Source organism: Quercus robur, chromosome 3 (assembly GCF_932294415.1).
Source record: "Quercus robur chromosome 3, dhQueRobu3.1, whole genome shotgun sequence".
In the NCBI taxonomy this organism is placed as follows: Eukaryota; Viridiplantae; Streptophyta; class Magnoliopsida; order Fagales; family Fagaceae; genus Quercus; species Quercus robur.
Genome location: NC_065536.1, coordinates 62,433,132 through 62,505,220, shown reverse-complemented (window position 1 = coordinate 62,505,220; position 72,089 = coordinate 62,433,132). Strand labels below are relative to the sequence as shown.

General features: G+C 34.8%; 2 protein-coding genes across 6 annotated transcripts; both read left to right on the top strand.

Moving 5' to 3' along the window:
* Nucleotides 1-147: 147 nt before the first annotated feature.
* LOC126718783 (uncharacterized) lies at nucleotides 148-1,747 on the top strand. The gene is made up of 2 exons (XM_050421136.1): nucleotides 148-1,020; nucleotides 1,104-1,747. The coding sequence occupies exons 1-2, from the start codon at nucleotides 625-627 to the stop codon at nucleotides 1,635-1,637; spliced, it is 930 nt and encodes a 309-aa protein (XP_050277093.1). The 5' UTR covers nucleotides 148-624; the 3' UTR covers nucleotides 1,638-1,747.
* Nucleotides 1,748-27,541: 25,794 nt separating this feature from the next.
* Nucleotides 27,542-53,618, top strand: LOC126718779 (LEAF RUST 10 DISEASE-RESISTANCE LOCUS RECEPTOR-LIKE PROTEIN KINASE-like 2.5). 5 transcript variants are annotated; one of them, XM_050421130.1, is made up of 4 exons: nucleotides 27,542-28,514; nucleotides 43,047-43,096; nucleotides 51,677-51,712; nucleotides 52,350-53,618. In XM_050421130.1, exons 1-4 carry the CDS (start codon nucleotides 27,802-27,804, stop codon nucleotides 53,462-53,464), a joined length of 1,914 nt encoding a protein of 637 aa, XP_050277087.1. In that variant the 5' UTR covers nucleotides 27,542-27,801; the 3' UTR covers nucleotides 53,465-53,618. The 5 variants fall into 5 exon arrangements, with proteins under 5 accessions (XP_050277087.1, XP_050277086.1, XP_050277089.1 ...); XM_050421129.1 differs by lacking the exons at nucleotides 43,047-43,096; nucleotides 51,677-51,712 and adding an exon at nucleotides 30,221-30,253 and having other exon boundaries at nucleotides 27,546-28,582; XM_050421132.1 differs by lacking the exons at nucleotides 43,047-43,096; nucleotides 51,677-51,712 and adding an exon at nucleotides 30,221-30,253 and having other exon boundaries at nucleotides 27,548-28,582; nucleotides 52,563-53,618.
* The last annotated feature ends 18,471 nt before the right edge of the window (nucleotides 53,619-72,089 follow it).

Here is a 72,089-nt window from a genome sequence, read left to right as displayed (position 1 = left end):
TCTTCATAGCCATGGAGATTCTTTACGGTGCAATGTCGAACGGGGAAAGGAGATTGACGGTCCGTGAATTTCTTCACTGTTACCGTCCAGACGAGATTTCTGGATCAAGGGGGATGTACAGTTTTGCCAGTCAGAGCCCCTTGTTGAAGGTGATCTTTGAGACCCCAGACTCAAATAGAGACTGGAAGAGTCGGTACTTCTTCCTGGAGGGTGACAGATGGATGAACCATCCAGGGGAGACGGAGTACATGCCCGTCGACACAACTTGGGCAGTTATAAATCAGACACGTATGCATCCGTCTAAATTTTGTACTGCTTTTCATATCCGTCCAGTTATATGTGTATATCTTGATCATTTTTTCTTTGCAGGTAGACGGCGCCCTCAAGTCAGCCTCGAGGAGTTTAGCTTCCTTGAAAAGGTTTGCAAGAAGACTACGCCGGAGGAAAGGACTTGGGCTAAGTTGGTGAACCCGAAGACCATACATTGGTACTGTGACGGTCCTGAGCCCACCCAAGAAGCAATAAGATACGACGAGCGAGTTCATAGACGTAAGCCCGTCGACTTTACTTTGCCATTTACCTGGCTTTATTTTGTTTTAATTTCATCCGTCATTATTTGCAGAGATGGATGACGCAAAGAGGAGAGCTTTGATCAAGTCCCAGGCCGTCAAGAAGAGGGAATCCGGCGAGGAGGTTCCTAAGGTGTCAGCTTCAGTCCCTAAGAGGAAACTGACGACAAAATCCGACCGTCCATTTAAGCAACCAAAGGTCTCTCTTGAACCTGTGGTTGGCTTAATGGCCGAGGGTAACAAGGCCGTCACCCCAGCAAAGCAGGGGAAGGGTAAGGGATTGATGACGGTCCCAGACGGTAAGCAAGAGAGACCTCCTTCCCTTCTCCGTGATGACTCCCAGTATGCATTGGAGAAGCTGTCGTCCATCATCACGGCAGAAGACTATGAAGACCTGGGAAACCATTCGACGGAGGCCATGGGGGAGACGGGCCTCTTCGCCGTCGCTCAGGTTGGTTATGTTTGCCAATTAAGTTTTTATTTTTCTTTCTTGTTGTTACTTACATTATGTGACGGTCTCTTTTCTATTTGCAGTCCTTGGTCATGATGAAGGGACTACTTGACCGGTGTCTCAACCGTGAGAGTACCTTGGACCGGGTGCGCGCGAAGGCGCAGCAGACGGAGGAAGAGCTCGGACAACTTCATAAATGGAGGTCCAAGATGGAGAAGAAGCTGGAGCTTTCTGAGCAGGCGAGGAAGGAACTGGAGGAGAAGACGGCCACTTCGCTGACGGCCATAGAGAATAAAGAGGCTGAGATCAAACAGCTCAAAGAAGAGCTCCGTCAGGCGAAAGTGGCAGCCGTCGAGGAGTATCGATGCTCGGAGTCCTGCTTGAGCGAGCTGTCGGACTCCTTCCTTCAAGGCTTCGATGATTCTCTCCGTCAAGTCAAGAAGGCTTATCCAGAGCTGGATTTGACAATGGTCAAACTTGAGGACCAAGCCCAGACTTCTGCCCTCCCCGTCACCTCCGAAAATACGGAGGACCTTTTTGGCGACGGTGCTGCTCAAGGAGACGGAGAGTCCGCCCCGTCGAAGGATGTCCCAGTTGCTGACCCAAAGGAAGTTTAACGTCTATGTAATTCATTTTTTTTTTTTTTTTTATTCACATTTTAAGACAATCCGTCCTTTTTAATTGTATTAAACATTTGCCTTTGGGGCTTTTGGCTTAATGTTCAGATATGTTTTTTATAATTGTTTGGTATTCTGTTTAAAGCTCCGTCTCCCTTCTTGAGGAAGGATTTTTGTGAGAATATTTGTCTGTGATACTCCGTCCGCATTGTAGACTTATTATCTTGTGTTGATTGAGCATTTACATCGTTGAGAATTTTCCTTTTCCGTCTGTTTTGAGAGGTTTATTAGGAGGACCGTCCACTTTGTGGAGTTGTACATCATGCGTATTTAATGGACTTGTAAAAATTTTGACGTAGTTAGCTTCCGTCCACTTTGCGAACACGCTCTTCTATTATTTCCATCCACCTTGGGACTTTATTTCATGTATTTCAACATCTTTGTGATCTGTCCACTTTGTGGACTAATTTCGTCACCTTAGTGATCCGTCCACTTTGTGGACTCATTTCATCACCTTAGCGTTCCGTCCACCTTGTGGACTCACGTTTCATCACCTTAGTTATCCGTCCACTTTGAGGACTCATGTTTCATCACCTTAGTGATCCGTCCACTTTGTGGGCTTATGTTTCATCACCTTAATGATCCGTCCACTTTGTGGACTTAGATTTCGCGTCCGTCCATCCTGTGGACTTAAGGTTACCATCCGTGTAGGGTGATCCGTCCACGTTGTGGACTTAGGGTGATCGTCCCTGTAGTACGATCCGTCCATCTTGTGGACTTCATATTGTATCCGTCCATCTTGTGGACTTCATATCGTATCCGTCCATCTTGTGGACTTAAGGTCATCGCTGTAGGATGATCCGTCCACCTTGTGGACTTAGGGTGATCGTCCTTGTAGGACGATCCGTCCATCTTGTGGACTTCATATTTTATCCGTCCATCTTGTGGATTAAGGTTATCATCCTTGTAGGATGATCCCTCCACCTTGTGGACTTAGGGTGATCGTCCCTGTAGGATCATCCGTCCATCTTGTGGACTTCATATTGTATCTGTCCATCTTGTGGACTTAAGGTTATCATCCCTGTAGGATGATCCGTCCACCTTGTGGACTTAGGGTGATCGTCCCTGTAGGATTATCCGTCCATCTTGTGGACTTCTATTGTTTCCGTTAACTTTGTGGACAATTGCAATGACATACATTCAAGTAGAAGATCAAAATTGCATCTGATTATAGAAATGCGTAAAGGAAAAGTGCCTGCCCCCTTGGGCTTAAAAAAGGCACGACAATATTGTAGCAAAAATAGTTAAACAGCGCCAAAAAAAGTTAATAATGCCAAAAAGTCTTAAAAGAGAAACTGGTTGTCGTGTCGCTATTACTGGTAGTATTTCCTCAAGTGCTCGGCATTCCACGGATGTGGTAGCTTTTCTCCGTCTATTGTCTCCAGGTGGTATGTTCCTTTCCTTTTCCACGACGTAACTCTGTAGGATCCTTCCCAGTTGGGGCCGAGTTTTCCCTGTGTAGGGTCTCTAGTTGTACCCATGACCCTCCTGAGTACGAGGTCTCCCACTTGGAAGCTTCTTTGTCGGACCCGGGAGTTGAAATGTCTGGACATGCGATCCTGGTATCTAGCGATCCTCTGTTCTGCTGCCGACCTGACCTCATCTATAAGGTCCAGCTGTAGCCTCATGGATTCGTCATTCCTTCCCTCGTCATGGTTGTGAACCCTGTAGCTTGTGAGCCCAATTTCTTCTGGGATGACTGCCTCGCTCCCGTATGTCAGTCGAAACGGTGTCTCTCTTGTCGGAGTCCTCGCCGTTGTCCTATACGCCCACAGTATGCTTGGCAATTCTTCTGGCCATATGCCCTTTGTCCCCTCGAGCCGAGTCTTGATAATCTTTAGCAGGGATCGGTTTGTGACCTCAACCTGACCGTTAGCCTGAGGATGGGCGGGTGATGAGTAGTGGTTTTTTATTCCTAGCTGTGTACAGAAATCACGGAAGGGGCCGTTATCGAACTGCCTCCCGTTATCTGAGACAAGGACTCTAGGAATACCAAACCTACATACTATGTTCCGCCAGACAAAACTTCTAATGTTCTTTTCTGTAATGGTGGCCAAGGCTTCCGCTTCTACCCATTTCGTGAAGTAGTCAATACCCACTACCAAGAACTTTAGCTGCCTTATCGCCGTTGGGAAAGGTCCCATGATGTCCAGTCCCCACTGAGCGAACGGCCATGGAGCCGTTATGGGGGTTAGCTCTTCAGCTGGCTGTCCGATAAAATTGCTGAACCTCTGGCATTTGTCGCATCTTTTAACGTAGGACTCAGCATCCTTTTGCATGGTCGACCAGTAATACCCAGCTCGTAACAGCTTGTGCACCAATGACCGCGATCCAGAATGATTCCCGCATATTCCTTCGTGTACTTCCCTCATCACGTAGTCTGCCTCTTCAACCCCGAGACATCTTAGGTAAGGACGGGAGAAACCTCTCTTGTAAAGAATGTCTTTTATCAAGACGAACCTTGCCGCTCGGACTTTTAGCTTTCTCGCTGCTTCCTTCTCTTCAGGTAATATCCCGTCCTTTAGGTATGAAGTTATCTGCGTAGTCCAGTTTCTTTCGGAGCGTATCTCCTGCATGTTGTCGGGGTCTATTAGCGGAAAGATTTGAACAAAGGAAAGTACATTACCCGGTGCTGTCATATGTTCCGCTGAAGCGGCTTTGGCTAGCCGATCGGCGAGCTCATTTTCTCCCCTTGGGATCTGGACGAAGATTGCTTTTAGCCCGTCGACTCTCACTCTTACTTGATCAAGATATCTCTTCAACCTTTCCCCTTTGCATTCATAATCTCCGTTTACTTGATTGGTCACGACCTGAGAGTCGCAATGCACGACCACACTTTCAGCTCCGGCGGCTTTGGCTAGGTCGAGTCCTGCTGCCACCGCTTCGTATTCTGCTTCGTTGTTGGTAATGGGGAAGTCGAGACGGACCATACATTCAATCGTGTCTCCTTTAGGTGACAGCAATATTATGCCGGCTCCTCCGACTCGCTTGTTGGATGATCCGTCGGCGTAGATGTTCCACTGGGGGGGTTCTTCTGTCCCTTTGTCCGCGTCATGCGTGAACTCCGCTATGAAGTCGGCTACAGCTTGTCCTTTAATGGCCACACGTGGACGGTACTTGATGTCAAACTCACTCAATTCAATCGCCCACAGCGTCAGTCGACCTGCGGCCTCAGGATTACTTAGTGCCCTTCACAAGGGCTTGTCGGTCATTACGTTCACGGTATGGGCTTGAAAGTAGGGCTTGAGCTTGCGAGCCGCCGTGACCAATGCAAAAGCGAGTTTCTCCATAGGTTGGTATCTTTCCTCGGCACCGCAGAGCGCCCGGCTGGCGTAGTACACGGGCTTCTGTGCCCTGTCCTCCTCTCTGATTAAGGTCGCGCTGACGGCCACAGTGGAGACAGCCAAATAGAGGAAGAGCTCTTCACCTGGCTGCGAGGGGCTCAGTAGAGGTGGTGAAGATAGATAGGTTTTTAACTCATCGAAAGCTCGCTGACACTCGTCTGTCCACTCGAATGACTTTTTCAATGTTCGAAAGAAGGGTAAACATTTGTCCGTCGCTCTCGACACGAATCTATTCAATGCCGCTACCTTGCCGTTAAGGCTCTGTACTTCCTTCACGTTTCTCGGGGGGGCCATCTCCATTATGGCTCGGATTTTGTCCGGGTTAGCTTCAATCCCCCTTTGAGATACCATGAATCCTAGGAATTTGCCTGCCGTTACACCGAATGCGCACTTTCCTGGATTGAGTTTCATGTTGTAGGATCGAAGTGTGCCGAATGTTTCCTTGAGATCTTCCAAGTGGTCTTCCTCCTTCCGGCTCTTCACCAGCATGTCGTCGACATAAACTTGGACATTCCTCCCGATTTGCTGCGCGAACATCTTGTTCATTAGTCTCTGGTATGTTGCCCCTGCATTCTTCAGACCGAATGGCATTACTTTGTAACAGAAGAGTCCTTGACTGGTTACAAACGAAGTCTTCTCCTGATCGTCCTCGTGCATGCAGATCTGGTTATAACCCGAGAAAGCATCCATGAAGCTTAGCAATTGGTGTTGAGCCGTCGAGTCTACTAGGATGTCGACCCTTGGAAGGGGATAGCTATCTTTGGGGCATGCTTTGTTAAGATCGGTGAAGTCCACGCACATCCGCCATTTGCCACTCGTTTTCTTCACCATTACCACATTCGCCAGCCAATCGGGGTAGTAGACTTCCCTGATGAAGCTTGCCTCTTGGAGTTTGCGGACCTCTTCCGCTATTGCTTGGTCTCATTCCGGGGCGAATACTCTCTTCTTTTGTCGGACGGGTGGAAACGAGGGCAACACATTCAACTTATGTACCATGACCGAGGGATCGATTCCTGGCATATCGTCATGGCTCCAGGCGAACACATCCTTATTGCTTCTCAAGAAAGCTACGAGCTCTTGACGGATTGCGGGTTTGGCAAGCGTTCCGATCCTGGTGGTTCAGTCTGGATTGGAACTGTCGAGAGTTATCTCCTCTAGCTTCTCTGTAGGTTCTGCCGTCGTTCGGTGTTCTTCTATGTTCAAGGCCTGGATCTGGTCTTCCACCTCCATCATAGCTACGTAGCATTCTCGTGCGGCAATTTGACTTCCGCGTAGCTCTCCTTCCCCATACTCTGTTGGGAAATTGATCATCAGGTGGTAAGTTGATGTTGCCGCCTTCCACTTGTTGAGCGTGGGTCGTCCAATAATAGCATTGTAGGCTGACGAGCAATCGACCACCAAGAATGTTACGTCCTTGGTGATTTGTTGTGGGTAATCTCCTACTGTCACCGATAACGTGACTGCGCCCAAAGGGAATATTCTACTCCCTCCGAAACCAACGAGCGGGGCGTTTGTTGGTATCAGCAGCTCCTTATCAATCCTCATTTGTTGGAACGCCGGATAATACAAGATGTCGGCCGAACTACCATTGTCGACCAACACTCGGTGGATGTTGTAGTCGCCTGCCCGTAAGGTGACGACGAGGGCATCGTCGTGTGGATGGTGTAGGCGCCTTGCATCCTCTTCCGAGAACCCGATAATGGGGCCTTCCCTTCTTGCCATCTTTGGCACTGTACCCGCCAACTGGACATTCTGTACCATCCGAAGATATGTTTTGCGAGCCTTTTTTGACGATCCGGCCGCACCTGTTCCTCCAATTATCATCCTTATGTCCCCCAATGGGGGCCTTGGTCGCTCGTTCTCTCGACGGGGGTGTTGTTCTTGTGGGGGTTGATCTGTTCTCTCCTTACTGACGAACTTCTTCAATTTCCCTTGTCGGATAAGGGTTTCGATTTGTTGCTTCAAATCATAACAGTCGGCCGTGTCGTGACCATGGTCACGGTGGAAGCGGCAATATTTGTCTCTGGACCTTTTGTTGGGATCACTCTTCAGCTTTCCCGGAAACGTCAGGGATCCTTCGTCCTTAATCTGCATTAGGACTTGGTCTATCGGGGCGGTCAACGGAGTGAAACTTGTGAACCTTCCGCCCATTGGTTTTGGACGTCTCTCCTCTCTCCGATCTCCCATCCGTCCTCTCTTCCGCCCCTGGTCCTGTCGGGGGTCCTCTTGTCTGTCCCTTTTCTTGGGTCTGTCTTCTCGGGCTAACAGTGCGTCTTCAGCGTTCATATACTTGGTGGCCCTGTAAAGCACCTCTGACATGGTCTTTGGGTCGTTTTTGTATAGTGAGAACAAAAACTTACCCCCCTTCAGCCCGTTCGTGAACGCTGCCACCAATATCTTGTCGTCGGCTTCGTCGATCGAGAGCGCTTCTTTATTGAAGCGTGATATGTAGGCCCGTAACGTCTCTTCCTCTCTCTGCTTGATATTCATTAAACAAGCTGTGGACTTCTTATACCGATGTCCTCCGATGAAGTGCGTAGTGAACTGAGCGCTCAGCTCCTTGAAGGTGCCGATGGAGTTTGGTGTTAGCCGGCTGAACCAAATCCTTGCCGCGCCCTTCAGGGTTGTAGGGAATGCCCTACACATAATTGCGTCCGCCACTCCCTGAAGGTGCATCAGGGTCTTGAAGGTCTCTAGGTGATCAAGGGGGTCCTTGATTCCGTCATAACTGTCCATACTCGGCATGCGGAACTTACTCGGCAGGGGGAAGGAATTGACGGACGCTGTAAATGGCGAGTTAGTCCGGTTGACAAGGTCGTCAAGATCACTGGACACTCGCCCCTTGAGAGCGTTCATCAGTACTTCCATCTGTTCCTTCATCGCCCGCATCTCCGCGATGATGGGTTGTGGGGCTGTATCCGTCACTGAAGGGATGCTAGCGTCCCGTCGCACTTGCTTGCTCGGGGCGTTACTCTCCTGTGGTCCGTCATTATTTCTCCTTTCCTCACTGTTCCCTTCTTGATCTTCTCCCTGGCTATTCACCGCCGCACTCTTTTGATTCAGCTGCTCTATCAGGTCGTGGTTTTGTTTGGTGAGGCGCTCCACGGCTGCGGCGAGCGTCTTGACCTGTCTCTCAAGGGCAGTCGTAGGGGCTTCTTCTTGGACGTCATTTGTGGTTGCCATCGAGCGTGTGAGTACCATGTAACTCTTTTGTCTAGGAAACGTCTTCCCACAGACGGCGCCAACTAATGACGTCGAAAATTGTCACCAATGGGTCACACCGTACTCGCGACTCGAATCGAACCTGCACGACAAGAACAATCGACGGACGTCCTTCAGAGAACACCGGTGTGGTGCCGGCCAAAGGTTCTCCGACGGTCAAGTTAGAATTGTTCTGTTTTTACTTAGAGCGTTAGAGAGGGTCAATTAAAGCGTACCTCGATTTCTGTGGGTATTATGCCTTTTATAGTGTTAAAGGGTTGACTTTTCCTTTTTGGTTTCCACATCTTTTCAATGTGGGACTCTACTCCCAATTCTCCTAAGCGTGGTGAGTAAGGATTCCCATTTCCGGATCATGGGGTTTTTCTGGGCTATGGACGTTTCGGATCATGGGCCCTTGCAATGTCAGTCAGTGATGGGCCTTCAAAGCTAGGACCATCATCACACAGGCCCAAGAGACCCAGTCCGTCAGGCCCATTAAGGTAAGCCATCAGGCCCAATATTTTATCATCTTCATGTATCTTTCTTTTTTTTGGGTTAATTAATACTAATTTATATTAGTAATTCTCACAATCTTTACTTTTCTCATTTAGTGGTGTGTAAAACCTTTTTTTTTTTTTTTTTTGGTGATATTTTAAATTCAAATTAGAGACCCTCCATTGTGGGAAAAAAAGAGAGAGAAAAATTGATCCTATTTTTTAATAAACAATACCAAAAAAAAAAAATTACATTTCAATAAGATCATGAGCTTTTTTTTTTTTTTTTTTTTTTTTGAGTTTCTGCCCTAATTATTGTTGTTGTTATGTTTATGTTTTTTGTAAACATATTATTCATGTATATCTTAACTGGATTGATATTTGTGGGAAAAAAAGAGAGAGAAAAATTGACCCTATTTTTTAATAAACAATACCAAAAAAAAAAAAAATTACAATTCAATAAGATCATGGGACTTTTTTTTTTTTTTTTTTTTTTTGAGTTTCTGCCCTAATTATTGTTGTTGTTATGTTTATGTTTTTTGTAAACATATTATTCATGTATATCTTAACTGGATTGACATCCGTAATAGATAAAATACAACTTAATACATAGAATACAAGCTCAATAATGTATTGTAAAGAAAAGCATATCTACAAAAGGCTAAATTTCTATTAAGTATGTTTTGAATTTATTTTTTCATATATTAATTTTATTTATTATTTACAATTTCGAATGGGCGAGTGCACATTGAAAACATAAATTAATAAGTTAAATACAAAATACAACGTACAAACAACAAAACTTGTAATTACAAAACCACTATATTGAGTTGTCTTATTGTTCTACAAAAAAATAGCTCAAGCCTATATAACATAGTAAAATAAAATTGCAAATCAAACAAAAAAAATCAAGAAACTATCTTTGAAGGCTATTGAGAATTTTGGAGTACTTATGTAATCTTTAACCCTGAAAATATATTTTAATGGAGCACTAATAACATCAATGAAATTAAGGATGAAATCGTACATATATTTCTTTCTCAAACCAGCCACACCTTGTCCACTATACTTCTTAATCAACCACCAGGGTGATTATCACATCGTTATTGCTGATCATTACATCCTATAGTACTATACATACCATTTTTACATATACCCTTGTTGATCATTACACCCTATTACACCTTATATCACTGGAACACGCTAATAGTTCTCACTATGGTGCAAAATGACTAAAACTTGTATTTGGTTAATAAAGAAAATATGTATATAATAATTTCATTGTTCAAATATGTATGTATGGAATAGATGTGAGTCTGGTTGGTTTGAGAGCTATGCATCTATTGGTACAAATTTATATTAGTGATTCTTTCAATCTTTATATTTCCCGTTAGTAGCATGTAAAATATTTTTTGTAATATTTTAAATTCAAATTAGAGACCATCCATCGAGTAAAAAAAAAAAAAAAATTGACCTTAGTTTTTAACTACAATACAAAAATAAATAAATAAACATTTGTATAAGCAAATAGGGTGACAAGAGACAAAATGTTGAGTTCTCCTCCTTATTATTGTTTTTGGTATGTTCATTTTATTATTATTATTTATGTTCAGTAGTTGCAGACCTGTGCGATTCGTGGGGACAAATAATTATTTTATAACTATAATATAATATTTGATTTGTTCTCTAAATTTTGTGGAAGGTAATTTATTCTCCCTAAAAATTAAACAATTTCTAAAACTATTTTCCATTTTTCCATCTCTACAAATATATTATTTAATTATTTTTGACATGTTTGATTGATATTATTCATTTTTGAGGTGGTCTATATTTTTCTAAATTATTTTATGGTGCATTATCTATACTATTATTTAAGGGGTTTTCCCTATTTGGAATCCTCATTTTTTTTTGTTAAAAAATGCCCCTACACCCCTATGTTTAAGTAGAGATAAAATCAAAGGACACTCTGGTAAAAATACAATTCTAACTCTCACTAAAACATTACCTAAAAAATAGGGTCACTCTTCAATTGATTTTCAAGTTGTTTTATCCACTTATAAATTAGATTTTCAAAATAAAAATTATATATAAAAAATAAAGACACAGACTTTTATTTTTTGCTATAAAATATATTATCATTCAAATTTCTCAATCTCTTAAAGGAAGTTATAATGATAATTAAAACTCATTACAAAATTACATTTGATATTACTCATATAGTTGACACACACATTTAAATATATAGCCAAAATTGTATTTTAATATAAATTCAAATTCTTAATTCCAAAATAACTATGTTGGGTTATAGATTGACCCTGGTTAATTAATTCAATTACCCAAATTGATTAATTAGGTTAAATTACATGCAAATCATAAAGGCAACAACAAATCACCAAATAAACTAAGTGCAATGGAAATTAAATTGACATGGTGATTTGTTGATGAATGGAGAAAACCTCTCGCAAGGCATAAACCCTATCGAGTGAATTTCTAGTCACCATTCCCAAGAATCTACTAATCAATAATAAGTATGAGGAATCTTAGCACTACATTGGCCTATCCCAAAATAAACCTACAGTTGAACCTTCGCTCCAATACCCAATTGAACTTGATCTTGTAATAGGCTTCTTCGTTTTGCACAAATCTCCAATCTGTGACTAACTCTTTTGCACAAATATCAGCACATGACTAACTCCAGCAACTTGATTGATTGTTGATGGCAGCAAAGTTCTTCATTTCAAAGATGTTGAAGATCAGGAAGCACATGGTAACAAAATCCTAAGGCACACAAACATAGTAGCTTCTCACAAAGTATATGAGTTCTATGTCTCTGTTTCTGTACTTGATGACTTTTAAATAAGCCTTTGATATGACTAGGGTTGTAGAGAGGAAACCCTAATCATTCAAGTCATCATGAGCCGAAATTGAGATCTAAGAATTTTGAAGTTGTAAGTCTCGATAGATCGAGCTTTTCATTAATCCTTGATAGATGCTAGTGTCGAGCCGAGTGTCGAGCTTTAATGAAACAACTGCTCTTCACTTTGATAAGCCAAGAATGTATTGGCCCCTTTGGTAAATTAACTAATTAATTAGTCAAATGAATTAATTAGGTTCAATTATATGCAATAAGCATGGTAGCACAAACAAATCACCAACTAAGTTAAATGTAATAGAAAATAAGTTTGACATAAGTGATTTGTTTACGAATGGTGAAAACCACTAAGACAAAACCCCACCGAATGAATTTAAGGTCACTACTCCCGAGAATCCACTATTATCAAAACAAACGGTTACAAGTAAAAGGAATCTCAGTACCTAATACTAACCTACAGTTGAACCCTTACCCCAATACACAATTGGACTTGTAATGTAGTGATAATCTCTCCTTTCAATGCACGGCTCCAAGTACGTGACTAACAAATCGATGCACGGATCCAAGTACGTGACTAACACACCAACTTGAGAAAGATGTTGGTTGCAAAGTTCTTCAGTTCATCCAGACGATGAGGATCAAGATGCTCCTTGGTTACAAAGCCCTTGGTGCAAAGATGCAGCAGTTTCTACAAGGAAGATGATGAACTAGGGTAAATTGTCTCCGGTCACAATATGCTTGAATAATCACTTTGCATCACATGAGATGGCCTTTAAAATAATCCTTATATATGTCTAGGGTTGTGAGAAAAGAAACCCTACACAAATAACTTGGATATGCGTGAAAAAACAGATCTGGAAATCTGAATTTCGTAATTCTCGATAGATACTGCTTCTGTCAAGCAATTGTCGAGCTTCCTTATTAAACCTCGACATATATTTATCTGTCGAGCTTTAATGAACAACACTTCTTCACTTGTTTCTTGGACAAATTTGCATGGCTTCAATACTAGACTTGAACTCTTGTTTCTTGAAGTACTAAACCCATCCTAGATCTACCTAATTAAAAGTAAAGTGCGTTTTGTCAAAGGATTAGCCAATATACAATAACATATGTTCTAACAAGTTCCACATATGTCCTAACACACTTGTTTTTTGGATCAATTTTCATGTCTTTAATAATACCACTTGTAAAGTAAATTTCACACTTTTTGATGTATTAAATCCAACTTAGATCTACACAATTACAAGTAAAGTATGTTTTGTGAAAGGATTAGCTAATACATAAAAAATATGACCCTAACAAACTAAGTATTAACCCAAAATAGTGTTATAAAAAGATATGATGATTCACCAACCTAAAGTAGAGTTGCAAAAAAGAATAAATAAGAGAGAGAGAGAGAGAGAGAGTAATCACATTTTTTAGGAGAGAATGTTAGAGTGAATGGCAAATTTATAGAAATCAATATAAGAAAAGAAGGGTAAAAATAAAAGATATAGTCATGACTCATAAACACCAAATTATCCAAGCTATACTATGTAATAGGATAATAGCTATATTATTATGAACTATCTTTATAATGCAATAGGATAATATTTAACAATCAAAGAAAAGAAAAAGATAACAACTTAAAAACATGGAACCAAATTTCATTAGCCCAAAGTAGAGTTCTAAAAAAAAAACAAAAAATTATCAACCTAAAGTAGAGATATAAAAAATTAAAAAAACAAATCCATCAGAGAAAGAAAAAAAGTTTGAGAGAGAGAAAGAGAGAGAGTAAAAACCTCTTTTGTGTGGGAAAAATATGTATAGAGTGCAAGAGAGAATAGAAAATTTATATTAAGGGGATGAAGATAAAAAGAGCCAACATAAAAGGAAGAGAAAAGAATAGAGGAAATGTAATAGTAATGTACTAAATCAATAAAAGAAGAAGAGTAAAAAATAATAGAGAAATAGTTGGAAATAGGTGGCTAATGTAGTTGTTAATGTGGCTCAACAAAAGCATAGCAACAATAAATTTTATGCTTCAACTTTTAGATATAATAGTCGCTAACCCGCGCGATGCACAGGATACATAAATTTAAAATCACATATCTATATATATAATAATAGATGAAACTGAAAGAAACTCAAATTAAAATTCCAAATTAGAATTCCAATTTTGCGCCATGTATCCTAAATTATTTATTCTTAAAGAGTTTTTTTCTTAATTTTAGAATCAAATGTGAGATCACATCATAAATATTCATCCAATGAGTTATTAAATACAAAAGGCAAAGAGTTTAGAGTAAATGAATCATTAAAAAAAAAGAGACCAATTTGTTACTGTTAAGGTCTAATAAATAACAATTGTGATTTCTTAGGATCAAGCATGCTATCTACTATAGTCAAACCCAAAACACTATTATGCCATCATAAAAAATAATGGATTTTCAAATTTTAACATAAATATCATTCTAGAATCCCATATATTCTTTTTATTCTTTTTAAACATGCACCTTTAAATTCTAATTAACATGGAATATGAGTTTAAAGGAAATCAATTATCAATAAGAGCCTAATTAGCCCAACAAAAATAAACTAAAAGAAAAAAGAGAATACAATATAAAATAAAGACGGTAAATTTTTTTTTTTTTTAATTCAAGGCAATGAGAGAATTTTATGCAAAATCTGCATTCACTTTTGCACCAACAAATCTATACAACTTCATATTACATATAAATTAACGTAATTTTTTTATTGTAAATTATTACATACAAATAAACCTCATTGCATAAATATATTCTACACTTATATGATTTTGGAGATCATTCACCTAACAATCTTCATCCAAGCTTCCTCCTTCTAGAGTCCCATCTCTTTTCTTTAAACTTGCACATGAACAATTTTAAGTGAAAAAGTTTTAGCCAATGATTTCGAGTAAATAAGAGTCACATTTGGCCAAAATCTAAGCGCCCTTTTTTTCCTTTTTGGAGAAGAAAAATCTATGCAACCTAACTCACCCTACACTGTAGTCCTTTTAGAGTGTGGGTGGGTTTGCCTTTTGTAGTTGCATGCTCTTACTATGCAAAACTAAAAATAAAAGATCCTAGAGTTTCTTATGTTTCAACATCTTATAGCTTTACACATCATCAAACACCATCAACATGAGATGTTAATTCAATGAAGCAATGTGAAAAAGAGTTAGAAGGCATTATCTGGCAAACTGACTGAAGCCATCCTGTTCATATATTCATTGCATGCATGTATACAAAATAAAAAATAAGTTTTGTTTTCTTTGCTCACCATGACCAATATAAAACAATCATATTGAGCACATATGAGTTCAAAATAAAGATGGTAGTTTTGATTTTTGTCTGTAGTGCTTTTCCACTTTCATCAACCAAGACCATTCATTATAATGAAGAGCTATATTCATTTGTAGAGTAAATATATAGTATAGAATACAGAGTAATGGCAATTGACAACACTGCCACATGCATCTTATTTCATTCATATAAACTTCAATTCATCTTATTTCATTCAAGTCAAAATTTACTTCTCAAAGCAATGAAGGACACCACAACGATGCAATCATTTACAGTAAACTTAATCCAAAAGTTCAAACTTTGAATTTGAGAATCATGAATAACCTAAACTTGAAACAATAGATTATCCATGATAACCGAACAAATTGAGGATAGAATCTGAAGCATTCAAAAGCACCAATTATTGATTGGTATAATAGATATATATATATATATATATATATAGAATCAAAATTCATGGCTATGCAATAATAATTTATAGCAGATTGCTTTATAGGTCCTATGCTATAATAAATTCCATGATAATTGTTATGCCAATTCTTTGAAGATAAAAAATCTCACCAAATTGTATGTACTGGAACTTGTTTGGACTCGTCACAGTCATTGAGGGAGTCATTGTTTGGACTCACCAAAGTCATTGAGGGAGTCACTATGCTATATGTTGTGGAAACAGTGTGGGAATCTGTGTGACTCACCATGGGACTTGTGGGAGTTACTGGGAGAGTCACTCTCATTTTTCCTTTGACCATAAGCAACATCATAACCAAAGAAATTTCCATAACGCCTCCTTAATTTGGAGGATCATAGGTTGAACATCATAAACACATTTTAAATGAAAAACTTGAATTAAAAACTTAGCACACAACCAAACAGAATAGAAATTTTTATAAAAACTAAAGGAAAAATCTTTAATTTTAAATATTGTTCTAAGAGTTTTCGATGAAGCTAATGAAGTAAATGATCAAAATAAGTTGGTTAATGGATTCATTATCGGTGTCTACTATTTCCAATTTTCACTTTTCACTAATGGATCATTATTGTGCATTATAACAATGGAAACATTACCAGAAATTTGAACAATCCCCATACTAATAGCTTCATTCCAACAGCAAAAAATAACTTCTCTGTATTATCTAGAATTGATGCATAGAAGTAACTATGTTTGCAAAATTTGGAGGTCATACACAATTAGTTTAAAAGTACCATTTAAATGTAGAGAAGAAACATTTGAGGATTTCTAAATAAATCTGTGAGCTAAAGCTGAAAATTCATACCAACACATAGAGGAGACTCCTAGTCGTTATTGATTCAAAATACGAAGAAAACAATGTCAAAGAAATTCAAATTAAAATCTTCAAAGGTAGTATTGAAATTTTCTCACAATATATACATTTAGCATGTTCTATGTATTCACTGAGATATTTGAACAAACACAAAGATAACAATACCAATAAACCAAGACAAGACCTTCAAACCCACATTGCTCCTTTTAAAGAATTTGACATACAAAACAGGGAGGATTCTTGTTATTGATAAGTGTCTTCATACAATGGTCGGTGGCTGTGTAAATATATATATATTTTTTTTTAAAAGTTGTTAGGAAAAAAAAATTTCCCAAAGCCAAAGCCTATTAGTAAAATCACTTACCAACCACGGCTTCCAGTACTCATGGCTATTAGCAGTGTTTGGCTTTGTTTAGTATTGAATCTATTAGAAACTTCAACATAAACACCTTTTTTCTTCAGCATTTGTCAGTATTGAATCCATTGATTTATATGACATTGTAATGTTCTTCAGCTTCTGTCAGTATTGAACCAAAAGACAGAGCTCCAATTAAAAACCCCAGGAATCAAAACAATCATCCACACCACAACAAAGCAATTCATTGTTATTTCTAATTGAACAAAAAATTACAATGTTGTATTTCTTTTGTTTAATTCTTTTGGTTACATAAACTAAAGAAACGCTACGCTTGTGGGATACTATGGAAGGTAATGATGTGCCTTCTGCGTCACAATGTTTCGGATGAAAGTTGACAGGTATAAACAGACTGTGTTGGGCATTTTTCTTAAGGTTCTGTTAGTCTGAAAATACAATGTAAAAAATTGAACAGCTAGTGGCAAGGCACAATGTTTTGGATGAAAGTTGACCCATAATTCTCTGATTTACCAAAGCATACTCCATTAAACCCATGAATTACAAGAACGGCGTAGAGATAGAGATAAGACTTAAAGAGTCCATATCTGCATCAATTTTCTTGGGCTTCTCTCTCTCTCTCTCTCTCTCTCTCTCTCTCTCTCTCTCTCTCTCTCTCAATTAATCAATTATATCTATGTCAAAGACCTAAATTCTTGGACCAATAAAGATTCAATTTTGAATGTGTGTTTGTCTTCCTTATAATCTCAAAAAAGAGTTGTGTGTTCAAAACCAAGTAGCAAACCATTACTACCAATTCATATAAATCAAAAGATAATCTATTGGACATTCATTACTACCAATTCATATAAATCAAAAGATAATCTATTGTCGATATTTCTACAGCTTATGTCAGTATTGAACCAAAAGATAGAGCACCAATTAAAAACCACAGCAACCAAAACAATCATCCACACCACAGTACAAAAGAGAGAGTAACAAAATGTACAGCTTCTGTCAGTATTGAACCAAAAGTCAGAGCTCCAATTAAAAGCCCCAGCAATCAAAATTTCAACATAGCAATCATCCACACCACAACATGAAAGAGGCTGTAACAAAATGTAAAAAGGGAAACAAAAAACATCAAGCAAAAGAATGGAGCACAAAAAGAATTGGGATTTAGAGATACCTCAATTGAATCAGCCAGGTTCTATCAGTCGTTATAAATTGTGAGGAGAGGAAGACAAGAAGGAAGGAAGTCAAATAGGCGGTTGTTATTGTGAAACTGTAAAGCAGGAAGGTGGGGAGATTTTCACGGTTTCAAATGGTATCAGATTCCTTCCCTTCACCGTTTCAGACTCTTTGGTTTTCCTTAGGTTGAGACGATGTGAAACCTAGAGCAGAAGTTCAAACCGTATGTTTGTCCTTGAAACGATGCGTAACTATAGAATAGAAAGGTGGGAGAAATTCAAACTCTGTTTTGAACTGCTTGTTCCCGTTCCCTATGCTGTGCTTCTCACGCAAAACCCTTCGGGGTTCCACAGTTTCAAATTTGTTGTTTATCCTTTAAGTTGAAAAGGCCTTGGATTGGGCTTTATGGTGGAAGTAAATAGATAAGAAGTGGGCTGGGATTTAATATGTAGATTTATTATTATTCTGAAATTTGTAAAAACTATTTTAAAATTGTAGGACAAAAAAAAAGAAAAAGATTGGAATGACATGGCCGCTAACGTGGTGCAATATGAGTGCAACAACATTAAACGCTATGCTTTAGCTTTTAGTAATATATAAATTCTAGTCACAATTTCGTGTGTTGCGCGTGGTAATATTTTTTAGGGTGGTCTCATTAGATATATTATTATTATTGTTTTAGTTATTAACAATTGGGTTTTCATTATCTTTTAAGTTTACACACACACACACACACTAGCCTCAATGTGTGTGCTCAGAGACTCTTCCATTTTCTTTGATAAGACAAAACTTTTCACCAAAATTCTAGGGAAATAATGAATTTAAAAAAAATATATATATATTTCTTAAAGAGGAGATGGTATCTAGTAAGATAAAATTAGAGGAAATCGATGGAGTTGTGGAAAGAACCTAGAAAAGAGAGGTAAGCGTTATGAGAAATAAATAAATAATAGGAGATTAAATCAAACATATAAGATTAGTTCAAAGAAAATGAAAATACAATGAAAAAAAAAATTATAACAATATCAAAGGAAATGTGCCTTTCTCAATGAAGAGATGGTGATGAACTAATTGAAAAAACAAAATGAGGAAATCAAAGTCTTTGTGTGAAAAAGGTAAAAATTGAAACGTGAAATATATACAAATAGAGTGATGTGCATTGATAATAGCTTTATTTTGCATATTTATATCATTGTTAGGAAACATTATCATACTTATTTTGAGTTAATTCATGCATTTTATATTTGGTTTTGGAATAATGCTGAATAATCAATATTGTGCTTAATTGAATTTTATTGCGTGAATTTGTCTTTTGTAGGAAAATGGAAATAAATAAGTGGATTTGTGCAAAGAAGAAAGCTAATGGACTTTAGTTTTACAAGGGCCATGATGAAGTTAAAGAAGGCCAGCCTAATTAAATTTAAGTCCAATTGGAGCAAGGAATCAAAAGAAATCAAAAGAAATCTGCTGCAAATCCAAGTCTAATTCGGATTAGGATTCTAGCTTGCATATCAATTAGTATTTTTGGCATAACTTTCGGCTTAGATGTCCAATCGAAATGATTCAAGTTGGGCTGGAAATTTACTTAAAGGGCTACAACTTTGTAGTTTACCAAAAGTCTGAATTCTGACTTTAAATGGGCCAAAATCATCGGTTAAGTGAAGCCTAAAAATCTGGGATTTTCTCCAAATGGGAATTCAACTTGTAATAGGATTCCTTGACCTATTCAAAGGCTCTTTAGGGCAAAATTTAGGGAGGCTAAGGCTAGTGCTAGGGCTGGGATGCAAAACATAAAATTGGAGCAAGAGGCAGTGCCGCATGTGGCTTCTCTATTGCTTTTCTCCATGATAGCATTATGACTATTTCATTCTCTATTTTATTTGTCTAGTTTAATGTTTAGTATTTTATTCTTGTGTTTTATTTCAATTACCATGAGTAGCTAAATTTATAATTAGGGTTGAGGATGAAACCTTGTTAAGGATTATCAATAATATTTATGTAATTTGATTTTTCCCACAATAGTTGTTCTTTAATGATTTAAATTGTTCTTGCTTCATATCAATTGACTAAGATGAGATTCTAGATATGAGTTCAATCATGTTTCTCTCATGATTTAGGATTCATCTTAATTAATTGAATGCTTGGTTTATTATTTCTTGATTTTAAAATGGGATATCTCTTGTGATTTGTTTGGCTACGGATACAATTGATAATTTGATTTTATACATAGGAAGCGAAGAAGAGTATGCTTTAGATATTTAAATAGAAGTTTTAATGATAATATTTTTCATGATAGCAAAATTGATTTCTAGATTATTATGCAGTAGTTGGGAAAAATTAATGATCATAAATATATGTTGATATGACTTACAAGGCAGATTCCAAAACCTTAATTCCTTCCTCTAGATTGTTTACATCTCTTTACTGTTTTATATTATATCTTTGCTTAGTTTAATTATTTGTTTAGTTTATTTAATTTCAAAACAACCAATTTTTATTAAACTAGATTAGGATTAATTTGGTTAAGATTTGATTAATTTTCCTATGTTCATTCAAGTCTCTGTGGGTTCGACCTCATTTTTGTCAAACTATACTTCGATACGGTTCGTACAATTGCGAGTACTTTAAAATTTTACAACATAAAGCAAGAATTTTAAAAATCGTAGTAGTTGATAGCTATTTGTTTTTTTTTTTTTTTTTGGGATCAGATGGGGGAGTAAGAAATTTGAATTCAAATAAACTAGGTGAAAGAAGTTAAAGAGTTGTGTTTTTTTTTAAAAAAAAAATTTAAATTAAATTCCTTTTTTGTTTAGATGAGGGATTAAAAATTTGAATTCAATTAAAAGGCAATCAACATGCGTGTGTGTTAGGAGCTTTACTTGTTGCTAATGATAGTATGAGGAATGAGGGTGCTTGGGCAGTATTAGGCCATTCACTTGGCTCCATGTTTTCTCAACACATTCATGGCTCCTTATGCTAAATTAGTAATGCTCCTAAGGGCTCTTTAAGGGGACATACCCAGTCTTCTTACTCCAGTTGGATCGATAAGCAGGATGAGAGGGCAGCATGTGGAGGCATCTTGCTCTACATGATGCCCCAAGGTCATGGCAGAGGAGGGCCATGGTGGGTAGAGTTGGTTTTGATGATGGGCAGCAGCAGATGGTGCTGACCCTATGTGGTGGTGCATGGCATTGGTGGTAGGGATGACAATTTTTGCCCACCCCACTTGACCTGCCCCTCCCTACTTAGATCCACGCGGGTTTTCCCCGCCCCGCAAAGGTGATGGGGTAGGGATGGGGTGAGATTTTTCCTCGCACCGTGAGGCAGGGCGAGGATGGGTTTAGACTTTTTAGACCCAACTTCCCCGCCTCGCCCTACATTGATAAGCACTAAATTGTAAACTTTTCATACCCTAAAACCCTACTATTTAAAAAACATATCATCAACTTATTTTATTTTACTTAACAAGGCTTTTTGTTTCTTTTTTTTCTCTAGCAAGGTTGGAAATAAGGTACAAATTTTAACATTTTCTTTTATCTTTATTATAAACAAATTTATATACTATTGAATCATTGATTTTGTATTTTGAGATTTTTGTTTTTGTTGTGATATTGCCTTGTTAAACATTTTAATAATACTACTCAATTTTTGCTAAAAATTAGTTTGATTTGATAGGATAAATTTATTTGTAATTTCAAGTATATTTTTATTAATGAAACAGGTTTTATTAAAAACAATTGTAATAGTTGTGGGCAAATTAACAAGAAGTAGAGTTTTACGGGGTAGGGCGGGGTTTCATGGGGCCCCAAGGGGTGGGGATGGGGCAAGAAAATTTTCCCCATCATGCGGGGTGGGACGGGAATGGGGTAAGACAAAACCATGCGGGGCGAGGGTGAAGATCCCTTCGGACTTGCCCCGCCCCATTGCCATCCATAATTGGTGGCTTAGTTGTCGGTTTCTTATGTGTGGACTTGGTGGCTTGAGTGCAAGACAGGATTGGGATGCTGTGATGATCTAATGCTATGTGCAAAACATTGGGCTGGTGGGTGCTAGCTGATGCAAGGATAGATGCTAGTGGGCTGATGGTAGTTACTTGGTGTGATGTATGTAGGCATGTTATGTGGGCTGTGTTGCTAATGGGAGAGGGCTTAGGCATGGGCCAAGCCTCCCAAAACATGTGAGAATATGTTGTGTGGGCTACTGGATGATGGGCAAAAGCCCTATGATTTGTTGAGACATGGGCTGTGCATGTGCAGTGTCAGTTACGAGCAGTTATCAAGCAATTCCTAGTTTCTTTGAAGTTCAGACTTGTTGTGTAGGGGCTGAAAAATGTGGAGAGCAAGCCAAGATAGCATCAATTGAAGGTGCCCTAAGTTAGAACACAAGTGGTAGATTGTCCAAGACCCAGGCAGTTACTAGACAATAATTGCCATAATAGTTATTTTCATGTATATGACCCTAAAGTTGTTGGGGTTGTCAACAGCAGAGTGTATTTGGCCTTTGGGAAAATTCTATGTAATTCTTTAGACTTGTAAAGGGTTTTCTTTGTACTTGAAATTAAGTAATAAATGTTGGGGTGGATTCCCTGTAAACATTGTGTGTGCTGTGTGTGTATACGTCCCTATATAATTTGTTCTAAGTGTTCCTGCAATGTGTGTGTGGTGTTGGCTAAGACTAAGTCAAGAACTTAGGGCTATCACATGCAGAAAATTTGAGTGAAAAATTGACCATGTGACAGTGTGTTAGATTGTAAGAATCTATTTTTAGTTGAGATAAGGACAAGGAAAAGAATTTTTTTATTTTATTTTATTTTATTTTATTTAAAGAAGCAATATTTAAATAGAACACAAACACTGAATTGGAATGGATTGTGAGGTAAACAAAATTTTTTAACCTTTTTTAATTTGAACATGTGTTTGAAAATTTAAAGTGGTGTAATGGGTTTTATTTTACGTATTTGTCCCTAAGTTTTGTTATTACTTAAACTTAAGGTGTAGGGGCATTTTTGAACCACATAAAAGTCCAGTTCAAAAAAGGGAATCCTATTTGACGTGAATCTTTGCATATATCTTAAGGTAAACTCCATATGTTTCACATCTTTAGATACATAAAACCACTGACTGTTACTCCATAATGATAGTGGCTAATTAGTTTTATCATTTTTTTTCATGATCTCATTTGTAGTCTCTTACTATTATCATATATTTACTGATCGATGATTTGCATAATAGAGACATTTAATGAGAGTTAGCATTGTTCATTAGATTTTTAAATGTAATGGTGAATGAAGATTATATATATATATATATATATTTCTATTTCTATTTGAATTTGAATAGAACACAAACATTGAATTGTAATGGATTGTGAGGTAAACAAAACTTTTTAACTTTTTTTTTTAATTTGAACATGTTTTTGAAAATTTCAAGTGGTGTAATGGGTTTTATTTTACGTATTTGTCCCTAAGTTTTGTTATTACTTAAACTTAAGGTGTAGGGGTATTTTGAACCACATAAAAGTCCAGTCCAAAAAAGGAATCCTATTTGATGTGAATCTTTGCATATAACTTAAGGTAAACTCCATATGTTTCACATCTTTAGATGCATAAAACCACAGACTATTACTCCACAATGATAGTGGCTAATTAGTTTTATCATTTTTTTTCATGATCTCATTTGTAGTCTCTTACTATTATCTTATATTTTCTGGTCGATGATTTGCATAACAAAGACATTAAATGAGAGGTAGTATCGTTCATTATATTTTTAAATGTAATGGTGTATGAAGATTATATATATATATATATATATATTATAAATAAGGTTAAATGAAATGTCAAAAAAGGATTTTAAAATTTTCTAATTTTATTTCTTATGTAATTTCTATTATTACTGAAAAACATCTTTTTAGTTATAATTGGAAATATGGTTTAATGGTTAGAGTTTGATTAGTTTTAAGTTTAAAAGTAATACTATGATTGTATTTATATTAGTGATTCTCTTGATCTTTACATTTCCAGTTAATGGTATGTAAAACATTTTTTTTGTAATATTTTAAATTCAAATTAGAGACCATCCATCTAGTAAATTCGACCTTTCTTAATTAAAATACAAAAAAAAAAAAAAAAAAAAAAATAAAATTTGTAGAAGCAAATAGGGTCACGAGAGAGAAAATGTTGTGTTTTTGCCCTTATTATTGTTGTTGTTATGTTTGTGTTGTTGTTGTTGTTATTATTATTATTATTATTATTATTATTATTATTATTATTTATGTTTAGTAGTCACAGACCTATGCGATTTGTGAGAATAGATACTTATTTTGTAAGTATACTATAATATATGATTTGTTCTCTTTATTTTGTGGAAGGTGATTTGTTCTTCATAAAAATTAAACTAGTTCTAAAATTATTTTTCATTTATTTATCTCTACAAATATATTATTTTATTATTTTCGACCTATTTGATTGATATTATTCCTTTTTGAGGTGGTAAATATTTTTCTAATTATTTTATTGTGTGTTATACATATATATTTTTAGTACAACTAAACTCTTCAAGTTTCAAATATAATATTCAAATTTCTCATTCTCTTAAAGGAGGTTATAATGATAATCAAAACTCATTAAAAATTTACATTTGATATTACTCAAATAGTTGACATACACATTCAAATACATAGCCAAAATTTTATTTTTATATAAATTCAAATTCTCACTTCTAAAATAACTAAGTATTAGTCAAACAAAAATCAAACAAAAAGTATAAGAGGGAAAGAGAAGACTAGTGATGGAGAACTCAAAAAAACACCACCAATTGTATTAACCAAAAATAGTGTTAAAAATAGATACAATGATTCACCAACCTAAAGTATAGTTGTAAAAAGGAATCAAAGAGAGAGAGAGAGAGGGAGGAGTACAAGACAAGACCTTCGATGTTTGAAGCAATCTCTGTGGCTGATATTATACCAATTAAGGACCTAGAATTGTTGAATGACTCGCATTCCAATAGATGAGAAGATGAAACAATTTTGACTCTTTCCAAGTCTTCATTCTTCGCTTTTCTAATTATCACACTAATCGGACCTTGACAAATCTATTATAGTCATTCTCCTAATAAATTACCGACTCTTTAATCATTCAGCTTCAGTAAAATGCCTGGCTGATATTATACCAAATAAGGACCTAGAATTGTTGAATGACTTGCTTTCCAATAGATGCGAAAATGAAAGTCTTTCCAAGTCTTCATTCATCACTTTTCCAATTATCACACCAATCGGACCTTGACAAAAAAACTTGTTTACTATTAACCACTGACTACTGAGTTTCACAGTGAGAAGCAAGTGTTGAAGCAGTTAAGTGGCATGGGTTGGTTGAGTAATTTAGGAATCTTATGAAGTTGTAAATTTTGTTGTGTACTTATTACAATGCTATAGCATTGTAATAAGTACACAACAAAATGGATATTATTTATTTTTGACAAATAATATTAGTAGCTACTAATATTATTTATTTTTAATTTTCTTTTTTATGAAAAATGGATATATTAAAGAAAAAAGAGATTGAAATAGGGTCATTTCAATTACAAAGGGCAGCTTATTGAGCTACATTGTTATACAAACAATTTACATGCTAAGAGCATTCACAATAGCTCTTCTAAAAGTTCTGTCTATTTTACAAAAAGAATATACTTTTTCTATTTTACATAACCACTCAAAACACTCACGTTAGATTGTCTATTATACACTCACTTTTATTTAAATATTCATTTATTATTATTATTTTCACATTTACTTTAACTTATGTTCTCTCTCGTCTCTCCGCTCTCTCATCTTTCTATAAGTTATTTCCTCTTTGCGTTCTCTCATCTCAAATGCCTCTCTCCTCTATGCTCTCTTTCATAGCCATTGTCCTCCTCTCTCTCTCTCTCTCTCTCAATTTGATCCACCATCAAACCCACCACCATCCTCTACCCCTTTCTCAATCTAACCCATCCAAGACCCAACTTTACTCTTTTGATCTTGATCAGCAACTTCACTCTTTTGATCCTTCAATCTTGATCAGCAACTCACTCTTTCATTCTAATTGGTAACAATAATCACGAAACATGGGTTTTTTTTGGTTGAGGTGAAATGGGTTTTTTGGGTTGAGGAGAAGTGCTTTTGTGATTTTTTGTTGATCATTTGGTCTGGATTTTTGTTGATTTTTGGTTGATTTTGATTTGATTTTCTGTTGATTATGGGCCAATTTTGTGTTTGGATTATAAGGTGTTGTAATGGGTCTTGTGGTGCTAATGGTATTTTGGTGGTTTTGGGTTGCGGTGATGGTGGTGGTGGTGGTTTGGTGGTGGAGGTTGATGTTGGGTCTCTTCTTCTTCTTCTTCACGATAAGAAAGTCTGGGGAGAAAGTATGACAAGAGAGCGGAGGTGAGAGAGAAAAAAAAGAAAAAAACTAATAGATACAAAGCTACTGTAATCGTGTAAATATACACAGTTATTGTAGTAACCTTCTATATTTACAAAGGTTTACAAAGTCGAATTCTGGTGCTTTTTGTGCCATATTGTGTAAATTTTATCACTTTTTGTATTTTAGCATGGCTGATGCAATTGATCTAAGGAACAAAAATGAAACGCCAACCAAAAAGGGAGGACAAAGCATCCTTCAATTTAGTGAAGAAGGAAGTTAGAAGCCAAGACGAGGAGGAGTGTAGGTTCAACAAGGCTTCAATGACACTTTTGGAATCCCTTTAAAAAATAACATAAGTTTGATGGTTTGGAAAGTAGTGTGGGGCAATTGGGTGGTTTCCTATTACCCGCCCCCGCCCCACTTTTAATTCAGGGCAGGCTTTTTTTACCCATCCTATTCTAGTGGGTACCCACAGGTACCTCAATTTTTTTTTATATAATTTATTAAAAGCTTATTTTGAACGCATTAAATTAAAACTCATAAAACATTAAAAAAAATTCTAACATTATAAAACCTTCTCAAAGCATAACAATACAAAAATAATAGTAATAAGAAATACAAAAACAATTCAAACATATATAGAACAATTAAAAAAATATAAACAACGTAAATATTAAAACAAAAAAGCATAAATTCAATATATAATATAAAAAACTCATAAATTTAAAGTTAGAAACCTAAAAACACATACGTATTTCTTATAAAAAAATCTATAATTTTTTTTGTTATTTAAATGGAAACGCTAACGAATGCCTTTAAGGCATTGGTTAATAATCTATTTTTAAAAAAAATTTATAGGAAAATGGGGAAAAAAAATTAATGTTTTGATAGCTTTTTTTCATTTTCCATAAAAATGATGTCAAAACTTTTTAAAAATAGAATATAAACCAATGCCCTAAAGATACCCTTATTTAAATATAAACGGGTGAGCGTGGGGTGAAATGTTAACCCCACCCCCACCCCCACCCCCAACCCCAACCCCAACCCCAACCCCATTTATAATGTAGGACGGGTAAAACCCATCCATTAAAAACGGATGAAGCAGGTACCATGAGTTCGGATTTAAATTGTCATCCTCCAGTGTCGGTCACAATGACAAGGAGGGATCAGGGACGTGGATGGAGTGAGCAAAGACAGCATCTCCAAACTCATTATAGCATAATGCTGCTGTTAAAGACGAGTGGGGTCAGATTGCAACTTTTATGACCAATCTTAGCCCAACCAGTTTTACGAGGGGACCAAGAAATAACTGATTGATTTGCTTTTAAGGATAGTGGGTCGAGTTGCATAACTTTCAAACTTAAGAGTCTAAGTCGTCAGAACTCAGAAGCAGCCTCCAGTCAGAAAGTCAAAAGTAACTTCGTCCGTGTCGAGTTGTGAAGAATAGAGAGATAATGGTAGGTACATGTGAAGACTCCCCTCCCCAAACCACAAGTTGTGCCAGACTTTTTCTATCTTATGAGTTATGTCTACTATTTTAATTCCTTCTCCACTTCCCACCTCCAAAACCCTCTTTCAGTCTTTTTACTCTCTCGGCCACCATGTTATAATAATCTTTCTCCGTTTATCTCTACCCTCCACAATTTCAAGCTCCACAAATGCGTCAAATAAACTTCATGCCCTCTTTCTTCTCTCATTGTTACCATATCATTATAATCTTCTTTTCCCTTGTACCAAAAAAATCCTTAGGTGCTGTGGACCCATACTTCCAAGCCTGCAGTGTGCCCAAAACCTGTGGTGATGGGCAAGCCATAAGATTCCCATTCTACATCCAAGACAAGCAAAACTACTCTTGTGGCTACCCTGGATTCAACCTCTCTTGCAACAATAATGGCCATCCAACTATCCTCATATCCAATATCAATTACACCATCCATGAAATTTTCTACCAAAACGAGACGGTTAGAGTCTCAAACTCTGCCTTCTCCAATCCAAACTCCAGTTGTATACCTTCTATAAACAGCATATCCCTTCCGGGTAGCCGGTTCGATCTAGCACCAAACCAAACCAATCTTTTTTTGTTTTATAATTGTAACTCTTCGGTGCATGAGAGTTGGCCTTCAGAGTTTTATCCTAGTTGTTATGGCGAAAACGACGCCGTTCTGGTTCTGTCTGGACAGGACCCGAAGCTGATCAGCAACGTATCAATGGAGTGCAAGTATTCGGTTCTAGCACCGGTTGAAGCTTATGGAGGTGGGATTGCAGAGTCGTTGAGAAATGGGTTTGTGCTAAAATGGAAAGCCAGCAACTGTAGCATTTGCGAGGATAGTGGAGGGAACTGTGGGTTCGATGATATTATGTATCATTTCAAGTGCTTCTGCCCAGATAGGCCTTATGCTTGGAGCTGTACTAATACTACTCGTCTTGAGTATCTTCCTGGTCAGTTTTTCTCTCTAGAAATTTCTCTTTCTCAGTCTAGTCTTAGGCATTATTATGAAACATTTGAAACTTTTAATGTCCATTGCCCAAATTTTAGAGAATGAGTTATTTTCTAAAAGTTATTTTCCATAAAAAAAAAATCTCATTTTCCTATGTTTAGTAATTACTTTAAATAAGTTGAAAAATAATCTTCTAACTTCTCTTATTTAACTTGTTGTAAAATAAAGTAGTTTTCTAAAAAATACTTAACAGAAAATAATCTCTAAAAATAAGTTTTACTTTTTCTGTTGACTAAAGATAATTTTCCTTTAACTTTTTTTTTTTTATACTACCAAACACTGAAAAACACAAAAAACTATCTTCATAAAAGATTTTCCATCGAAACAAATAGAGCATTAGTTTATCAATGAATAGTCTTGATATAAAAAAATGTCTTTAGAAAATGTGGGGTGGAAGTCAATATCATACAATTACTATTATAAGGTATTAGGTTTAGTTATTCTCCGTCTTCAAATTTCATGACCGAAGGTGGTTGGTCTAGTGGTGATGGGCTCACTTCTAAGGAATTGGGAGGTAGATGTCCTAGGTTCAAAACCCGTGATGGAAAGTGCTTGTGAAATAACTCCATGCTCTTAACTTATACTCAGTAATATCATCGATGGAGTTGGGTGTTTAGCTATGGCTCATTCGAATCCCCTGCTCTTGTAGGCCCAAGTCTAGCGGGTAAAGTGTTACTATAATCACACCTAGATGAACAAATCTACAAAACAAACCCCAAGCCTACAGTACCACTCCACAACCCACAATCCACCACCACCCACATCTCACCCCCACCAAATCCAATTGTATACCTTTTATAAATAGCATATCCCTTCCGAGTGGCTAGTTTGATCTAGCACCAAACCAAACCGATCTATTTCTGTTTTATAATTGTAGCTCTTCGGTGCATGAGAGTTGGCCTTCAGAGTTTTATCATAGTTGCTATGGCGAAAACGACACTGTTCCAGCCCTGTGTAGATAGGATCCGAAGCTGAGCAACGTATCAATGGAGTGCAAGTCTTCAGTTCTAGCACCAGTTGAAGCTTTTGGAGATGGGATTGACTTTGGAGAGTCGTTGAGAAATGGGTTTGTAGCTAACCTTGTGACACTTCTAGCCATATTAGTAGTCTTAAATTCACAATTTTTGTGGCAAAAAAAAATGTAAATCTCAAATAGGAATGAGTGAAAAATTATAACACTAAACCAAAAAAAAAAAAAAAAAAAAAGCCTCATCGCATGCACGAAACGCGTGTGATGAGACTAGTTAAGTACTAATAATTTTTTTTAAAGAATATTACTTTCTTTTTATTCAATAACTGATTATTCTCATCAAAATTTGTGTGTGCTCGTGCGAGCACACGTGTGTTTTAGTGGTTCCTAATAGATTTGCTTCAATTGGTTCTCCTGATTCAAAATTTATAAATTTAGGTTACGAGTCATAAAAGTAACTACTTTGCAATGAAAACTATATAAGAGACATGAGCTGGTTTTCATAGTGCCTGTGTAAGGCTGCTAAGATTTCAAAGCATGCCAATTTAGCTACGTCATTTTGATATTTTCTGTTTAACTAACAAAATTTTTGCATGGATCTTGCTGCAGGGAATAACAAAAGGGTACTAGTGATAGCATTAGGTAAGATGCCTCTTCAATCATACTTCTTGTTGCAATTGATATTCACTTATGCTTGGACAGTATATGGAAATTAAATTATTCCATCTTAAAAGTGACATTTGTTTTTTCAACACATCTAAGGTACAGTTCCAAGCCATTATGATTTTCTCCTTGACTGGGTATGGCTAACCATCAAAGCTATACTGCAGTTATTTTTTATCTCATACAATGATAAGTTTTCAAATAACTTCTATTTTAGTTTTGGTCATGACTCCACTTGCCTATTTTTTTATCATTCAAAAGGACGTGCTTGTATTATACAGAATCCATAAGAAGACTTCTAAAACTTGTCCTCAAAATTTCAACTACAATGATGCATAAATTTCTTCATTGACCTACAATAGATAAATTTCACAATTCATGATTTTTCTCCAAGGCAACCAGTCTGCCTGTCAATCAAAACCTCACTACTCTATTTTGCCTAAGGTAACCCAAGTCCCATGCCAAGCCAATCTGTCATTTTTCTTCTTCATTGTTAGTCTGTTGTCAGTGACACCACAGGAAAATGTAAATTTTATAAGGTTCAAGAGATCTCAAGGGATAATTCGAGGTACTCTGTTTTATGCGCTGCATAACTTTGTGGTTTCTATTCTTTGATTACAGTCACTTCATTTGCTGGAATTGGAGTTCTGGTCGTTATAATCTGCTACTTCTGTGGAAAGTTCTCATCTAAGAAAATTATTTATTTTTGGAAGAAAAAAACTTTAACCTATCAGAGTGTAGAGGCCTTTCTAAGGAAAAATGAACCACTAGCAATTAGAAGATACAGTTATTCAGATATAAAGAAAATGACTAACTCCTTTAAGGATAAATTAGGACAAGGGGGCTATGGTGGTGTATACAAGGGAAAGTTACAAGATGGTTGTTTTGTGGCTGTGAAGGTTTTGAAAGAATCAAAGGGCAATGGAGAGGAATTCCTTAACGAGGTTGCAAGCATTAGTCGGACCTCCCATGTTAATATTGTCACTCTTATGGGTTTTTGCTATGAAGAATCTAAAAGAGCTCTCATTTATGAGTTTATGCCAAATGGATCTCTTGAAAAATTCATATATAAAGAAAATCCCTCAAATGCTGACCGTCAATTGGGGTGGGAAACATTATACAAGATTACAGTTGGCATTGCTCGAGGATTAGAGTACTTACATAGAGGTTGCAACACACGAATCTTGCATTTTGACATAAAGCCTCACAACATTCTTTTGGATGAAAACTTTTGTCCAAAAATTTCTGACTTTGGCCTTGCAAAAATATGCCCTAGAGAAGAGAGTGTCATATCAATGTTGGGAGCAAGAGGAACTGCAGGATATATAGCTCCAGAAGTAATTTGTAGAAATTTTGGTGGGGTCTCCCATAAGTCAGATGTCTACAGCTATGGCATGATGGTTTTAGAAATGGTTGGGGGACGAAAGAATATTGATGTTAGTGTTGATCGTGTCAGTGAAATATATTTTCCACACTGGATTTACAAGCGCATTGAACTTGATGAAGAACTAGGACTGCAAGGCCTCATTAGCAAAGAGGATGAAGAAATTGCAAAGAAGATGATAATAGTGAGTTTGTGGTGTATACAGACTGATCCCTCTAGCCGACCATCAATCAGTAAAGTGGTGGATATGTTGGAAGGAAGCCTGGACTCCTTGCAAATTTCTCCCAAGCCTTTCTTGTCTTCCCCACCAAGAACAACTGTAGATTCTTCTACTGCAACAATGTCATTATGAAATGCATCTCTGTTCTGCATTTTTTTAATCTGTTGTAGATGGTAATGACCATCTTTGTGAACTATATTGATATTGGAATTGTAGATGAACATCCTTTTATGATTACCTACAATATGAATTTCTGGCATTGTGGCTTCGACTATGAATTAGCAATGCTGCAAGTCTACCAGTAGTAGTCGTCATGTATGTCTTAACAATATGGTACCTATACTAAAATAAGATAGTTCTATAAGTTGAAACTAAAAGGAAAGCGTTTGAAAATTGTTAAAAGAAAACCTTTAGGAACCAAAATAATTGACAGCACAAACGACCCAAATTGTGTTACAGGTAAAGCCTTAAAAGTTTATATACTTCCCTGTGGTTGATACGAATAAATTAAAAGTATACAACAAAGCAAGGAAATTTTTATTTTATTTTATTTATTTTTGGGGAAGGAGGGGAGGGACTAGAAGATGAACATATTCTGCCGCTAGTGCTTAAAGAAACTATTCTGCTTAATCTTCTAGAGGGCCTCATGTCTTAAAGAAACTAGAAGATGAAACTTATTTCGGAGTTTTTTATGCCTCAAAAACTCAGCTCATGATGCCAGCTTGAAATGATCTAGATCTCGAGACCCTTAAATTCGTAAGTGATCTTGAAGAAAGAAGAGATAACACTTTTGAAAATATTATTGATATTTAGAACTTCATTTCTGTTTTACATTTTGGAAGCTTATTTGATAGCTTCACAAAACTAATTTTTCAAGAAAAAATATTATTGAAGATATTGTAATTGATACAATACTATAATAGGACTTTATTTTTATTAACAAACCCTTAAAACATCTAGAATCAAGAAAATATAGTCATCTCTCTTAAAATTACGAAAATTACACATAAATTCAAAAATGAACAAGCAATAAAAATTAAGCCCTGATCCCTCAAGCCGACCATCAATCAGTAAAGTGGTGAATATGTTGGAAGGAAGCCTCGACTCCTTGCAAATTTCTCCCAAGCCTTTCTTGTCTTCCACGCCAAGAACAACTGTAGATTCTTCTACTATAACAATGTCATTATGAAATGCATCTCTGTTCTGCATTTCTTTTAATCTGTTGTAGATGGTAATGAACATCTTTGTGAACTATATTGATATTGGACTTGTAGATGAACATCCTTTTATGATCACCTACAATATGAATTTCTGGCATTGTGGCTTCGACTATGAATTAGAAATGCTGCAAGTCTACCAGTAGTAATCGTCATGTATGTATTAACAATATGGTACCTATACTAAAATAAGATAGTTCTATAAGTTGAAACTAAAAGGAAAGCGTTTGAAAATTGTTAAAAGAAAACAGTTAGGAACCAAAATAATTGACAGCACAAAAGACCCAAATTGTGTTATAGGCAAAGCCTTAAAAGTTTATATACTTCCCTGTGGTTGATACGAATAAATTAAAAGTATACTAGAAAGCAAGGAAATTTTTTCTTTCTTTTATTTATTTATTTATTTTTGGGGAAGGAGAGGAGGGACTAGAAGATGAACATATTCTGCCGCTAGTGCTTAAAGAAACTATTCTACTTAATCTTCTAGAGGGCCTCATGGCTTAAAGAAACTAGAAGATGAAACTTATTTCGGAGTTTTTTATGCCTCAAAAACTCAGCTCGTGATGCTGGCTTGAAATGATCTAGATCTCGAGACCCTTAAATTCGTAAGCGATCTTGAAGACAGAAGAGATAACACTTAGAAAATATTATTGATATTTAGAACTTTACTTCCGTTTTACATTTTGGAAGCTTATTTAATGGCTTCACAAAACTTATTTTCATGTAAAAATATTCTTAAAGATATCGTACTTGATACAATAACATAATAGGACTTTATTTTTACTAACAAACCCTTAAAACACCTAGAATCAAGAAAATAAAATCATCTCTCTTAAAATTTCGAAAATTACACATAAATTCAAAAATGAACAAGCAATAAAAATTAAGCCCTGAATCTTTTTTTATATCAAACCCCCTCCACTTGAATAAAACTTGACCTCAAGTTAGTATGGAAATTGGAAATTGAAATCTTTCACTTCAAATAAAAAGATACTTTGAATGCTTGACAATGTTCAAAACCTGTTAAATTTATTTTCCACAATCTGCATAACTCAGAATTTCTTATTTTTACCCTTCAATTAGTTTTCCAGATTAACAAATAAATGACATAAAAAAGAAAGACAAGATCATATTAGAATTTTGGTGTAGTAAATATCAATGTAGGAAAAAAAGAAGAAAAGAAAAGTTAGTGTTAGTATGGTAAGTGAACAATACGGTATACATATATCACCTAGATAATAGTAATTTAGAGCACTATTGTATTTGTAATTGTAAAAAAGTGACAATAAGCTTATATGTAGTATAACATCCACTAGGAACAAATGGCTTAATCCGGGTGATCAAAATATTCCATATTTTCACTACCTTCTTAAAATTAAGCAATCAAAGAATTGTATCAAAGGTTTTCAGGATAATAAAAGAAAAAGATTGGAGGATGCAGAGCAAATTAAGCAGTTAGTAGTGGATTTCTACCAAGGACTACGTGGAACTCCAAATGCTATGCCATTGAGAATCAGAGTTCATGGCTATAAGCAGAGGCTACTGACTACGAAATTGAGTAGGCTCTATTCTTCACAGGAGATGATAAAGCCTCTGGACTAGATGGCTTCATTGCAAAAAAATTTCACGCTGGTCTAGCAGACTGTCAAACTTGATGTGGTGGCTGCCATTACATCCTATTGTCTATTCTAGGAAGCTTCTCTGAGGTAAACTCAACCCCTATTGCCTTTGTTCCTAAGGTCCCAAATCCCTCAACAATGGCTGACTATAGACTAATTGAATGCTGTAATGTAGCCTACAAATGTATTACTAAAATCCTTCTATAGACTCAAAGGTTGCTTGGGTTTCTCAGTAAGCTCTAATCAAACAGCTTTTATAAAAGGAAGAAACATCTCAAAAAATTTGTTGCTAGCCTATGAACTTGTAATGGGTTATCATAAGAATAATTCCCTTAGTACATGTGCCATCAAAGCTGATTTGAGGAAGGCTTATGTTTTTTGTCACTTTGTACTTTGTGACTATTTATCCTGATGTATTTGATAGCTGCTGCCTACCCAATTAATTTTGTTATCCAAGTGAGGAAGCTCATCACAAACACAAGCTAATTAATTGGCCTAAATGGGAGCATGATTGGCTATTTCAAGGTTCACAAGTGGGGCCACTTTCCCCTTTCTCTTTGTCATTGTCCTATGCAAAACAAGGTTCAGAAGAGTAGCCAATTCAAGATTCACCCTAATTGCAAGGATTTGAAGTTAACTCACCTAAGCTTACAGATGATCTTTTAATATTCGCTGCTACTGAATAATCCTCAATTAAATTAGTGACAGCAAGCCTTGAAGAGTTCCAGTACACATCTGGTTTGTCAATAAATCCCAACAAAAAGTGAAGTTTTCTTCTCAGTTGTACTGTGCCTCAGGCCATAAGAAGCACATCCTAGAAGCATTGTAATTTAAAGATGGGTTTTGCCTGTTAGATAAATCTTTCTAATTTGACCCCACACAAAAAAAAGTATATAATAGTGAACTCATTGGGCATGGCCACGACACCAATCATACCATGGGTTAAATGCTATCAATTCATGTATAAGGGGGAGAGTCGTATTGTTGACATCCAAGAGGTTGGTCTTGGTTCTGTATCTGCTGTTAGCTCTACATATGTTGATCTTGGTTCTGTATCCTTTAGCTGGGTCTATCTTGAAATGAATTCAGCGGCCCATGAACTAGCTAAATGGTCTCACAGTCAATTTTATTTTGGTAGTTTTACTGTTAAAGGTGTGATTGTAAAGGAGGCCGACCCTTTTGTGCAGTTTTCTTTTCTTCTTCAATAGTCCTTTATTCATTAAAAAAAAGTAATCCAAGAGGTTGGACCCGATAATTAGAGTTTAATTTACTTTCATTTTAGAAAGAACTTCTTAATTTTTATACCTGAATATTGGCTCTCTGTTTCACAGGAATTGGTACCCTCTTCATTTGGTAATCACTGCTTTGGGTTAATGCCCAAATCAAGACATCCTTTTGCCAACTAAGGCTTAGTGGCATTTGTTTGATCATTGTAGCTTCAAAATGTAGAAAGGTGGCATCAATTTTTTCATCCAACCAGCACCTAGAAATTGAATCAATCAAAGAACTAACCTTAGCTTTCCTTTGATGCTGTGTAAGACTATAGAAGTGACATGTGGATGAGATTTCAAAGGGAGTCAACTATTGAACCATATACAGACTGATTTGTCATTCCCATTTCAACAAGATGCTCTTCTTGGAAATTGTGACTTCAAGTTACATTCTATGTATGTGTAAATGTGTGTACAACAAAATGTGTGTAATAAGTTTTGCCCCTTTTGATAACATCTCTGTCTCTTTTAGAATACTCCTCCAAGTATAAGATGCTTTTGAACTCACCTTTCCCTCCATCACTGTTCCATTTGATAAAAGTTTTTCTTTAAAAACTTTATAAAACAAAGATTGATGATTATGAGGCCTCGTCATGTTTGTTAATGCTTATTATTATTATTATTAGTAGTAGTAGTAGTAGTACATAGTCATAGACCTATGTGATTGGTGAGAATAGATAATTAATATAATATATGATTTGTTCTCTTTAATTTGTGGAAGGTAATTTGTTCATAAAAATTAAACAATTTCTAAAATTATTTTCCATTTATTTATCTCTACAAATATATTATTTTATTATTTTCGACGTGTTTGATTGATATTATTCCTTTTTGAGGTGGTCAATATTTTTCTAATTATTTTATGGTGTGTTATACATATATATTTTTAGTACAACTAAACTCTTCAAGTTTCAAATATAATATTCAAATTTCTCATTCTCTTAAAGGAGGTTATAATGATAATCAAAAATCATTACAAATTTACATTTGATATTACTCAAATAGTTGACATACACATTTAAATACATAGTCAAAATTTTATTTTTATATAAATTCAAATTCTCACTTTCAAAATAACTAAGTATTAGTCAAACAAATATATATATATATATATATATATAAGAGTAATAGAGAAGAATAGTGATGGAGAACTCAAAAAAACACCACCTATTGTATTAACCAAAAATAGTGTTATAAATAGATACAATTATTCCCCAACTTAAAGTATAGTTGTAAAAAGGAATCATAGAGAGAGAGAGAGAGAGAGAGAGAGAGAGAGAGAGAGAGAGAGAGAGAGAGAGAGAGAGAGAGAGAGAGAGAGGAGTACAAGACCTTCGATGTTCGAAGCAATCTCTGTGGCTAATATTATACCAACTAGTCGCAAACCCACATTATGCGTGAGAATATATTATTACTTTGAAATTGTGGTACGATGTATAATATATTTTCTCTAAAAATCAAAAAAATTCTAAAAATATTTTTCATCTATCCATCTTTAAAAGTATATCATTTTAATATTTTGGGTGTGTTTGATTGAAATTATTTCTTTTTGAGGTGGTCCATATTTTTCTAAATTATATTATGGTAAGTTGTGTTTTCCTTTCTTTTTTTTTTTTTTTCTTACAACTAAATTCTTTAACTTTTTTACTAAAAAAAAAAAAAAATTCTTTAAGTTTCAAATACATTATTCAAATTTCTCATTTCTTAAATAAGATATCATAATAATCAAAATTCATCACAAAATTACACCTGATATTACTCAAATAGTTGAGAAACACATTCAAATACGTAGTGAGATTGTATTTTAATATAAATTCTAATTTTCACTTTCAAAATAACTAATTATTATATCAAACAAAAACCAAAAAAAAATCAAACAAAAGCTATGAGAGGAGGAGAGAAGACTTGTTATGGAGAACTCAAAAACACACATAAAATTGTATATTAGCCCAAAATAGTGTTATAAAAAAATATAATGATTCATCAACCTAAAGTTAAGTTGCAAGAAAGAATAAATAATTGAAAAAAATAATAATCACCTTTTTTGGGAGAGACCTGAATTTGATAAATTTATAGAAAATAAGATGAGAAGAAAAATAGTCAAAATAAAAGATATAGTCACGCCAAATTATTCAAGTCATGTTATGTAATTGAATAACATTATATTCTTATATTCTATCTTTATAATGCAATATGATAGCATTTTGACAATATAAAATAAATAAAAAAGGAAAAGAATAACAACTTGAAAACTCAAAATCAAAAAGTTTGGAGCGTGAAATTCAATTCAATCATATATATTTTTTGTAGTGGTATGCATCAACCTAAAGTAGAGTTTTAAAGAACACACAAATTTATTAACCTAAAGTAAATATATAAAACATAAAACAATACACACAAAAAAGAAAAAAATATACATGAGAGAGAGAGAGAGAGAGAGAGAGAGAGAGAGAGAGGGAGAATAATAGTAGAGTTCTAAAGAACATGAAAATTCATCAATATAAAGTAAATATACAAAAAATATTTAAATAAAAAAATACCAAAAGAAAAGAAAAACACGAGAAAGAGAGAGAGTAATAATCTTTTTGTGTGATAAAATATGTATAGAGTGAAAGAGATTAGCAAATTTATAGTAAGAGGATGGAGGTAAGAATAGTCAAAATAAAAGGAAGGTGAAGGGATAAAGGAAAAGTGATATTAATGTTAATAGTAGTGGAAGATGAAAAGGTAAAAGGGAATGAGAAAAGTTGGAGAAAATGTAACCGTAACCTACAAAATTAATAAATAAATAAAAAGAGTAAAAAAAAAAAAGAGAAATGGTTGAAAATAAATAGGTCATATGCAACAATAAATGTTCCGTAGCAACAATAAATGTTATGTTTCACCTTTTAGATATATATATATATATATATATATATATATATAGATAGATATAGATTAAGTACCTAGAATTGTTGAATGACTCGCATTCCAATAGATACGAAAATGAAACAATTTTGACTCTTTCCAACTCTTCATTGATCGCTTTTCCAATTATCACAATAATCGGAACTTGACAAATCTAGTATAGTCATTTTCCTAATAAATTACCTACTCTTCAATCAATTCAACTTCGCTAAATTGCCTGGCTAATATTATACCAAATAAGGACCTAGAATTGTTGAATGACTTGCTTTCCAATAGTTGCGAAAATGAAAGTCTTTCCTAGTCTTCATTCATCGCTTTCCCAATTATCACACCAACTAGACGTTGACAAAAAAACTTGTTTACTATTAACTTGTGATCACTAAATCTAATGAAGCTCAAATAGTCTTTAGCAAAAAAAAAAAAAAAAAAAGCTCAAATAGTCATTCCCTCATGTCATGTCTTAACAACAGTTTTACTTGTTTATAACTTTATATCTATAAAAATTTTGACTATTAGTTTTGGTACTTTGTGTTTTATGCACCTAGTATCAAGACGTAGTTTAAATATTTTTTTTAGCAAATTTTTTTAAATGGGGCAAGTCACGAGTTATCCGAGTTGGGTTGACCTGCAAAAAAATTAGGTCGGGTCATGGGTCAACCCGTTTTTTCTTAAGGTAAAAAAATAGAGTTCGGGTTAGGTATTTTTAGGGTCGAGTCGGGTTAGAAAATTTTGACCTGTATTACTATGTCTACTATTAACCACTGACTACTAAGTTTCACAGTGAGAAGCAAGTGTTGAAGCAGTTAAGTGGCATGGGTTGGATGGGTAATTTAGGAATCTTATGAAGTTGTAAATTTTGTTATGTACTTATTACAATGCTACTAAAATTATTTATTTTTCATTTTCATTTTTATGAAAAATGGATATATTAAAGAAAAAAGAGATGGAAATAGGGTCATTTCAATTACAAAGGGAAACTCATTGGGCTACATTATTATACTAACAATTTACATGCTAAGAGCATTCACATCAGCTCTTCTAAAAGTTTTGTCTATTTTACAAAAAGAACATAATTTTTCTATTTTACATAACCACTAAAAACACCCACGTTAGATTGTCTATTATACACTCACTTTTATTTAAATATTCATTTATTATTATCATTTTCACATTTACTTTAACTTCTATTCTCTCTCATCTCTCTGCTCTCTCATTTTTCTATATGTTATTTCCTCTTTGCGTTCTCTCATCTCAAATGCTTCTCTGCTCTCTGCTCTCTTTCATCGCCATTGTCTCTCTCTCAATTTGATCCACCATCCTCTACCCCTTTCTTGATCTAACACATCCAAGACCCAACTTTACTCTTTCGATCTTGATCAGCAACTTCACTCTTTTGATCCTTCAATCTTGATTGGCAACTCGCTCTTTCGATCTAATTAGCAACAATAATCATGAAACATGGGTTTTTTTGAGTTGAGGTGAAATGGGTTTTATGGGTTGAGGATAAGTGCTTTTGTGATTTTTCGTTGAATTTGGTCTGGATTTTTGTTGATTTTTGGTTGATTTTGATTTGATTTTCTGTTGATTATGGGTCAATTTTGTGTTTGGATTATAAGGTGTTGTAATGGGTCTTGTGGTGCTAATGATATTTGGGTGGTTTTGGGTTGCGGTGGTGGTGGTTGGGTGGTGGAGGTTGATGTTGGGTCTCTTCTTCTTCACGATAAGAAAGCCTGGGGAGAGAGTATGACAAGAGAGCAAAGGTGAGAGAAAAAAAAAGAATAAACAAAAAGATACAAAGCTATAGTAACCGCATAAATATACACAAGTATTGTAGCAACCTTCTATATTTACAAAAGTTTACAAGGTCAGATGCTGGTGCTTTTTGTGCTATATTGTGTAAATTTTATCATTTTTTTTTGTATTTTAGCATGGCTGATGCAATTGCTCTAAGGAACAAAAATGAAACACCAACCAAAAAGGGAGGACATAGCATCCTTCAATTTAGTGAAGAAGGAAGTTAGAAGCCAAGACGAGGAGGAGTGTAGGTTCAACAAGGATTCAATGACACTTTTGGAATCCCTTTAAAAAATAACATAAGTTTGATGGCTTGGAAAGTAGTGCGGGCAACTATGCAGTTTCCTATTCCCTGCCCCTGCCCTACTTTTAATTCAGGGCGGGTTTGTTTTTACCCATCCCGTTCTAGTGGGTACCCGTAGGTACCCATCCTGCTACACGCAATTTATATAAATATATATATATATATATAATTTATTAAAAGCTTATTTTGAACACATTAAATTAAAACTCATAAAACATTAAAAACCAAGTTCTAGCATTATAAAACTTTCTCAAAGCATAACAATACAAAAATAATAGTAATAAGAAATACAAAATAATTCAAACATATATAGAACAATTAAAAAAATATAAACAACATAAATACTAAAACATAAAAGTATAAATTCAATAATATAGTAAAAAAAAATCATAAATTTAAAGTTAGAAAGCTAAAAACACACATATTTCTTAAAAAAGAAAACCTATAAAATATTTTTTTCATTATTTAAATATAAACGGGTAAATATGGGCCGAAATGTTAACTCCCATCCCTCCCCATTATTATGCAGGGTGGGTAAAACCCGTTCATTAGAAATGGTTGAGGAAAGAACCATGGGTTCGGGATGGAGTGGGCAAAGACAGCATCTCCAAAGTCCAAACTCATTATGGCATGACGCCGCTCTTAAAGAAGAGTGGGGCCAGATTGCAACATGAACCAAACTTAGCCCAACCAATTTTACGAGGGGACCAAGAAATAACTGATTGATTTGGATTTGAGGACAGTGGGTCAAGTTGGCAGTTGCAAAACTTTCAAACTTAAAGAGATTCAATGCATGGGAGGAATTATGGAGGGGCTGAAGAGATTCAATGCATGGGAGGTGACCCACACTCGCAGGAATGGTAACAAAGCTGCTCACATCTTGGCTAGGCAAGCCAAATTTCTGAATGAATGTAATATTTGGGTAGAAGATATTCCACCCAAAATAGTTGATCAAATTCAAATCGATGTAGCCCAGTGTAATCTTTTTTCCAGTTAATGAAAGTATTGAAAGAGTGATTATCCCAAAAAAAAAAAAAGATTGCAACATGAAGATCAATCTTAGCCCAACCAGTTTTACGAGGGGACCAAGAAATAACTGATTGATTTGCATTTAAGGACAGTGGGTCAAGTTGGCAGTTGCAAAACTTTCAAACTTAAAAATATCTAAGTTGTCAGAACTCAGAAGCAGCCTCAAAGGCATTCGACCGCCTTATCTTATGTCTCTACTATTTTAATCCCTTCTCCACTTCCCACCCCCCAAACCCTCATTCAGGCATTCGGTCACCATATTATAATAATCTTTCTCTGTATATCTCTATCCTCCACAATTTCAAGCTCCACAAATGCGTCAAATATACTTCATGCCCTGTTTCCTTTCTCGTTGTCACCATATTATTATAATCTTCTTTTCCCTTGTCCCAAAAAAATTCTTAGGTGCTGTGGACCCATACTTCCAAACCTGCAGTGTGCCCAAAAACTGTGGTGATGGGCAAGCCATAAGATTCCCATTCTACATCCAAGACAAGCAAAACTCCTCTTGTGGCTACCCTAGATTCGACCTCTCTTGCAACAATAATGGCCATCCAACTATCCTCATATCCAATAACAATTACACCATCCATGAAATTTTCTACCAAAACGAGACGCTTAGAGTCTCAAACTCTGCCTTCTCAAATCCAAACTCCAATTGTATACCTTCTATAAAAACCATATCCCTTCGGGGTGGCCGGTTCGATCTAGCACCAAACCAAACCAATCTTTTTTTGTTTTACAATTGTAGCTCTTCCGTGCATAAGAGTTGGCCTTCAGAGTTTTATCCTAGTTGTTATGGCGAAAACGACACCGTTCTGGCCCTGTCTAGACAGGACCCGAAGCTGATCAGCAACGTATCAATGGAGTGCCAGTCTTCGGTTCTAGCACCGGTTGAAGCTTATGGAGGTGGGATTGCAGAGTCGTTGAGAAATGGGTTTGTGCTAAAATGGAAAGCCAGCAAGTGTAGCATTTGCGAGGATAGTGGAGGGAACTGTGGGTTCAATAACATTACATATCATTTCAGGTGCTTCTGCCCAGATAGGCCTCATGCTTGGAGCTGTAATACTACTCGTGGTCAGTTTTTCTCTCTAGAAATTTTTATTTCTTTTTGGTAATAGGAATTTCTCATTCTCAGTCTAGTCTTAGGCATTATTATGAAACATTTGAAACTTAGTGTGCGTTTGGATCCGGCTGATGCGTTTGCGTTTGCGTCTTTTTTTTTTTTTTTTTTTTCCTACTGCACGCGTTCTGTGCATGAACAGTAGCCGAAATTATTGACTTTTCAGCCAATTTTCAGCACACCAATGGGTCCCGTGCACTGTTCACGGGACCTACAAACTTCACTTTTTAGCAACTTTTCATTAAAAATGGGTCCCACGGTACTATTTACATATTTAAAAATTATTTTGCTACAATATTTTTCAGTTTCAACAGTATCCAAACGGACCCTTAATGTCCATCGCCAAATGTGTCGCATGCTAGGCTTAGCATATCCACCTGTTTTTAAAAGTGGTTGACGATCCTATCAGGCAAAAAAGAAAAGACTTTTGACTAGGGGTGGCAAATGGGTGAGTTGGGTCATAAATGGGTTGGGTGTGTAATTACCTATTTATCCATTTATGACCCGTTTATATATAAATTAATTATCCATTATCCGCCCAACCCATTTAATTTGTAACCCATCCATTTAACCCATTTAATTAGTGGGCAGTGAAACAACACTGTGAGAAAATGAAATCTAATAGGACAAGAGAAAGTCCATCAAAACAAAGGAAGATAGTGATTCCACCGCCACCGATCTCTCCAAGTCCCAAGACTTCGTCGCCGGTGATGGCACCACCACCGTCGTTGTCATCGTCGGTGCTCTCCTCTGTCAGTGCCTCTCTATGCTCTCCCACGGTATTCACCCTACAGTTATTTCCGATTCTCTACATAAGGCCGCTCTCAAAGCCGTCGATGTCCTCACCGCCATAGTCGTCCCCATCGAGCTCTCCAATCGCGAGTCTCTCATCAAGTCCGCTTCCACTTCTCTCAAGTCTCAACAGCAAGGTCGTTAGTCAGTACTCTAGTCTCCTCGCTCCGCTCGCCATTGATTCCGTTCTCTCCGTAGTCGATCCAGCGAAACCCGATATCGTTGATCTCCGAGATGTCAAGATCGTGAAGAAACTCGGTGGTACCGTGGACAATATTGACGCTCTCGGAGACCTTTTGGTCCTTCCCGACGAAACCGTCTGTGCTATTTTTGGTTTTGTGTTTGTTACAAGTCTGTTTGAATGATGAGAAAATGTAGGAATTTTTTTTTTTTTTTTAAATTTGACTGAGGGCCGAATGTTTTAGGTATAAGAAGGTTATATTGTTTATTTAAGTTTTAGATTTTAGACAAGTTTAGTGGGTTTTTGTGGATTTATTTAAATTTAAATTTTAGATGAGTTTAATGGTTATTAGTGGATTTATCCATTTAAACCCATCTAATTAAATAACCAAATGGGTTTTACCCATTTAACCCAAATATTCAAATGGGTTCGGTTACGACTTATACAAATAAGGTGGGTAATGGGCGGGTTCATGGATTTGGATAAAAATTGCCACCCCTACTTCTGACTGATGAGTCTAAAATTATGAAGAACAGTAGAACAGTAAATTTTAGTGGAGGATGAGCTTTATAGAAACTTCTTATTGCAATTTCAATTCCTTTTGTCAAATGGTTTACAATGAGTTAAACACTAAGTTGCACTGACACAGACACGGGTACGGACATAGTGGGGTATGGCAATTTTTGAAAAATAAAGATACGACACGGTGTGAACATGACAATGGGTAAGTCAATGTCAAAAAAGTCTGACAAAACGACTTAGTGTTCTAATGAATGCCGCGTCGTGAAAAGTTCTCCAAGAAGTCTGATTTGGCCTTCTCATCACGGAACCAGAGATGAGAGGGAGTGGGGTCAGATGGAGAAGAAGAAGAAGAAGATGCCCCGGAATGAAGAGGGTTCCGAGACGAAGTAGACTTACGTTTAGGTGCCATAGAGTAGACTAACGTATGAGGGGGAGAGAGAGAGAGAGATAATCAGAAAAGTACCAAGCAGTTTTTAATATCAAATGATAAAAACAGGAAGGTACGTATGCGTGAAAATGCATGAACATGTGACATGCTAAATTAAATGCATTATGGGCTCAGCTCAATCCAAACCTACTAGCACACAACATAGCAACAAAGTAAACACACATCTAAATGCATGAAACATTGTTATAATGTGAGTGTGATGCAATGCATGAAGTTTAAAGTTCATTTGAACAAAAACCCATCCCAAAATTTTAACAAAAACTCAAAAGTTTTGAAAAATCTCAAACAATTTCAAAAACCCCAAAAGTTAGGTCAAAGATCATGTAAATGCATGATAAAGAGGGAGAAAGAATCATACCAGATGAAGAACAAAGATCTTGAGACCAAAAATGAAGTGAGGAAGATGAAAAGCTTGAGTTTTCGGTGTTTGGGAGTGAGAGAAGAGAGAAGCTACCAAGAGAGATTGAAGGAAAATGGATCTGAAATCGCGAGGCATGAATTTATAGAAACTTCATAATCTTCAATCGATCGAGAGCTATCAAGCTTTAAAAGAGGCATGTTTTAGCTATCAAACAGCTAACGAGGAGCTATCGAGGATCTGTCCAAGAATGTATTGACCCCTTGTGATGACTTAATTGATTAATTAGCCAATTTTATTAATTAATCAAATTAACATGCAAGTTGCGTGGTAGCACAAACAAATCACCAATTAAACTAAATATGCAGCGGAAATTAAATTGACACGGTGATTTGTTTACGAATAGGAAAAACCTATATGGCAAAAACTCCACTAGGTGATTTTAAAGTCATCAATCCCGAGAATCCACTATTATCAAAACAAGCGGTTCTAAGTAAAGGAATCTCAATACCTTATACTAACCTACAGTTGAACCCTTACCCCAATACCCAATTGGACTTGTTCTGTAGTGACAATCTCTCCTTTCAATGCATGGCTCCCAATACGTGACTAACCAATTGCGCGGATCCCAATACGCGACTTAATCACCAACTTGAGAAGAATGTTGGATGCAAAGTTCTTCAGTTCATCACACGATGAAGATCAAGAAGCTCCTTGGTCACAAAACCCTAAGGTATACAAACACAGCAGCTTCTTCAAGAGAAAGATGAACTAGGGCAAAATCTGTCTCAGGTCACAATTTGCATAAACAAAACTTTGCTTCACACTTGTGCAACTTGTGTAACCTTTGACAGCCCTCAAAATAATCTTTATGTATGTTTAGGGTTGTGAGAAAAGAAAGCCTAAACACATACTCACGGATTGGATGAAAAACAACTCTGAAAAACTGAGTTTCATAAACCTCGATGAATGGCCATCTATCGAGCTAGCTGTCGAGCTTTAAAATCCAGCACTTTCTCACTTGATTCTTGGACAAACTTGCATGGCTTTAACACTTGAACTTGAAACCTTCTTGAAGCATTAAACATATCCTAAATCTACCCAATTACAAGTAAAATACGTTTTGTCAAAGAATTAGCCAATTACATAAAATGTTGACATATGTTCCTGACATTGAATCACAAATGTCCTAACAAAATTCTAAAGAACACATAAATACATCAATCTAAAGTAGAGATACAAAAAATAAAAAATTCACACAAAAATAAAATGAGAGAGAGAGAGAGAGAGAGAGAGTAATAACCTTTTTCATGTGAGAAAATATGTATAGAATGGGATAGAGAATGTCATATTTATAGTAATAGAATGAGGATAAAAAGATTCAAAATAAAAGGAAGAGAAAGAGATAGATGAAGAGTGACATTTAGGTTGACAATAGTAGAGAGATGAAAAAGTAAATGAAAAGTCATGATTGGAAGTAGTGGAGAGAAGTGAGAAATAGGTAGTTGATGTGGTCGATGATGTGGCTCAACAGAATCATAGAAACAATAAATGCTATACTTCAGCTTTTAGATATACTAGTTGCATACCTACGCATTGCGCATAAATTACTATTTTAGTCCCTAGACTTTGTAAAGATTTTTTTTTTTTTAAAGTTAGTTTTATCATATTTTTTTATAATCTTGTTTATAACGTTTCTTACCATTATCATATATTTATTGGTTGATGATTTGCATAACATAGACATCAAATAAGATGTAGAATTGTTCATTAGATTTTTTTAAGTCCTCGTATGTGTGTGTGTGTGTGTGTGTGTGTGTATAGGTTAAATGAAATGTCAAAAAATGAGATTATAAAATTTTCCACCTTTATTTCTAATATAATTTCCCTAGTTAGAGTTTGATTAGTTTTAAGTTTAAATTTTGTATTGTTATATATAATTGTTGATTATTGATTTAATTAAGTGAATGTAATAGTTGATTTTATTGCACTATAAAGTTTTCAATGTCTTCCATATAGTCATTTCTATTTTATTTCTTCCATCATTTATTCTTGATTACTTTGTATGTTCCCTCGCTAGTTGTAGTTTTTATAATTATCAATAAGAAATAGATAGCATGGATGACTTAAATAGTTATAGATGTAGTTACGTTAGTGGTAAATCAAAGGGTTTTTTTTTTTTTTTTCCTTCTAAATTTTCAAGGAAATATGAAAGACATTTCTCTAGTTTGGTCTCAATCAATTAAGACATCCATAATCTCTTAACAGAAGTAATAATGAGCATTAAAGTTTTTTAATATATGAAGCAGTTATGTTAGTGGTATGTCAAAGTTTAAAAAAAATATATTAAAAAAATTCCCAGGAAATGTAATAGGCCTTTTTCTGAAAAAAGAAATGGCAACTTTTTGAATTGTAGAAATATGATTGTTTTAATTACCTTGTTTATAGACTTCATTATTAAGTTATAATCATCTAAATTATAGTAGACCACACAAGATAAATATGTATAGATGATTTTTTATTATTTTTCATGAATCATTATTTCATTGTTTACTTATAAACATCTCAATTAAAGTTTTTTTTTTTTTTTTTAAATCTGAATTAAAATAGATGAATATGTAGAGGTAAAATTATATGAAATGTTAAAATTACTCAAGATAAACGTTTAACCACTGGTAGATATATGTTTTTTGAAGACTAAAAGTTTGCTTGATTGCTTTACTTGGAACTATATAACTATGCAAATATTGTTGCGAATGGTTCCATCATTTGCAAATTATCAAGTTTGGTGGCCTTACATGAACTCCTATTTTGCGACAACTTTTTTAAAATTTTTTTTTTCTTTTTGCTGAAACAACTTAAGAATATTAAAACTTAAATTATCACATGTAGTAAGTATAAAACACGTCAGTGATATGTAAAATAGAAAGGTTTAAATTTTTAAAAAGCTTTTTTAGTAGATTGTAATATAAAACTTTTTTTTTTCAATTTTTTGTTTGTACCTTTTCCCATAAGATCAATACTGTTGTTGGCATCCTTTAAAGATGATACATAATATTTTTGAGAAGAAGAAGAAGAAGCAGACACGATGCTAACACATAATATAAAATTATTAAGTTTACATGATTTAAGTTTGTGGCAAAAAAAATTAATATATCTATGATAAAGGTTTTTATTTAAATGATATTTAGTAGTCCATATTTTTTTAGTCTTGATTCAAAAAATCCATTCTCAATAGCCTTATAAAACAACAAATTGCTCAATCTATATGCCTAGACACATTCAAAGAGTGCTATCTAAATTATAAATTATATGACCCTTTATCACACAAATATTTTGATTCTCCTAATGTATGGTAAGGGAAGGCAAGTGTCTGTCTAGCCATTTTCTTGATTTGTGCTACATAAGTATGCAGGATGTGATTGAATTTAAATGTTGAATAAAATAGGATAAGAAAAAAAAAGTAAAAATAAAATATATAACAATAAACGTCAAATTATCCAAGTCATTCTATGTAATATAATAACATTATATAATTCTATACTATATGTATAATGCATGTAGGGGCAGGATTTGGAGCCCAAGCCCAAATGTATGGAATCCTGGTCTAATAAGCCCAATACAATGAATTTTGTAGAGTATGGGTCAAAGAACTAGGTCTAGATGAATTGGGCAATGGTTAGCATGGAGTTAAAGATCAATCAAACACAAATAAAGGCTATTATTGCCAAAGGACATTCGGTTCAAGGAGACCAGAATTTCACGTATATAGATCACAATATTAAAATTGTTTAACATGCTACAGTATTCTCTCTCACTCTTTTTCTGCCTCCTCCTTCATGGGAGCTCTTCCACATTATATAGCTCTTTTCTGATCATCTGGACCTTACACTTGTTGATTATCTGGATCCCCACTTGAGTACCCGTTCCATCAGACACCCCTTTCAGCCATCTGTGAGTTGTGGCAACCAAGGCAGCACTGTTTAGGGGTCTTCTCCACATTAATGCGGCTAGAAAAGTAGTTGCGGTACATTTAATGTGATGGTAGCAGCTTTTCCTTAGATAATTTGAGTTTTCCTCCCTCTCACGTGTTTATAGGGCGCATCTCAATCACTAGAGTACACACTTGGTCTGCATTTTCCGTGTCCGAGGAGGAGTTCCTCCTCGGACCTTCTTCCTTTTGTCCCCCACTGATGAGACTTGTAATGTGGATCATCTAAGTCATATTCTCCTCCTCGGACAAGGCCCAAGGCCCAATATATTATTTTAGGCCCTAGCCTCTACAATGCAGTAGGATAATATTTAATAATCAGAGAGAATAGAAAAGATAACAACTTAAAACACCAAATTAAATCTCATTAACCCAAAGTAGAATTCTAATTAATACAAAAACTCATCAACCTAAGTACAAATGCAACAAAAAAAAATGAAAAACAAATTTAGAGAGAGAGAGAGAGAAGTAACCTTTTTTGTGTGAGAAAACTATGCATAGAATGAAAAAGTAAATGTCAAATTTATAGTTTTTTTTTTTTTTGAGGGAGAAGTAATATGTTAAGAATAAGAAGAGACAAAATAAAGAAAGATACAAGGATAGAGAGTGAATGATATTTAGGTAAAAAGTAGTGGGGAGATGAAGAGGTAAAAGGGAGGAAGAGTTTTGAAAAATTAATAATAAAAATAATGGTTAAAAGATATTTTAATATTTAAATAATGGAGTTTTTAAGTTACCTTATTAGATGAGAAAATGTTTTAAAAAATATATAAGAAAAATTAGAAACAAAAAAGTATAATGACATGGCTGCTGAGGCGACTCAATCGGAGTATAGCAACAATAAATATTACGCTTCAACTTTTAGATATATACACAAAATTAAATTACATTAACCTAAAGTTGAATTATAATTAACACAAAAATTCATCAACTAAGTATGGATGCAATAAAAATAAAAAAAAATAAAAAAATAAAAACAAATTGAGAGAGAGAGAGAGGGAGAGAGAGAAGTAACCTTTTTTGTGTGAGCAAACTATGCCTAGAATGAAAAAAAAAATCAAATTTATAGTAATATGAGGAAGATAAAAGAATAGAGAATGAATGATATTAAGGTAAAAAATAGTAGGGAGATGAAGAGGTAAAAGGGAGGGAGAGTTTTGAAAAATTAATAATAAAAATAAAGGTCAAAAAAATATTTTAATTTTTAAATAATGGAGTTTTTAAGTCACCTTATTAGATGAGAAAATGTTTTAAAAAATATATAGGAAAAATTAAAAACAAAAAAGTATAATGATGTGGCTGTTGAGGTGGCTCAACTGGAGGGTAACAACAATAAATGTTACGTTTCAGCTTTTAGATATATATATATATATATATATGTATATATATGCAGTTGTCGTTACATGGCATTTCATCATCTAATATGAATTATAAGTCCATCAATTGAATAAATGGTGGGATTCCCTATTTATTTAGAAAGGGGAGTATCACAGCGTTAAGTACTAATAATTTTTCCAAAAGAAAATTAGGGTATGTTTTGTAACTGTTTTTTCCTCTTATTTTCTATTTCTAAAAACAATTTTCTATTTTTGAGACTTAAAAACTTGTTTGGCAACCCAAAATAGTCAGAAAACAAAAACTGTTTACAAAACTGATCAATTTGTGAAGGGAACTGAAAACATGCAAAATGCTATTTTCAGTTTTTAATTTTCAAAAGTCAATGAAAGCATGCATTTAATTTAATGAATCTATCTCATTTAATGAGTTAGCATTAGAGTTCAAATCCTAATAACAAAATATTTTAGTATTTTTTTTGTTTTTTCTTCAAAAAACTATCTTTTTAATTTTAACTAACCAAACATGTTTTTTATTTCAAAAATACAAGAAAAATTTTTTTTCTTTATATTCCCAAAAAAAAGTTTTTTAAAATAGAAAACAAAAACTGTTACCAAACATAACTTAACTTACTTTTTATTTGATAACAAATTATTCTCATCAAAATTTGTATGTGCGTGCACACGAGCTAGCACCCGTGTGTTTTAGTGGTTCCTAATAGATTTGCTGCAACTGGTTCTCCTGATTCAAAATTTATAAATTTAGGTTACGAGTCATAAAAGTAGCTCCTTTGCAATGAAAACTATATAAGAGACATGAACTGCTAAGATTTCAAAGCATGCCAATTTAGCTGCGTCATTTTGATATTTTCTGTTTAACTAACTCAATGTTTGTATGGATCTTGCAGCAAGGAATAACAAAAGGGTATTAGTGATAGCATTAGGTAAGATGCCTCTTCAATCATACTTCTTGTTGCAATCGTTATTCACGTGTGCTTGGACAGTATGTGGAAAATTAAATTATTCCATCTTAAAAGTGACATTTGTTTTTTCAACACATGTAAGGTACAGTTCCAAGCCATAATGATTTTCTCCTTGACTGGATATAGCTAACCATCAAAGCTATACTGCACTTATTTTTTATCTCATACAATGATAAGTTTTCAAATAACTTCTATTTTAGTTTTGGTCATGGCTCCATTTGCCTATTTTTTTATCATTCAAAAGGATGTGATTGTATTATGCAGAATCCATAAGAAGACTTCTAAAACTTGTCCTCAAAATTTCAACTACAATGATGCATAAATTTCTTCATTGACCTACAATAGATAATTTTCACAATTCATGATTTTTCTCCAAGGCAACCAGTCTGCCTGTCAATCAAAACCTCACTACTCTATTTTGCCTAAGGTAACCCAAGTCCCATGCCAAGCCATTCTTTCAATTTTTTTCTTCATTGTTAGTCTGTTGTCACCACAAGAAAATGTAAATTTTATAAGGTTCAAGAGATCTCAAGGTATAATTTGAGGTACTCTATTTTATGCGCTGCATAACTTTGTGATCTCTATTATTTTATTACAGTCACTTCATTTGCTGGAATTGGAGTTCTGGTGGTTATAATCTGCTACTTCTTTGGAAAGCTCTCATCTAAGAAAATTATTTATTTTTGGAAGAAGGGAACTTTAACCTATCAGAGTGTAGAGGCCTTTCTAAGGAAAAATGAACCACTAGCAATTAGAAGATACAGTTATTCAAATATAAAGAAAATGACTAACTCCTTTAAGGATAAATTAGGACAAGGGGGCTATGGTGGTGTATATAAGGGAAAGTTACAAGATGGTTGTTTTGTTGCTGTGAAGGTTTTGAAAGAATCAAAGGGCAATGTAGAGGAATTCCTTAATGAGGTTGCAATTATTAGTAGGACCTCCCATGTTAATATTGTCACTCTTATGGGTTTTTGCTTTGAAGAATCTAATAGAGCTCTCATTTATGAGTTTATGCCAAATGGATCTCTTGAAAAATTCATATATAAAGAAAATACCTCAATTGCTGACCGTCAATTGGGGTGGGAAACATTATACAAAATTGCAGTTGGCATCGCTCAAGGATTAGAGTACTTACATAGAGGTTGCAACACACGAATCTTGCACTTTGACATAAAGCCTCATAACATTCTTTTGGATGAAAACTTTTGTCCAAAGATTTCTGATTTTGGCCTTGCAAGAATATGCCCTAGAGACGAGAGTGTCATATCAATGTTGGGAGCAAGAGGAACTGTAGGATATATAGCTCCAGAAGTATTTTGTAGAAATTTTGGTGGGGTCTCTCATAAGTCAGATGTCTACAGCTATGGAATGATGGTTTTAGAAATGGTTGGGGGACGAAAGAATTTTGATGTTAGTGTTGATTGTGTCAATGAAATATATTTTCCATACTGGATTTACAAGCGCATTGAACTTGATGAAGAACTAGGACTGCAAGGCCTCATTAGCAAAGAGGATGAAGAAATTGCAAAGAAGATGATAATAGTGAGTTTGTGGTGTATACAGACTGATCCCTCAAGCCGACCATCAATCAGTAAAGTGGTGGATATGTTGGAAGGAAGCCTCAGCTCCTTGCAAATTTCTCCCAAGCCTTTCTTGTCTTCCCCACCAAGAACAACTGTAGATTCTTCTACTGCAACAATGTCATTATGAAATGCATCTCTGTTCTGCATTTCTTTTAATCTATTGTAGATGGCAATGAACATCTTTGTTAACTATATTGATATTGGACTTGTAGATGAACATCCTTTTATGATCACCTACAATATGAATTTCTGGCATTGTGGCTTCGACTATGAATTAGAAATGATGCAAGTCTACCAGTAGTAATCGTCATGTATGTATTAACAATATGGTACCTATGCTAAAATAAGATAGTTCTATAAGTTGAAACTATAAGGAAAGCGTTTGAAAATTGTTAAAAGAAAACAGTTAGGAACCAAAATAATTGACAGCACAAACGACCCAAATTGTGTTATAGGCGAAGCCTTAAAAGTTTATATACTTCCCTGTGGTTGATACGAATAAATTAAAAGTATACTACAAAGCAAGGAAAATTTTTCTTTCTTTCTTTTATTTTTTTTTATTTTTGGGGAAGGAGACGAGGGACTAGAAGATGAACATATCCTGCCGCTAGTGCTTAAAGAAAATATTCATAAAGATATCGTAATTTATACAATAACATAATAGGACTTTATTTTTACTAACAAACCCTTAAAACACCTAGAATCAAGAAAATAAAATCATCTCTCTTAAAATTTCGAAAATTACACATAAATTCAAAAATTAACAAGCAATAAAAAATCACTCCTGAGAATCCACTATTATCAAAACAAGCGGTTACAAGTAAAGGAATCCTAGTACCTTATACCAACCTATAGTTGAACCCTTACCCCAATACCCAATTGGACTTATTCTATAGTGACAATTGCTCATTTTCAATGCACGGCTCCCAGTACGTGACTAACCAATTGCGCAGATCCTAGTACGCAACTTGATCACCAACTTGAGAAGGATGTTAGCTGCAAAGTTCTTAAGTTCATCACATGATGAAGATCATGAAGTTGCTTGGTCACAAAACCTTATGGTGTACAAAACACAGTAGCTTCTTCAAGAAAAGGAAGAACTAGGGCAAACTACGTTTCCGATCACACATTTCTTCACACTTATAGAATTGTGCTCTTGTGTAACTTCTGTAACCTTTTACGGCCCTCAAAATAATCCTTATATATGTTAAGGGTTGTGAGAAAAGAAAGCCCAAACATACATTCACGGATTTGATGAAAATCAGCTTTTAAAAAAAAAAAACTAAACTTCAAAAACCTTGATAAATAGCCATCTATCGAGCTAGCTGTCTAATCGCGGGTTTCAGCAGCTTTTAAATCTCGATAGATGCTAGCTATCGAGTTTTAAAATCTTGCACTTTCTCACTTGATTCTTAGACAGACTTGCATGGCTTTTAACACTTGAACTTGAAACCTTGTTTCTTGAAGCATTAAACACATCCTAGATCTACCCAATTACAAGTAAAGTGGGTTTTGTCAAAGAATTAGTCAATTACATAAAATGTTGACATACTTTATGATTCTTTTCAAAGCAATCATATGAGACTCTTTGGGATTAGCCTGATATCTGGCACACTCTCCCACACTGTAACTAATGTCAGATCTACTAGCAGTAAGGTAAAGAAAACTACCTATCATGCTTCTATATAGAGAAGAATCAACACTTTTTCCTAACAAATCAACAGTAAGTTTAACATTTGGGTTCATGGGGATTTTAACAAAACTAGCAGATTCTAAACCAAACTTTTTCACAAGATTTTTAGCATATTTAGATTGAGATATAAATATACCTGACTCTTGCTGACGAATCTGCAACCCAAGGAAGTGATTCAACTCTCTAATCATGGTCATCTCGAACTCAACTTGCATAAGTTTGGAGAAATTATGAGCAAGTTCATCATTTGTAGGCCCGAAGATGATATCATTAACATAGACTTGAGCAACTATCAACTCGCCATCTTCCCTCTTGATGAAGAGTGTTTGATCAGTTTTTCCACTTGTGAAACCATGAGAGACCAAGTATTGTGTAAGCCGATCATACCAAGTTCTTGGTGCTTGCTTTAATCCATAGAGTGCCTTCTTGAGGTACAACACATGATTCAGAAAGTGTGGATCAATGAACCCTTTAGGCTGAGCCATATAAACATCTTCTTTAAGGAACCCATTCAAGAATGCAATCTGTACATCCATTTGGTAAAACTTGAATTTCAAATGTCTCATCATAGTCTACTCCTTCCATCTAGGAGTATCCTTGAGCCACAAGACGAGCCTTGTTCGGGATCACATTTCCCTCCTCATCAATCTTATTGCGGAATATCCACTTTGTGCCAATGATGTGCTCACCTTCCGGTCTAGGTACTAGGGTCCAGACATCATTCCTTTAAAACTGAAGCAGTTCATCATGCATTGCCTCAACCCAGCTTTCATCTTGAAGAGCTTCCTCAACCTTGCTGGGTTCAACCTAAGACAAATAGCAAGAATAAGACACAAAGTTAGCAACACATTTATCAACTGTACACTTCCTTAGTGTAAGTTCATTCATATTTCCCACAATAACTTCAAGATGATGATTCAACTTGATCCTTGAGGAAGGTCCTTTCTCTTCGTGAGATTCAGAATCAGGTGAGGTAGGTATATCTGCTGAACCTTCTGCAACACTTGGAGTACTTGGAGATGCGAACTCTTGATCAACAATTTCTTGAACACCCTTAGGCTCGGGAGGAAGAATTTCCTTGGGGATCTCTTCACTAATTTTCTCAGAACCAGACTTTAAAGCTTCATCGATAACAAAATTGACTATTTCCATTGTTCACTCTATTGACACAGTCCACACACAACATTGTTCACTCTACTAAGCTTTGGTATCCCCAAAACTGATTCATACTTAGATACAATTGAAAGATGTTTGTAGCTAACATGTCCTATCATTTGTTGCCATAGATCTTCATTTGGCAAACGAATGTTATTGCACACAATATCAGCATCAGGTACCAATCCATAGCAGTTATCTAGAGTGCGTACACTGCTAATGAGTTTCGTCCCAGACTCATTCAACACAAGGCATTTCCCTTTTGAGAACAGTACCATAAAGTCTTGATCACATATCTAACTTATGCTCAACAAGTTCACTCTCAGACTTTCTACATATAGCACATTTGCAATGTCTAGCAATCTAGGTAGAGAGATGGTTCTCTTCCCTTTAATCTGTGATTTGCTCCCATCATCGAAAGTAACATTACCACCTTTCTTAGACTCAAAAACCTTAAAGAGAGAGCGGTCTCCAATCATGTTTCTTGAGCAACCACTGTCAAGGTACCACAAACATGTGTCCATAACCTTAAATGCAAACTTCATCATGAAGCACACCTCATGCTTAGATGACAAATCATTAGGAATGGTGTTTTCTCTCATCTGCCATTTACGAACAAAGCTTATAACTTTCACTCTTCTCAAATGAACTCCTCTGCACATTTTCATTCTAAGACAGTCTAGTTTCTTCTTTGTCAAGCTAAAATCTTTTCCAATAATCATCATGATAGATTTCAAATAACTTTTAGACTTGCATTTTCTAAGACACTCAATCAAATAGAGATTAGAAAAAAAAGATGTATTTGAAACACAAGATCTTTTCATGTTGGTTACAGCCATGACAACAAGGGTCAATGGATCACACAGCAAAGATTAACCCTAATCAAAATCTGCCCGCTCTAATACCACTTGACAGGCCAAGAATGTATTGACCCCTTAGGTAAATTAATCAATTAATTGGCCAAGTAAATTAATTAAGTCAATTAACATGCAATACACGTGGTAGCACAAATAAATTACCAAATAACTAAATGTAGCGGAAATTAAATTTGACATTGGTAATTTGTTTATGAATGGGGAAAAGCACTAAAGCAAAACCCTACCAGGTGAATTAAAAGGTCACCACTCCTAAGAATCCACTATTATCAAAAAACCGCCCCCGACACTATGTTAATATTTATTTGTTTATTTACAATTTTGATCAAATAGTGCACGGTTTAGGCTTAAATTAACAAGTAGTTGAGGACAAATTTTTCACACCACATGGCTTCATTTCATTGGTGACCTGCACCACGTCAACATTATCATGAATTTTGGGAAAATCTCCTTTAAAGCCCAAAAGAGTCCATATTCACAAAATAACGCTGAAGCCCATGGTCCAAAACTCATGGTGATATAACCTCATCAAAGCCCATAGTTTGAGCTCATGGCACAACATCTCATTTTCGGCTCATGATCCAAGCTTATGAGTCTTATCGGGGGGATTTTGGGAGTCGTGGTTTGGAGGGCCAAGAAGTATGTTCAGTAAAGCTCCAGTGGTTCAAAGTTTATAAAGGAAAGCATGTTGCTTGGCATGTCTTCCCCAATTCCCTGAACTTTGATGGGTCAGTGTGCAATAGGTAACATTTGGTAAGCCTCTCATATCACATAACACTTAAAATAATAAAACTTCCCATACTCTTTACATAAAAATTAATGTTCATCATATAATATAAATTTAAAATGTAATTATAGTATTTCATATAAATTATATTATTATCATCTAAATCAATTCCAAGCACATGGTTAAATATATATTAGTATCTCATATCTAGCATTAAATGCTCTCCTTACTCTCCAAGATTTGGTCAAAATACAAAAAAACCATAATTACATCTCTAAAACTTCATCAAATATCAACCAGCTAGTCTATTACTTACCAAAATTATATATGGACTAAACATATAATTTTCCAAAAGAGGAAACTTAGCCAAAAATACCAACAGTAGCTCCGGTAGAAGCTACAACAGCTCCAGCAGAAGCTGCAAAGTTTCTGCAAAAACAGCTTTTGCAAAAATAGCTTCTGTAGAAACTACTTCTGCAGAAACAGCTTTTGCAGAAACAGCTTCAGTAGAAACTACTTCTACAGATACAGCTTCTACAGAAACTGTAACAGCTCCAACAAAAGTTGCAGTAGCTCCAGCAAGTTGACACATGTCCTAAAATGACATCACTTGCCCATTAATGCCTAATCCCAACAGCTTGCTGTCATAACCAAAGAAACAGAAGGATCCCATAAAGATTATCTTGTCATTTTTAGCCAAACCATGAATTTAATGCCAAATATTTTTCCTCCAAGCAAAAGATGTCATTCGGATGACATCATCCAGCTGTAACAATTGTGATTGACAACTGTAACAGCTATGACAACAGCATTAAGTCTCTAACTTTTTTCTTTTGGCTAAAAAACAAAATCTTACTAATGAAACCATTTATTTTGTTAAAGACTTTTCCTTATTTGCTAAATTTCCCTTCAACTAATTCTAATCTAGTTACATACTTGACTCTATATAAAGAGGACCAAACTACACACTAAGGGGGGGGGGGGGGGATCCATCCCTCTCTCATCCTCAATATTCTGAAACTTTATTCACTTTGTTGCACATATCTCTAAACTTTTCCATACTTCTTCATCTCCCTTACAAAAATATCTCTTCTTAAATAACACCATTACACCACACCATTATACACTATCTATCTCTGCCACACTTTAATATTCTGAAACTTCATCATTTTGCTACCCAAAAATACATCTCCATCTCATTCTTTATTTCTCATACAAGATCTCCCTTCTTAGAAAGCAACATAACCCATGACATAACACAAAAAACCACTCCAGTAGCAGCTATAATCTCATGTATTTACTATATTTAACCTTCATATTATCTATCTCACACTTCCATATATTTTACAAACACATTTCTCACAAAATACCCATACATACTTCTCATATATCTTTAAACTCCATGTCTTACAAAGTATACATATACAAGACTCATGTCCAACAAAATATCTACATATAATTCCTATACATATTACAAACACCATATCTCACAAAATATATATATTTCTTACCATCTCCACACATCTTAAAACATATCAAACATTCATCCAAGAACTTATTACTAAAAGCCCTTTCTCATGGAAGACATATATTTATAATGCTAAAAGCCCTTCTTATGAAAGGCAAAAACTTACAATACTAAAAGTCATTCTCATGGAAGGCAACATCACTCATATTTGACTAAAAAACTAAAAGAGTATTACATGGGGAAAGTCATTTAAGTGCATGATGAAAGGGGATAAAACTTAACCAACCTATGCACACGGCTGGACATATTCTCTTTCCCTCCAGTTGCACCAATTTTTTCCCTTCAATCATGAAGTCACCATAGAATGACTCATAATATCATACTGTACCACTGAACTCATTTCATCACATTGCTGAAATGTCATAAGTCCACTGCTGTTCTACAATTGGAGCTACAAACTGTGAAGATAAGTCAATCTTTCTCTATTTTCAAGATTACATTATTAAGTACAAGTTAATTCATTATTATTGTACCACTAGATGCAAGTTACTTTAATATCATCTCACTATTTAATAAACATAATCTCACTAATACTTCATTAATGAACATACATATTAATAAATCAATCTACCACCATTGCACATATATTATTTGGACATGAACCACCATTGGACACATATTTTTTAGGAATGACCTACCATTGGACATATATTATTTGAACATGGACCATCGCCAGACATACCTTATTATGTTGAACATGAACCATGAACCGCAGCTATGGACTATTGGACTCATCCCATTATTGGACATTTGATACCTAATTAATTATTTTCTAATATTGGACATCACTTAATATACATAATAATAACGTATCCACTCACCATTTAATCAAAGCTATCATGCTAATCATATTATTTATTTATTTCAACCATTATCATGATTCTAAGACTTTGGGTTTCATCTATTTTGTAGGCTTAAAAATAAACCGGAAGCCATTGGTCTATGCGGCCCAATGTCGAGTTCCGGGTTGAACTCCCCAAAACAAATCCAGGCTTAGCAAAGTCACACTTCCAATAGAAGACACATGGCTACGCGCAAAAAACCGCCCTCGACACAAGTTAAAGACAAAGTACAAACAACAAAACCTGCAACTACAACACCACCTTATAGAGTAGTCTTATTGATCTACAAAACAACATGGCTCAAGCCTATATAAAATAGATAAATCAAACAAAAAAAATCAAGAAACCATCATTGAAGCAATTGAGAATTATGGAGGACTTATGTAATCTTTATCCCTAGAAACATAATTTAACGGAGTACTAATAACATCAATGCAACTATGGATGAAATCCTACCAATATATCTTTCTGCCAAACTAATTGGACCTCCTCCCGGATCTCCCCTAACCTAGATTCTTCTAAATTTACTAAGCTGAAATGAATATGAAAGTTCTGGAGGGGGAAGGTCTTTTAATACCTCAACAGTGCTTGACTTTAGACCAATTGCATGCTGTAATGTAGTCCAGAAATGTATTACTAAAATCCTTCTAATGGACTTAAAGACTATTTGGGTTCTTGGTAAGCTCTAATCAAACAGCTTTTATAAACGGAATAAACATCTCAAAAAATGTGTTGCTAGCCCATGAAATTGTAAAGGGTTATCATGACATAAGAATAATGCACCTAATAGATGTGCCATTAAAAATGATTTGAGGAAAGCTTATGATATTGTCAATTAGCAATTTATCCTGATGTATTTGATAGCTGCTGCCTGCCCAATTAATTTTGTCATCTGAGTGAGGGAGTGCATCACAAACACGTGATGTTAAATTGACCTTAATGGAAGCATGGTTGGCTATTTCAAGGGAGGCAAAGGCCTTAAACAAGGGGAGCCACTTTCCCTAATCTCCTTTTGTTATTGTCCTGGAGTTCTTCACTAGTACAATGCCAAAAAGGTTTAGGAGCTTAGCCTAATGGCCTACTGCCTACCACACCACTAAACACCTAAAGACTAAATCTTGATTTACTTAACTTGCATAACACAACACAATAGAACCCATATTTATAATGGGAGTTACAAAATTTTAAAATGGGTCAATTATCAATCAATTAGATGGAAATTTTGAATTTTATCTCAAACCAATTGATTGCTCCAATCCACTGATTTTCTCTAAGCACTCAATTCCTTGATTTTTGTCTTTAATTTTTAGAAAGTAAATCATACTTTCCAACAAGTTTCACCCTTATTAAAAGAATTAGAAGATAAATAACCTAATCTTTCAGATATTCTTTTAATATTCACTGCTACTAGCTTATCCTCAATTAAATTAGTGGTAGAAAGCCTAATTGGGGGATTGATCCTGCTGGGCTATTCACCGACCCTTAATAAAGTGATACTGTGATATTGTTTTCTTTCTTCTATTGTTGTTAGGTCTCGTGTTTGAGTTGTTCCACTTGTTGGGTCTCTCCTATTTTTGGTATAGAGGCTTGTAGACTTGTAATTGTCTCTGTTGCTAGATATTTCATTTGTGTGGTATATATGTTGGACTTTTAAACTGTGTTAAGAATTTATTCTATATTAAATCTTTCAAATTTGATCCTGTTAGGTTCTAAAGACTTAGGTTTTTATGTATTTAGAACTCTAATGTGTATTGTTGGCAAACCATAATCAAAACAATATGTTTAGTAGTGTTTAGACTTGCTCAAAGTTGTATCTTTTATGTAAAGTGGGAATCGAGCTGATGCAGAAGTTACTATGCATTTCGGCCTGGCTCGATCGATCGAAGCTTAGGCTCGATCGATCGAATCTCGGGCAGAATGCGTTTTTTTGCAGAATTCCAACTCAGCCCTAGTTTGTTTAAAACGTTTAGGGTTTTCTAATTTATCCTAAGTATGAAAGGCAAACCCTAACTACGTTTTAGTGTTGCTCATATTGCTATTTGTGTAAATCTCTTGTGAGATCTAGAGGAGCTTTCTTTTACACAAACTTAGGGTTTTCAAGGAGGAGATATTATCTACACCTTGATGATCAACTCAGTTGCTGCCATTGAAGCTTAAAGAAACATAAGCAGGTGTGCTTGTATCTGGTGGTGAATCCAAGAAAGAAGGAGTCTGTGGATTCGAAGCTTGCACGTGGTCGTGTCAGTAAGTTCTACTGGTGGGTAGCAATAGTAAGTCGAGCATGGGGGCTTGTAAGTCTTATTGTATGAACTTCGATTCTTTCAAGATAGTGGATTCAGGTTTACCTTGAGGATAGCTAGGTTAAATCCTCCCCAGGTTTTTACCAGTTTGGTTTCCTGGGTGATCATATCTTTGTGTTATTTATCTTTCTGCTGCTTTGCATGATATGATTGTTTTGATTGTGATAACCTAGATTTGGAATTTGGACTAAATAACAACTTGGCTAATACCTAGGTTAATCCAATTGTGTTTTTAAGGGATCTAAAAACCTTCAGATCCCACAAAAAAGTATATCATAGTGAATTCATTGAGCATGGCCACGTACCAATCATACCATGGGTTAAACGCTATCAATTTATGTAAAGGGAGGAGAATCATATTGTTGACATCCAAGGGGTTGGATTCCATAAGTAGAGTCAAATTCACCATTTTTTTTTAAGAACTTCTTAATTCTTATTCAAGAATATTGGTTCTCTCTTTCCTCTTGCAAAATTCTGTACCCTCCTCACCAAGAAATCAAAGCTTTGGGTTAATGGCCAAATCAAGACATCCTTTTGCCAACTAAGGCCTAGTGGCATATTTTTTTATCATTCTAGCTTCAATATATAGAAAGGTGGCATCAAATTTTTCAACCAATCAACACCTAGAAACCGAATCAATCAAAGAACTGACCTTAGCTTTTCTTTGGATGAGATTTCAAAGGGAGCCAACTATTGGACCATATACAGACTGATTTGTCATTCCAATTCGCCAAGATGTTCCTCGCTTGTGACAGGAGCTTCTCCTCCCACTCTTGCAACTTTCTCCAAACTCTCTTTTTTATATATGCAAAACTCTCCCTTTTATTTCCTCCCAAGAGAGATGGATGGCCCAAATACCTCTCCTTTTTGCTTTACATCCGGAACTCTCAATAAATTTTTAACTAACATTTGCCTTTTTGTTAGGGTTGAACTACTAAACCAAAGTAGTCTTCTCTTGATTTATTTGTTGTTTTTGAGGCCATTTCATATGAAGATAGAACGTCTTGATTTTTTATAATAATAAAAAATGTGAATTAGTCTAGGGCCCTAACGAATAATTGATACACCCTTTATGTCACCCTATATAGCAGTTTTACTAATAAGACCATTCAACCCTTCCATACACAGTAAGAAAAATTGGAAGAGTGGGATTCCACTTGATTAATTCCTCTTGTTGGTTTTATAAAACCTTGTGGTTCTCCATTGACCAAAATGGAATATGATATAGAAGTAATGCATTCTCTCATAAGAGCCACCCATTTTTGTAAAGGAAGTTGCACAAGCTAATAGGTCTATACTTAGTGACATGTTCAAGGTTCTTTACTTTGGGGATAAGAGTGATGAATGTATGGTTCATGGGACTAGGGAGGGTTCTGGAGTTTAAGCAAGATGAAATAGCTTGTGTAACATCATGACCAACCATGTGCTAATAACTTTGATTGAAAAGGAGGGGGGGGGGGGGGGGGGGGGGGGGCATACTGTAAAGGCCATTTGTGCATTCATCCTGTTAGAGGTCACCCTTAGGATTGAGACAAGCCATTCTTCCATCCAACCGGAGCTTGAAGTGGAGAACAACAGTTGATAGTAGCATGAATTGGGTTTCCTTTAAGGTCAATGCTCTATAATTTGGCTAGAACTATCCAAATCGATATATGATCTGAAGTGCTATTATCCAAGTGGAAAAATATAGTCCCAAGAAATAGAGAAAACCACTCATTTGTTGCCACAGCCTAATCAATTTTTTCCTATACTGTACCTATGGGACGATTATTACACCAAGTGAAAGGTAAGCCAACATACCCAACGTCCGTAAATCCGCATTCATCCAGGATATCTCTGATTTGCTGCATTTGGTTAGGGAACCAAAATTATTGGCCTTGTTTCTTTGCGAGTTGAATGATTTCATTAAAATCCCTCACGCAAAGCCAAGGCAGAGAATGCATTGGTTGAGATGTCACAACAAATTCCATGATTCATGTCTCTAGTGAGTATTCAATTCACCTTAAAACCCTGTGAATCTCCATGCATTCTCTAAATCTTATTGATGTTAGCATCGATATGGTTGACTGAATAGCTTTCAATAGTTAAGTCAATATTCGATCTCCGATACAACACTAAGTCCCCACCTCTGTTTCTTTTAAGAATCACAAATTTCAGTCTTATAATTGTTTCTAGACTCACTTCCTCTACCCATGTTTTAGCTAAAACAGGACAGAATGACCTTTTGCCCACACCCACCCTATGAGCTCTCTAACTATCAGTACATTTCCAAGCCCACAACACTTACAAACTAAGAAACTCATTGGATTTGGTAGGGTTGGGAACTGTTAGGACATATGTGATTCACTTGTTAGGAACATATGTCACTATTTTATATAATTGGCTAATCCTTTGACAAAACGCACTTTACTTGTATTTAGGTAGATCTAGGATGTGTTTAATATTTCAAAAAACTTTGTTTCAAGATCAAGTGTTGAAACCATGCAAGTCTGTTCAAGATTCAAGCTGAAAAATGTCTGTCATTAAAACTCGACAGCTAGCTCAACAGCTAGCCATCTATCGAGCTTGAAGAGCTGTTTAGTCACATGGCTTAACAGCAACTCGACAGATAAGATATCTGTCAAGGTTTATGAGAAACAAAATTTCAGTTCTGTTTTGACTTTAATCCATGATTATGTGTTTGGACTTTTTTTTCTCACAACCCTAGACATATAAAAAGATTATTTTAAGGGTCGTCAAAGAGGACACAAGTTGCACAAATGTTGAGCAAAATTTGTTCAAGCAATTTGTGACCGGAGACACAGTTTTTCCCTAGTTCATCAATCTTGTGAAGAAGTTGCTGTGTTTGTGCACTGTAGGGTTTTGTGACCAAGCATCTTCTTGATCTTCATCGTTGGGATGAACTGAAGAACTTTGCAGCCAATAACCTTCTCTAGTTGGTGATTGAAGTCACGTACTGGGATCTGCGCAATTAGTTAGTCACGTACTGGGAGCCGTGCATCAAAAGGAGAAATTGTTACTACAGAACAAGTCCAATTGGGTATTGAGGTAAGGGTTCAACTGTAGGTTGATATAAGGTACTAGGATTCCTTTACCTGTAACCGCTTGTTGTGATAATAATAGAATTTCGGGAGTTGTGACCTTAAAATCACCCGGTGGGGTTTTTGTCATATAAGTTTTCCCCATTCGTAAACAAATCACCGTGTCAATTTATTTTCCGCTACATACTTAGTTTATTGGTGATTTGTTTGTGCTACCACACGTTTGCATGTTAATTTGATTAATTAATAAACTTGGCTAATTAATCAATTAATCTATCACAAGAGGTCAATTCGTTTTTGGCCTATTAGGAACTATCCTCTACCAATTACTCACTATCTTTGTTGTTGTGTATCGAAACCAATCTCTTCTTTGTTGGTAACTCCAGAGCATCTTCAAAGACATTTGCACCATGTTTTGTGGCTGAACTCTCAAGCAACATACCCTCAATATTTCTTTCCTCACTCCCAATACGTTTTTCATTTGCCACATATTTCTTTGTCGCTTATGGTGCAGTGACAGAGAGTTATTTTGAGACATGTTTTTCACATGGACTGGTAGAGAGAATATCTCCCACTGAATCCAATTTATTCTTGCCATTAATTTCACTTAAAAAAATTATCAATCTTCGAAATTCATCAAAGAATCATGAATCTAGAATTAAATATGAGAGTGAAAATATCTCCCTTGTAGGAAAAAGAAAGATGAGATAAAATCCAAAACCCACGTAGAAAATGAATTAAACAAGAAGGAAAGAAATAGAGGGCTTCAATTGATTTATCTGGATAGTGGACTACTATCCCCAATGTCTCACCAATATCCTACTCCACTTCTAGCTTCATATTCGTAATAGTAAATCATGAATTTGAACCCAAAAGTAGCTTGATCAAATTTCATGTTGCATATTGGAGTGGCATCATCATATATTTGGAACACAACTAAGTCGAATACTCAAGGCTCATTGATTAGAACTCTTTTTGCATCCGTCTCCCATATCTCAAATTTGAAATTCCTTTCTTGTTCTCCATACTGGCTTGAATCTCCTAGCAATTGCGTCTAGACTCAACACCCGTCTGGTCATAAATTTTGCTGCTAAGATAACTTCTCGATTCCCTCTCTGACACCTTAGAACAAAACTCTTTAATTCCTTTTCAGATAGTAAGAGTTTACTCTACTTCTTTGTCAAGTTCTCCATCCTCACTCTCAAACTGTTTCCCAATAACCCAAAAGAAAGACCCTGCAAGCTCTACTAGTAATTGTGTTACTGGAGGGGAAGAATTTCCTTCACAAAAGGAGGAAACGAAAATTTCACAGCCTAGAGAAGAGACTACATCACCATTCATAGAAAGAGAAACCATTTGAGCAGAGATGAGCTTAGCATAGCTGCATAGCAGTTAAATTCACTTGGTATTGTTGTTACTTGTTAAAAGGTGTTAAATATATTAGCAACGCACAGGATCGGCCCAACAAACTTTGAGGCGAAGACAATATATTTAAATGGGGCTTTTTTGTTATTACTTAAATAATATTTAACTAGTTTTTAATGTCATAATTTTTTTTATAACAAAAATCCATTATTTTTATCTTGTAATATGCTTCTTCTTCTTCTTTTTTGTTGAAGAAATGCTAAAGCTACAACAAATTTGACTACAAAAAACTTACAAACAATGTATCAATGAATGTGATTAGTGCCACTTTAAGAAAATAATAAACAAGTATTTGAATTAATGATGTTAGAGATATTACAAATTTTACAACATGCGGCTTATAGAGATGTATCACCAATTATATAAACTAGTCGTAAACCCGTGCCTTGCGCGTGATAATATTAATGTTTTAGTTATTATTGGTTAATAGTTGGTTTTTCATTTTCTTTCAAGTTAATATATTGACTTTTAAAAAATATACAATCTAATATATTAATTCATCAACAATAATAATAATAATGTTGATTAAATAATATGAGAAGAAAAAAAGTAAAAATAAAAGATATAACAATAAACACCAGATTAATTATCTCTAAATAAATACCAAATTATTTAAATCATATTATGTAATATTATAATATTACATTCTTATACACTATCTTTAATTCTTTACAATGCAATATGATAAAATTTAACAACCAAAGTGAAAAAAAAAAAAAAAAAAAAAAACAATTAAATCACATCAACCTAAAGTAGTTCTAAAAAACACAAAAATTTCTCAACCTAAAGCAGAGATACAAAAAAAAAAAATATATATATATATATATACATATGTAGGGATGAGGGCCCAAATTCGTATATTGGGCCTTGAGCCTTAGCCGAGGACGTTAGTTGGTCCAAGGACTGATAAACAGTAGTGTGGGTGTTGATCTCAGAATCCCATGAGTAAGATTCAAACAGAAAGGCTGGGGAAGGTGGTCCGAAAAGGAGCATCTTCTCGGATGAACGAAGCACAGATCAAATGCGTATTCTATCACTCAAAGTGACCTTCCAGGAAATTTCACTGAGAAGGATGTGCATTATGAACGTACTGGAAGAATGGGAGCTAGGAAATATCTAAGGAAAAGTTGTTGCCACCGCATTAAATGCTCTACAACTAACTTTCTAGCCACATTTATGTGGAGAAGACCCCTGAACAGTGCTGCCTTAACTACCACAATTCACAGAAAGCTAGAAAGGGTGTCTGATGGAACAGGCACTCAAGTAGTGACTCTAATGATCAACAAGTGTATGATCAAGATAGTTCAAAAGGAACTATATAATGTAAGAGATCCTCCATGGATAAGGGATCTAGAAAAAGAGAGAAAATTATTATAGCATCAAGAACTGACTTTATAATCAAATTTGAAAGAAATATATAAGAACGGATCTCCTTGGACTTTGCTGAGAACAATTTTCTTCATTATAAACCTGTCCATTTACATCTTCTTGTCATCTAAATCTACTTTTGTGTCAGTCTAATTCATTAGAACCCAATTTTCCAACTCATTCTCTACAAATTCATTATTTTGGGCCTTTTAGGCCTCAGTCCATCTATCTGTTAGGCTAGAAATCCAAATCTGATCCTTACAATATATATATATATATATATCACCAAAAATTGAGAGAGAAACAGAGAGAAATAAATTTTTTTGTGAAGAAAAATTATGCGTATAGTGGAAAAGAGAATGCCAAATTAATACTAAAAGGATAACAATAAGAAGAAACAAAATAAAGGGAAAGATGAAGAGTTATATTAAGAGAGAGGGTAGTGGGGAGATGAAAATGTAAAGGAAAAGAGAAAGGTTGGAGAAAGAGTAACTGTTAAAAAAAGTGAGTACAATTTAATTTATTTAAATTTAAATAAAATATTATATGTTTAATTAAAAAAAGAAAATATAAATAATTTAATTATATGGAGGATGTGACTGAGTTTAAATATTGAATAAAATAAGATGAAAAGATTTAAAAAGTAAAAATATAATATATATATATATATATAACAATAAACACCAAATTACCCAAATCATGTTATGTAATAGAATAATATATATTATATTCTTATATTTTTTTTAATTTTTTTATAATGCAATAGTATAATATTTAACAACAAAAAAAAAAAAACTTAAGACACAAAACTATATCGTACCAACCCAACATAAAGTTATAACAAACACAAAAATTTATCAACTTAAGCAGAGATGTAGGAAAATAAAAAATAAAAATAAAAAAATACTCCAAAAATTTTGTGTGTGTGTGTGTGTGTTTGTGTGAGAGAGAGCGAGAGAGAGAGGCGGGGAGAGAGCAACAACCTTTCTGTGATGGAAAATTATGCAAAGAATGGAAGAAAGAATAACAAATTTATAGAAGATGTTGTGAATATGAAGAGACAAAATAAAGGAAGATGAATGGAAAGATGAATATATGACATTAAGGTTGAGGATAGTGGGGAGATGAAAAGGTAAGGGAGGGAAAGATGAAGAGACAAAATAAAGAAAGTTGAAAAGTGATATTAAGATTGAGGGAAATGGGGAGATGAAAAGGAAAGGCATGAGAAAGGTTGGAGAGAGTGCAATTATTAAAAAAAAAGTAAATGTTAAAAAACAATTATAGGAAAATTAAAAAGAAAAATGATAATGACGTGGATGCTGATGTGGCTCAACGTGAGCACAATAATATTAAACGCTACGCTTCAGTTTTTAGTAATATATAGATTAATTTAAAAATGCATTTAGGTTGTTGATGTTCACAAATCATATTAGTTGTCACATCAATTTGTAAAGGTTTTGAACTAAAATTTATAGTATTTCTAGCATTTTCTCGTCTGAATTATTTCTTGTGATTAGTGACCCATATTTGTTAGTCCTATGTATTTAAATTTGTATTATCCCTAGCATTACTAAATTCTTTGGGACTTCTTAAAGGTAAAGGAAAAATGTAAAACTAATTTTTTCCTATATCTCAAAAAAAAAAAAATATATATATATATATATATTTAAAATATATTTCAATTTTTACCCCAAAATTTGGGGCCTTTCTCTAATATGGGGCCCTGGGCGATGGCGTACCTAGGGCCGACCCTGGCAACGCGATGTGTTATACCATGTCGTATATGCTAGAATGAATGCGGAATGAGAAATATAGAATAGGAATACCGAGAACACGAGGGTTACATGAGCAAATATGATGATGAGGAAAAAAAAAAAAACATAATATTTGTATAAGTAAATATGATGATGAGGAGAAAAATGAGTTTCTATCCTTATTTTTGTCGTTGTTATGTTTATGTTTTTTTATATTATAATTTATGTTTATGTATAGCTAATTAAATTGGATTGATATCTTTAATAGATAGAATACAAATTCATACATAGAGTACAAGCCTAGTAATGTACTATAAAGCAAATCACATCTACAAATTAAAGGGTTGATGACCTATTAATTAATTAACAAATAAAATACAAAGTGCAAACAACAAAACCTACAATTACAACACCACCATTTAGAGTAGTCTTATTCTTCCACAAAACAACATAGCTTAAGCCTATATAACATAGAAAAATAAAACATCAAATCAAACAAAAAAACTCAAGAAACCATCATTGAAGGCTATTAAGAATTTTGGAGTACTTATGTAATCTTTAACCCTAGAAACATATTTTAATGGAGCACTAATAACATCAATGCAATGCAAATGAAATTTTTACATAAATTTCTCTCACATATAATAAATATATTTGAACCATAAAATTGTTATATATTTTACCTTCTGTATTAGCAAAATGGGAGTCTCTAGCATAACGTATTGTAATGTACATTATACCAAAGAGTGTGGAAAAAGGATGAAAGTATTGTTCATTGCACTTAATGAGTCCATTTGGTTTACAATGAAGGTATGTATATTTCTTTTCCATGGTTCAAATATGTATGTACTATATAAGAATAAAATAGATGTGGGTCAAACAATTAGAACAATCTAGGTTAGGGGATGAGGTCTAGTTGGTTTTAGAGCTACACATCTATTTTAATTGCTAATAATTTAAATTAGTGCTTACCACAAACTTTACCATTCCCATTAGTGGTATACAAAACATTTATTGTAATATTTTAAATTTAAATTAGACACTCTTCTTCAAGTAAAAAATAAACTTGTCCTTTTTTTTTTTAATATGCAATACAAAAATAAAAAAACATAACATTTGTAAAAGTAAAAAGATAATGAGAGCAAAAAATGCTGAGTTTGTGTCCTTTTTATTTTTGTTGTTATGTTTATGTACTGCTTAAATGAAGTGATGCCCTAAATAGATAGAATACATCTTAATACATTGAAATGATTGAATACAAGCTGAATAATGTATTGTTTATATATATATATATATATATTTAACTTTGATTACGTGAGTGCACAATATAGACATAAATTTTTTTTTTTTTTGGAGAAAGAAATTTACCAAGTTAAATACAAAGTACAAACAATGAAACTAGCAATTACAACAACACCATATATAGCAGTTTTATTGTTCTATAAAACAATATAGTTCTAGCCTATACAACATAGAGAAATAAAACTGTAATCAAACAAAAACACTTAAGAAACTATCACTGAAGGCTATTGAGATTTATGGAGTACTTATGTAATCATTAACCCTAGAAAAATATTTTAATGGAGCACTAATAACATCAATGTAATTGTGGATGAAATCCTACATATATTTCTCTCAAAACAACTGGACCTTCTCCCCTGACATAGATTCTTCTAAATGTATTAAGTTGAAATGAATTTGAAATTGCATTTCACCCCCTTTTTTTATGGTGAAGGGGGATGGTTTTGGAGAGATAAGTTAAGATTTTTGTGATTGGAGGGAAATAAGAGAGCCAAAATTCAAAATCTATTGAATTTCATTATGTTTGTCAATCAACAAATGGAATAGTTGTCCAAGTGTCAATCAGCATTCAGACACAATAATGACAAAATTCCCTTCTTCTTTTTTCTCCAATTAAACTTAAATACATTGATTTTCTTCTTGTTTTTTTCCAAATTAACCCCTATTAAGACATTAATAAAACTTGATTCCCTCAAATTAATTACAATTACCAATCAATTACAACCAAAACCAAGGAATTATT

Excerpts from the sequence above, each read along its gene's own strand:
- LOC126718779 (XM_050421129.1), top strand. The coding sequence starts at position 27,802 with ATGCGTCAAATAAACTTCATGCCCTCTTTCTTCTCTCATTGTTACCAT. Across the intron at positions 28,583-30,220 it reads TCGTCTTGAGTATCTTCCTG|GGAATAACAAAAGGGTACTA; the intron begins GTCAGTTTTTCT and ends ATCTTGCTGCAG. Across the intron at positions 30,254-52,349 it reads GGTACTAGTGATAGCATTAG|TCACTTCATTTGCTGGAATT; the intron begins GTAAGATGCCTC and ends ATTTTATTACAG.
- LOC126718783 (XM_050421136.1), top strand. The coding sequence starts at position 625 with ATGGATGACGCAAAGAGGAGAGCTTTGATCAAGTCCCAGGCCGTCAAG. Across the intron at positions 1,021-1,103 it reads GCCTCTTCGCCGTCGCTCAG|TCCTTGGTCATGATGAAGGG; the intron begins GTTGGTTATGTT and ends TTCTATTTGCAG.